Below are 50,728 nucleotides of genomic sequence, written 5' to 3'. Positions count from 1 at the left end.
ATACACATCATACTGGTCTACATGGCTGTCATCCCAGAAGGAAACCTATTCTAAAGATGATGCAAAAGAAAGCCCAAAAACAGTTTGCTGAAGACAAGCAGACTAAGGACATGGATCACTGGTGGTCCATGTCTGTGGTCTGATGAGACCAAGATAAACTTATCTGGTTCAGATGGTGTCAAGCGTGTGTGGTGGCAACCAGGTGAAGAGTACAAAGACAATTGTGTCTTGCCTACAGTCAAGCATGGTGGTGGGAGGGTCATGGTCTGGGGCTGCATGAGTGCTGCCAGCACTGGGGAGCTACAGTTCATTGGATGCCAACATGTACTATGACATATTGAAGCAGAGCATGATCCCCTCTCTTACTAAACTGGACTGCAGGGCAGTATTCCAACATGATACGGATGATGTAGGAGGCCAAGGTCTCTAATATCCACCAGCTTTGTGATGTCGTCATGAATGAGTGGAAGAGGATTCCAGTGGCAACCTATGAAGCTCTGGTGAACTCCATGCCCAAGAGGGTTTAGGCAGTGCTGGAAAATAATGGTGGCCACTCAAAATATTGACACTTTGGGCCCAATTTAGACATTTTTAGTTAGGGGTGTACTCACTTTTGTTGCCAGCACTTTAGACATTAATGGCTGTGTGTTGAGTTATTTTGAGGGGACAGTAAATGTACACTGACTACTATACATTGTATCAAAGTGTAATTTCTTCAGTGTTGTCCCATGAAAAGGTATAATGAAATATGTGCAGAAATGTGAGGGGTGTACTCACTTTTGTGAGATACTGTATATCTGATCAACTCTAAAGTGGTTGACATCCCTAAAAACTACTTCCTTCATGTGTCAGACGCCAATCTCTTTCCAGAATGGCGTCCCCCCCTCCTCCTACCGCTCAGGCACCACCGAGAGTAGCCGATAAAGAGGAGAGGGTGTCTCCACCGATCCAACGCGAACAGAGGGAGAAGACAAGAACAGCAGCCACTACAAAAGAACGAGAGAAGAAGGAGACCCCAGCTGCTGTTCCCAAAGCAAACGAGAAGGAGAAAGAGAGGGAGCCAGAGAGAGAGAGGGAGAGAGAGAAGAGAGTACAGCCGCAGCAGGACAAAGTGGAGAAACGTGCTGCAGCAGAGCGAGGTAGGGCCAAGGAGGAGAAGAAAGCGGTGGAGAGGAAGGAGAAGGTAAAGGCAGAGCGCCCACCCAAGACCAAGCCGGCCAAAGTGAAGGCAGAGCCACCGCCCAAGAAGAGGAAGAAGTGGCTGAAGGAAATCCCTTCATCATCTGACTCGGACTCATCGGAGGAGGCAGCTAGTGAGAACGAAAGTGAGATCCCATTTTGATTCTATGTGCTTGCTTTACATTTCTTATTGATTGGGGTTTTATCACATGTAATAATCACGTATAATACCAGAGCATCTGTTATTTCTGCTGTGTGTGTACCATGGTAGAAGGTCGGGCTTTGGAAGGTTTTTAACTCTAGTTCTCGTTCACTCAGTGCCAGTCAAAGGCGGAGTGAACAACCGTGCCATGAGGGAGATGTTCAGGAGCTACGTGGAGATGCTGGTCAGCACAGCCCTAGACCCTGACATGATCCAAGCCCTGGAGGACACAGACGGTGAGAACTGCACACTGCACACACTTCTTCCTCTGCATATTTACAATAGAGTTTTTTTTTTTGGAAACGTCTGCTAACCATTGTGTGTCTAACCTAACCTGTCTGTCCTGAAATGTCTGCATTGACACATTTATATTGATGGTTTTGACGGTGTTTTCAAAATCATCTTTGAGGATGGGTGTGCAGTTTATACAGGTTAAATAAACATCACCACTAACAAGAAGCGGTTGCCAAGTTTCAGCACAAGCCATCCAGGTGGACAAACTGCCAATGCAATAGCAGGCAAATTGTTGGGAAATTCATGCAAATTTCAATGAATCCTTTTTAATGGTTTTGGAAAATCCAAAATAAAACAAAAAGTGTGACAGGTTGAAGGGGGAATAACACCGGGAATACTTTGAATATGCCATTTGGTGTTGCAAAATGACTGGCAGCTATGTAAATGATGACTAATGAAAATTCCTCTTCTATGATTGGTCGAGTAGATGAGCTATACCTCCCACCAATGAGGAAGATTGACAGCATCATCAGCGAACAGAAGAGGAGGCTTTTGAGGAGAGTCGGCATGAGTTCTCAACACCAGGTAACTTGGATGTGCTGCTTCTTGCTCGGCCCTTGTGACTGACAAAAAACATGTTCTTAAAAAAAAATATTTTTTATACATTGCTGTGTTTTTAATTTTTTATATATTTGAGCTTCTTTTTAGATCTCATTCATATCTATGTCATTAACGTAATAGATTCTAGTGCAGAAAAACAAGCTGGAGTTGAATTTATTAGTCAATAAACAGATAGTTCATTTACAATGATAATTGACTAATCGTTAAAAGTGATTTATCTTAGCAAAATGCAGCTTATCAGGTGTGAAGATTACCTGCCTATAAATTCATGTACATGGAGTTCTGACATTTTTCTAATTTTGTAATTAAAAAACAATAAGTTTGCAAATATCAGGCCTGTTTTTCTTTTACTTCATCGCTATTCTGTGTCAGTTTTTAAATTGTATCCTACTTTTACCTGTCGTTTCCCCGACAGGAAGTCCTGCATGCCTACCCCCAGCTAATGGTAGAAACCCTGGACTCAGGAGTGGTGAGGGTGCGGCTAAGCGGGGACGCTTACAACCGCAAGACCCTCAACAGAGTCAAAAAGACCCTGCCTAAACCACAGGTAGGTTTGTTTGTGTTTGGGAGTGATAAGACATTCTGCCCTTTACATAGCACAGTTGTCGGCTCCTTAATAGATACCTAAATGTAATTCAAAGAAGCTGAAAAAATCTAAAAGTGTTTCAGACAAGCAGGGCTGTACAGTGCGACAGTTTTGATCGCATTTGCTACAGAAATTGATCACGTGCGATGATGAATACAATTCCACTTGCACGAGTGCGACAGCTTGCTAATGAGCAGATGCTGTCCGTCTGAGACACAGAGGAGTGCTGCACAACTCTGCTTAGCACTCTACATTAACACTCTCCAAATTCGGGTAAATGTAGTCTTAGGCAAGTAAGTTATTGAGTCCACCCTCCACTTTGGCTGGTGAAAGATGTGTGCTCGGGACCTGTGCTTGTGCGGCGATTAATACACTTCACCAACGGTAATAACCGGAAGGAGACGGCACCCAGTTAAGTTAGCGCGTGTGCAAACAGAACATTTCCTGTGCGCCTTCACATTAAAAGCCTGTTACTACCCAAACGTGAGTTAACTTTTATTTTGAAGCCGGTAAGAACAAGAAGTTAGCGCTTCACAGCCCTGCAGTGCGCTAGCTTGAAAATCAACTGCTTCAGCTGCAGAGAGCAGTCAACAGTAGTCTTTTTAAACAAAGTTTGAAATAACTGATAAGCCACTGAAGAACTACTCCCAACACATTCACAACAACCTATTTAACTTATTCCAAATTTTACCAATATGTATAGGCCTACTTGTTTATTTAATAGGCTATGTTTAATGTTTTAAAGTTTGGTTTTAATTAACAGAAGGACATTTAACAAAAAGAAATATTATTATGAATATAATAATGATATGTATATATACAGAAAATATATAGATATTAATTTTATGGGGAGAAATAATTCTGAATCAGCAAAAAATTACAATTGGCAGGTTAGATTTTTTTTCTAAATTGCAATCAGTGCACCCCTATTAATTTTTCTACAATTATTACTGCACACACTAGGATATGATATTAATTGAGAATTTCAAATGAGACCAAGATGACAGGCTAAACGGTAATTAGAGCGAAATGCATGGGTTAAGGTTATGCAAGTTTTCGATCATACTTTGTGTGCTACTGAATTTATTTTTGTGCTACTGATTTTTTTTGCTTGCTAGCACCAGTGCTACCACCTAAAAAAATAAGCGTACAGCCCTGCAAGGAGTACCCTTTTTTCCATCATCAGAAACCCATTGGACAATTGTAGGACATTTTTAAGGCGATTCTTTACAGTTTTTGGATGGCACCGAAACCAGTTTCAACAAAATTTACTTTTGCTGTAAAAAGCAGATATATCACAGGGGGCAGAAAGGGTTAAAAACAGTATCGGCTTCCCTTTTTCAACACCTGCTGCACGTTTCCAAACCTGCTCCACTTTCACTCTGTCTTACATAGATTAATGTTCACTGTAACTGGATGTTTTGTTTTTTTGCCCAGTGAAGTTGATGCAATTGTCTTTAAATTAATCTGATTTCCTTTTTTTTATTATTTTTTAGGACCTTAAACTATCAGCCGACATGAATCGGATCTACAGCCTCTACCACTCCCTGCATCACTATAAATACCACACCTTCTTACAGTGCAAGAAAGAGGTAAGCTAGCACACATTTCTTAGCTCGAGCTAGGGCTGGGGCCGCTGGGCGATATATCGAATATATTCGATGTATCGCGAGATGTGCTCCAGGGGATGTATAAAATGACCCTATCGCGACCATCGAATACAAATTGGCACGTAATGTGTTTTTTTTAGCCGCCACCGGCAAACTCGCTGGTGTTCGCTCCTATCGCTCTTTCCCGTGGCTCTCTGCCCCTCTGCCTCACAGAACATGCATTGGAAACTCACTCACTCACCCCTCCCAACCAGAGTCTCCTGGGCGCGCACCTGTGACGTAGTCTGTGCCCTGTGAGTGTTTACTTTTATCGCCATGTGAAAACAACGACGAGAGGGGCAGAAAAAAAGACGAGGGCTCTGCTCTTACGACAGCCGAACGAGCGGGTGGAGGGGGCGCGAAAGACGGCGATGGTGGCTCTTATGACAGCCGAACGAGCGGGTGGAGGGGGCGTGAAAGACGGCGAAGGCGGCTGTCGTTCATAGCATGGACCTTTTTTGTAGACGGGCGCTTGACAGCATAAGGGGCCGCTGTACAGAGCCTGGTCCTTATGAGAGGAAAGCGAACGAAGGATGATGATGAGACTTTGCTTTCTTTAGACTATAGGCTATTATTCTCAGCCGTATTTATTTAAATCCTCTGATTGTCTTCCAGTTTTATTTTCATTAACTAAATACAGGAGAATAAAACAATAAGGCAGGTAACAGAGGGACGATGAGCCACCTGCTGTTTGCGCTCGCATGAATCTCTCTCTCGGACTAACAGGCAGAAAACGAAACTTAGACAGGGAGCAACTGCTCTTAAAGCGACAGTAACCATTATACATGTCAGAGCCTTTTATACACATAGACTACTATTATGGATCAAAACCTGTTCTGCATTTAAAGTGTGGCTGCTATCTTCAGGGGGTTAGTGGTGATAAACAATTAGTAAGTGGTTGTAATGAGTCATAATTAGTGTTCTCAGTTTACAGATTAACAGAAGATGGAAAAAACTGTTTCCAAATAAAATAATGCTGGATCCATTGCATGGGAGTGGAAGGATGTGGAATAATCAATACAATGTGCAAACTCTTTGCCATGTGCAAGTTTCAAATTGTTCCAATAGAAAGCACTAAAGAATATAAACATGTTTCATGTAGCCTAATGCATTGTTAGTGCAGGCACATTTTGCAGGGACTATTTAAATCATATTACTGGTTTGATGTTATGCAAAAAATAAATTAAATTGAGCATTTAGGATGTGCTCTAGAGGAGATTTGAAATATATCGAGATATATATCGTGTATCGAGATATAGTAAAAAAATATCGCGATATTGATTTTGGCCCATATCGCCCAGCCCTAGCTCGAGCTATCACTACTTGTGAAATTCTCGTACGCATTTGCATCAAATGTACCATATGGTAGAGCACAAATCTCATTTGATAAAACACACGGAGCCAGCTTGCATGTGCTCTTCTTTTTCGCCAACGTCTCAGCATAACAAATGTCTTTTTATTTTTCCCCCACTTTTCTCAGACCAACTCTATTGAGCAGGCAACCGAGGACCCGGGCCAAGAAGAAGTGGTGCAGCAGTGCATGGCCAACCAGAGCTGGCTGGACACCCTCCACAGCTCCTTTATCGAGCTGCTCACGCTCAGCACCAAGGCCTGAGGCCACCACGAAAAAAGAGATCTCGATAATGAATTTAAAGCTAGAGGATATAAAAAAACAACAACAAAGTGAAAATACAAAAACGGGAAGAAATGGATCCCAATGTACAGCCCCCGTCCCGTCCCGTCCCGTCCCTCTTCGAATCTCTAAGATCCGAGGATGAATTTTTAAAGGCCTTTTGAGGAACTCAAAGGGGTCTATTCATGTGACCTCGGACACTGGCCTCTGTTCTTTTTCTTGTTGTTGATCAATGACTAAAGAAATGTCTTACCTTGTGTGAAAGGAGGAAGAGGGGGGGTCGAAAGACAATTGGCCCGCTCCGGTGAAAAAAAGAGAGCGAAGCATAGTGGGAGGACGAAAGAGGAGGAGCCGCAACGCCAAGTCAACGGATGAGGAGGAGCCACTGACATCTTGTTGACTCTGTCATGAAGACGAAAGTTCAAAGAGAAACTATTACCACTTAGTTTTTACATAAATTATTTTTTTGAAGACTAACATCAAGCTTGTTGGCTTTTGAAAAGAGTGGAAGAGGGTAAGAATGCTTTTTAAACTGCGTGTAGAGTGTGCAGTGAAATGCGTGAGACATTGGACTTGTCCATGGATAGAAAAATTAAATGTGATGATTAACGCTCTCTATCTCTCTCTCTCATCCTGTGCTATGTAAAGGGCAGCACCAGTCTGCTGTGTGATATTATATAAACACATTTTTATTATTTATATGAGGAGGTTTTTAACTTAAACTCTCACAAGCGCTGGGTTGCTGCCCTAACATTTTAAGAAGAAAAAAGAAAAAAAACTTTTATTTTCCACAGGTTCAGTATACAATCGTAACCCACATATCCAAGCCGTCATCCCCTCTGTACAAAATAACCAGACTTTGACACAGAAGTATTGGGTGAAATACGATTGGTGTAAAATATTAAAAAGGAAGAAGCGGAAGGAAAAATAAAAGAAGAGCCTGGGGGGAAAATCTATTTGAAACTTAACATTGTTGTGCTTCAGTTCAATCATCATTCAGTCATGCAGGTGCAAAGAAAAAATAAGTAAACTATCCATTTCCCATGTGGGAAGGAGTATAAATAAGTAATATTTAAAGAGGAAATAGTCATTTCATTTTTATCATTTTGATGTTTGTGCATACTATGACTTATTTTGAAAACAATCCAATTTTCCATAAAAAAGGGAAAAAAGGCATGTAAATATTGTACAGTTCTTGATGAAATTCTTTGTTTTCTTGTACATTAACTCTCCTGTATTTGAGAAACAAATAAAATCTGCAAAGAACAAACGGTGTCTCATTTCCCTATAGTGTGTTTGTGTAAATTCAATTAGATTCGGGTTATATTTTTAAGCAACTAAAATGCTTAAAAATATAAGCCCCCCCCCCAAAACATTTATTTTTTTCTAAATCCCTGTGTTTTGAAAGATATTTTAATTATTTTACAAATGTAAACATTTTTGAAACATTCTAAATATTTTTGTGCGTTTTTAAACACATTTTTAAATACATTTTAACATCTTAAGTTTTTTAATCCTGCTTCCTTTAAGCATGGATAGTAGTGACTGAGTGTGCAGTGGAGTGAGAAAGATAGTAGGGGTGTGCGGAGACGTCATTATCTGTATCTGTATCTGTATCTGTTCAACCAACAAAATTATCTGTATCTGTATCTGTATCCGGATACACAACAAGAAGTGGGCGTGGCGTATACCGGAAGTTTCTTTTACATTAGCCTACATTAAAGGAAGTCACACCTAAATTGATTTTCTAAACTAATATTCATTGTCAATGCAATTGTTGTCCCTTCAAAGCATCACATTGATGTAATGTTGACATATAAGTCAAAAAGTCAGATATATTTCTACCTTTTCATCTCTCTCTCTCTCTCTCTTCTTTGTTCTCAGAATACGAAGAAATTCAGGGAACGAAAATATTGATAAATAACAGCCCCGAATCTGTGCATAGGCTACTCACTGTTAGTAAATGAGGGCCAGTGTTTTACTTTTAACTTAATTAAGGTATCCCTTTAACTGGGGGAAATACAGCTGTATTTCATGATTATTTTTTTTATCTCTATCTCTCCCCCTCCCTCTTTTTTTACTTTTGTTTTACTAAACTAAGATTTAGGAACAATATTTATCAACATACCAATCTCATAAACCCTAAATAATATGTTAGCCTTTCCACAAAGCCACATGTGATTTTAATGTGTCAAGTTTGCAGTTTCCGATTTTATTGTATAGGTCCTGAAGTAGGCCTAGCCGTATACGCATTGATTGACAGCTGAAAAAGAACAGGTCCTAAGCATCAGTTTGATGGAAACGTTGTGGTGTTTGAAAGAGTTTAAGCAGTAGGCCTAGTAAATGTAAATACATCGGGGAAGGGCTGACGGTGACTCGGGGTGCAGCATATTCCATCGGTTCGTCTCTTCTCCGCCACGGCAGCGGCCGGGTTACGAGGAAACTCACATAAAAACGGCAGCAAATGCGATCGGTAGAACCCTCTATTCAAGGGAAAGGGCGAACGCGCTGCGTTTATCAGTGGATAAAAAGAGAGACCGCGGGCCACGGGACGCGCCCGGTCCTCTCATGTCCACCGCAGAACAGCTGTTAGTGTCATTCTACCTGTTGTGTCATTGAGGCGGAACGCGCTGCGTCAATTAGGCGCATAATATATTAAAAAAAAATCCCCGAATAATAACGGGACTATTCGGAAATTATCCGTATCCGTATCTAACTCATTATCCGTGCTTATCCGAATACATATTCGGATTCGGGCTCATCCCTAAAAGATAGGCAGACAGACTTGCCCAAATGATTGACTAGTTAAATGTCATTCACACACCCAGTGTTTTTTTGCTATTGCCTCCAATGTCCTGCTGGAGGAAAATAGTAGCCAGTGGAGAACTAGACCCTCCTAGGGAGGTCCGGGGGTATGTCCCCCTGGGAGATTTTTTTTCACCTTTTTAAAGTGAAATGCATGAATCTGGTGCACTTTGAGAGGAAAATTAAGAGGCTAAATATGAGGAATTTTGTGTGAACAAATAATTTGTTTGATGAATTAGAAGCTATTGAAGAAAGACACATGGATTTTCCATAAAAATATTAATTTAAAATAAAAACAATTATGCAGGGTCCTCTGGATTGGGCTTGGCGCTCTTTTTCTTTAACGAGACCTATTTCTCTGTAATATAATGAATGCATGTAAATGCAGTGAGAGGAATGAAGCAGAAGAACTCTTTTCCAGCTATGCCGTGATCTTAATATAAAAAACACAAACTCAAAAAAAACTGTGCCCCACAGTTTGAAAACCACTGGGCTAGGGAATGCTTTATGTTATCTAGCGTCCTCACAAGTGCAGGAAAATAAAAGTGTGTGTTTGTGTTTTGCTGCACATTTGGGGACCGGCCAATACGAAACTCTCGCTGAGGTGACGTCACATCTGGAAAACGAAACTGATGACTCGGGGTTTCCCGAGAACAAATACTCTTCACGTTATAAAGCAGCAGCCGAGCAGAGACTTGACGGCATTTAAGAAAGAAGCGGCAGGGATTCAGTGACGACAGCTTCACTTCATACAGCGATTTATTTACAGTTTTTCTTACAGAAAACGACTGCACGTGAACCTAGCACTCAGCTGCACTGGTTGGAGCCAGTGGTCACCGCAGGTAGGAACACCTTTAAACATAAAGCTGTCAACGGTGTTTACACATTTCACATGGCTTTACATCCTGTTAATTGCCCTTTTTATGGAAATTGTTATGAACCATAACAGGGATTCAGTGACTTAGCTTCACTTCATACAGCGATTTATTTACAGTTTTTCTTACTCCCAGAAAACGACTGCACGTGAACCTAGCACTCAGCTGCACTGGTTGGAGCCAGTGGTCACCGCAGGTAGGAAAGCCTTTAAACATAAAGCTGTCAACGGTGTTGACACATTTCACATGGCTTTACATCCTGCTAATAGCCCTTTTTATGGAAATTGTTATGAACCATTGGACCCTTGAACAAACTGAAACAACTGAAGCCTTACTTATGTAACTCCTCAAGCTCATCTTTCACAATGTAAGGCTACTAGTTGGCTACATCTATATAGATACAGTAGGCCTATGAGAGAGGCAAAGTAGCCTAACTTTTTTTACTCAATAAATAAAGCCTTATACACTAGGGCCTATGGCATTATACCTATAGGCTACATACACCACATGCTGTATAATAATCATATTAATAGTAATAATAATAACGATACTTATAGGCCGTGGAGTGTTTTTTTCAAGCTTGAATACATTTTAATTGAACACATTTATTTTTTAATTCCATGTATTTTGGTAGGCCTATAGGTGCTGAATTCGGACCTGGCCTCAAATTTCCCGCTTCCTCTTTCTTGCGATTCGTAAATATAAGCATATTTTCACAGCTGCACCATAAAAGCAATGCAGACATCAGGACGTTAACCTTCAGATACTGTATCCTATGTTACTTATTTCTTTTTATAGCTTTCATAATTTAATGGGAGTAAAAGATAGAATGCTTAACCCGTCGTTGCGCATAGCTACATTTAGAAATACATGTTCTACTCTAGAGTTGGCTATCTTTTTAGTGGATTTACTCCCCTTTTAAAAATATTACAGATAAAGTATAAGGCCTACACCTTGTGCACGAACAGAATGGTTAAGGCTTTAAAAAAACTTTACATAATATATAATTAAGATCAAATAGAAAAATATGATGATGACAGCCAGACCCCTCAACACAATGTTTAAATGTATGAGTGAAATAAAAAAACTCTTAAAAAAAGTAAATTAAATTTTTTTTTTACATAGGCACTTGAGTTTTAGAACAGATTTAAAATAAAACAACAACAATGGAATCCATTAAATTGTTTGTTTTGTAAAGAGGATCTGGGAATCATGTAACTGTTCAGCCTTGAAAGAATAAGACAGAAAACAAGTGCAATGACAGCCTCTTTTTTGTTGCTCCTGCAGTCATGTCTCATTCTAAACCACTACTCATCCCGTGGCTGAAGGCCCATATTGACAGCGGAAAGTATCCTGGAGTTCAGTGGACAAACTTGGAGCGGACACAGTTCTCCGTCCCATGGAAACACGCTTTAAGACAGGACTCCTCCAAAACTGACATCCTCATATTTAAGGTAATCATTTACGTCCTGCACATTATAGTGGCAGAATTGTTGAAAAAGAATAGTATAAAACAGTATATTTGAAAGTTTTATCAATTTGACATATCTTATCCATTGATTGTTTTCATGGTGTGAATCTATTATGTATCAGTCTTTTAGTCTGTCCACATTGCACTTCGTTCTACCTTCAGCCTGTTTTCTTCCCTGCAGGCCTGGGCAGAAGTGAGTGGCAACGGCCGGGCTCACGGAGACGTCTCGGTATGGAAGAGGAACTTCCGTAGCGCCCTGCGAGCCAAAGGCTTTAAACTGGTCTCTGACAACAAGAACGACGCCGCTAACCCTCACAAAGTCTTTTGCTGGCCTAATGAGTCACCATCAGCAGGTCAGGATCCACCACATTAGCTGTTGACAATCCACAATTTTAAAAAAGTGATCAGATAAAAATAAAATAATAAAAAAAGATTGTTTTCTTGCTTATATAATCTTAACACACTCCATATCTTTCCGTTTCATACATGCAAAATTATTCAGCTTGTATATATTAACTGTCATCCCGGGAAGTTAGAGGCCTCGTATTATTACATTGTAGTGGATTGCAAATGAGAGAAATCCAAAATTTTGGCAATTTTCAGTAAATGTTCCACGCCCAGTACATATCTGATCTACTCCACATACCTATCTGTCTTGCACAGGCCTGGAATTATGTTTCCGTGGTAGTAGAGAATTGTGCAGGTAATATGAAAATGCAGAGCATGCAGGTCAGGAGCGTTTGTAAAGGGGATTATAAGGTTAAAGGGGGTTCCTGAGGAGAATAAATGATTAAAAGATGGGGAGCAGCAGATATTAACTGAGCTCTTCACTTTCACTCTCAAAGCTAACTCTTCTGCTGGATCCCAGGACCAAGATGAAACCGATTTGTTTGAGGATTGTGGCCTTCCCACGCAAGAGGTAAGTGACTGTATGAGAAGCAAAAAGGTGAATGCTCTGTTATTATATAATAGGCTCATTCAGATGTGTGTGTGTGATATGTTAGAGCCAGGTTGTGCCATGCTTTGAAGGCGATCTTTATCTTCCAGAGGAAACTCTGTTTTCAGGTAAGGTGAATCCCTCTCTCCTGGCATGAGTTTTGTTTAATCAGAAGGTACATTTACTTGAATGTTCCCAGAAATTAATTTGATACTGAGGAATATGAAACTGATCTATAATCAATATTTGCCAACAGAAGCCTCTGGCAACCATGACATCCTCCAGGAGTGTCTTAAAGGACTGAACATAACTCCTGAAGCAGGTAGACATCTCAGCTCTGCTTCACAGTTGCCTCTCTCACTGCTGCAGTATGAACAGAAAACAAAGGTACTCGAAAACAGTTTTTCACTTTCTCCCAAACTTCCCCACAGAGGGCAGCGCAGGCTTTGAGCCTCCTACCGAGCAACAGCAGCCCCTAAACATGGCTGTGATTGGTGGACATGCGTCACCCGGGCAACAGCAGTATCCAGTTATGTTTGCAGGTGCAACCATTGAAGCTGGGTTGCCTGAGCAACCGGCACATCCAATGGAGGGAGCAGTAGGAGGGGCGTGTGGTGGGCAGCTGGCAGAGGATTTCCTACACAACATGAACAAGACGATAGATGAAGATCATTTCAGTGAGTTTACAGATCTTACTGTAAACAGAAAGATTGGGGAATTCATGTGATACTCAAAACATTCATATCCCTCATACCGAAACAGGATATATTTAAAGAGGCCATCAAAACATTGACTATATGAATGAAAAAAGGCATGATTAACACCTTTTCTGCTCCTCTTTATGAACCATCAGAGACTGAGTTCAGGATATCAGTGTACTACAGAGGGGTCAAGGTGTCTGAGCAGCTGGTTGACAACGAAGCTGGAATCCGCTTGGTCTACAGGTAACATCAAAATAGAGCTGTCATTTAAGGAAACAAACTAACCCTTAAAGATCTCCTATTGTACTACTTTTCTGGTCTTAATTTCTTGTTAAAAACTGCTATAAAACAACCTGACACGAATCACATCACTAAATCTACTTACCAGGCCTTCGAAAGCTCACTAATTAAAACACTATGGGCCGGTTTCGCAGACATGGATTAAGCCTAGTTCTGGACTAAATTGTACTTTCAATGGACAATCTCCATTCAAAATTCCATTTAGTCCAGGACTAGGCTTAATCCATGTCTGTGAAACTGGCCCTTTATCTCATTTGTGTAATCAATGAAAACATTGAAGTGAAAAAAGGACCAGGCTACCTGCTTCCACCTGTTTCCAGTCTTTGTGCTATGCTTTGCTAAGCTTATGGTCTTCTTGTGTAGCTATATCCTTCATTTTGAATGGTATCAACCTTTTCATGCAACTCTCATCAAGAATGTGATTCGCAAGCATTTCCCAAAAATGTCAAACTTTCCCTTTAATATTCTCAGGTCTATAACCTGCTATTCCACTGCAAACTTAAATGCATAAAATGTTGTCTACACATCAGACCCGACCTCATGGGGCAGACCGGTTTTGATCACGAGTCAGGCCTCACCCTGGTCTCCCTGCCAAGTCCTGGGGCCATGCTGGATCAAACCCAGGTCAGTCTGACCCAGCGCATCCTGGACAAGCTGGGCGATGGTTTGGACGTGGGGGTGTCGGCCAAAGTGATCTACGGCCAGAGACGGGGTGAAATCAAAGCATTCTGGAGCTTCTCCAAGTTTGACAGGACCCGCCAGCCCCAGGAGATCTCCAAACTGCAGCCTCAAGCGCTGTTCATGTTTAAGACCTTTTTGCAAGGTGGGTTAAAAGGAGCAATTATCATGTGGCTTTTTGATAGCTACAGTGTCCGTTAACAAATGTGTCTGTGTGTATCTCGCATGCCTTGATGTAGTGATTGATTCATCCTTTCCCTCTAAGGAATAATTGACTTCACCAAAGGGAAAGACAGCCCCCCCTGCTCCCTGTTCTTCTGCCTTGGGGAGAAATGGCCTGACCCAGAGAACAGGCCTTGGGAGAAGAAACTCATCATGGTGGAGGTGAGAACCTTTAAATTATTCAAACGCACAGACAGTGTTGCGCTCTCGAAGACCTTTAAGCACTATTTCACTTCGGCAGAGATGTTTTTTTTATTTTTTATTGCTGCACATACCTGTATCAAATTTCATGAGTGATCAAACCTCTGAAATTGCCCACTCAAGGGAGCTGTAGTCAGCAGCACTTTTCACCAAGCAATTTTGTCTCCGTATTGATTAATAGCACTGTGGGAACAAAGCCTGAATACTGATGGTGACAGCTGATCCCGCAAGTGTAAAGAGGTTTTTCTGCCCTCGAGCCTCTACGAAATGAAAAGCTTGTACAAAGAAAAAATATTTTAAGAAACCAGCTTTAAAAGGTTCCATTCCTCCAGCTCTTTCAAATTTCATGGCCTCTGTCAAGCTCAAAATGTGCACTCTTGCTCTCCTGTGTGTTTTTTCCGTATCAGGTTGTCCTGACGTCAATGGAGATACTGAAGAATATAGCTGTGAGTGGCGGCGCCTCCTCCCTCAAGTCTGAGGAGCTGCAGATGTCACTCGAAGAGATGATGGAGATGTGCTGACGCATTGTGTTGTGTCTTAAGAAAATCGTTGTTCACCTGTTTAGTTCCCCCCCCTATAATTTACACCAAAAAAAGAATATGGCAGGTCATAATAAGGGAATTGATAATTGCCCTGATGTTGGATTTGGAAAAAATATGTGCTTTAGTAAATTCCCCCTTTGATATTTTTACAAAACAAAACAATTATGATCAGGGGGATTTGATAGGATCTATCTTTAGTCAGAGTTGATGTTGTTGGTGCTAGTGTTAAAATGTGTTGAACTATTAAAAACTGAGCGAAATAAAAGAGCAGATGTTTTTGTGCCCTGCTGTTTATTTTCTATAAAGCAAGAGAGCAGATTTGATCATGTATATGCTCTTATTTGTAATTTGTTTACAGTAATCATGCCTATGTGTCAAGAATAATTAATTCTCACATGTAATTATAACATTTATAATCAGATAAAGACGTCGACTGTAGACCACCTGTACACAAGACCTCCTTATCAAAACTGAAAAACTGTGTGCGCAGTGAAATGAATATACTGTCAGTGTTACAGAGCCGGCCCAAGCCTTCAGGGGGCCCTAAGCGAAATATGATTAGGGGGCCCCTCTCCAATGTTAGCGCTGCTGAAACTATAGATCTTTGTTAAATATCATTCACACACCCAGTGTTTTCCACTAGTGCCTCCACTGTGCGGCTGTGCGAAAATATTAGACAGCCGAGATTCAGACCCTGCTAGGGGGGTCCGGGAGTATGCCCCCCCGGGAGATTTTTTTAACCTTTTTAAAGTGAAATGCATGAATCTGGTAGCCTGGAAATCCAGACCCTGATATCTTGAACGATAGAGGGTCTGGCGACGATCAATAGTAATTTCCAACTCAAGGGGCGGCTCCTACTCGTGCATTTCAAATGCCACTGCACGCAGTTGGAATAGCACTACAACCAATCAGAGCGATGCACAAGGCGACGTAAGCCCCTTTCGTTTAGCGAACAGCTGTTAAACTGTTAAATTAAACGTTTGCCGTTGTCGGTCGGCAAAATAGAACATTCCACTTACTTGCTAATGAAAGATTTGAGTGCCGTCTTCTAAATCGTTAAGGGTCGAGGCCAAAGCAGTCTCAAACTCACACAACATATCCGCAGCCATCTCTGATGTTTACTATCACGGCTTCGACGTCGCATGCACGTCACTGTCGTCATCCGGTTACGTCCTCCCCAGAGTACCATATAAGGGGCTCTGGCGCGCCCGCCAGATTTCTGGTTTTCTTGATAAGCTTCAACGGAGCGTGTCCAGACCAACACGCGCAGCAAATTTAATTTGCCAGCGCCTAGTGGCAGGTCTGGGAATGCCAGGCTATGAATCTGGTGCACTTTGAGAGGAAAATTAAGAGGCTAAATCTGAGAAATTTTGTGTGAACAAATAATTTGGAGAACTCTGTTGTCCAGCTACTGTATCTTTTTTCCACAGACAAGGCTGAAATAGGTTATAGACTATACACAGTGCATGGGCAACTGAGGGCAGCCCCATTTCCAATTGTTTTTAAATAAACTCAATACACACTGTGCATGGATGTGAACGTGACATGATCATCCTCCCAGATGAACTGATTACATTTTTAGGCTATTAATTATCTAGACCAAAACATTTTATTCCTACATATTCCCATATGATGTTAATATCAAACACACAAACTAAAATTTTTTTTAAAAAAATTTCTTTTTTTGAGGGGGCCCCCCAGGCAGTCGGGGGCCCTAAGCGGCCGCTTAGTTCGCTTATGCCTCGGGCCGGCTCTGCAGTGTTACAACAAATAAACCTTCAATAAAAGAAAGGACTGCAAAGCCTTGAACTCTGTTCATTCACAGCCAAAGCTCCAGCGAAATGTGAGGTGACTTACCAGAGCAGATGTGATTGGGACATCTGGGATCAGTCAATGTCTTTGATCTTGTATCTCCTGAGACAGTTTCAGCTCAATATGCAGAATGTACACCTAAGCAAAATGTGAGACAGCTATGTACAACAACACACTAGAGACTGTAGAGAATAGAAAGTCAAGGTGCTTTACAAATGTTTATTTCATCTTGTTCTATATGAGCGTTGCAGCTACACAATGTGTAACGGCTGAAGCCTTTTTATCAAATTACTGAATAAAACTATACATTTAAATTCACATAATATAAGCACAAATAGTAATATTTCAAGACATTTATTTATTAACCTATTGGATTTTACCATGACCTCAGTACCTTCTTAGCATCAAATCTACGTGTATAGAACAAAAATGGTCCCTTTAAATAATTGCTTGATTTTCATCTGCTTCAGACTGACTGGCTGGGTGTGCTGAGCTACATCACTTTGTTTAAATGTTGTCTACACATTTTCACCAAATATTTATACACTGTCAAACTTTTGAAATAGGATATTTACAAAAGAAAATCAATCCATTGAAAATATTTGACATATTTCAGTTCTTCTCTCCTTCCTCTTCCTCTGCCTCTCCGTCAGACTCCCCACCCTCAACCAGCGAATTTTCTCTAAGTCCGGACAGTGGAACCAGCTTCCCCTCTGAATCCACTCCCATAGGCTTGATAATGCTATCCCTGCAAAAGGAGGAACAAAAACATATTTATTTATCAGCATTTACATTGTTCCCATTTGTACTGATTTAATCTGTGTCTGCTCTCAGCCTATACCGAGAACGGTTTAAAAAAAAAAAGAATGCAAGGTTGTTTCACATAATAAACTTCCCAGTGACTGCTGCATAAATGGCAATGGCAAATAATGTGAAATTCTTATAGTGACAGAAGCATCTTCACTGCAAATGTTGAAAGAGAAATACTGTGAACAAAGCATATGATATTTCATTTCATTTCATTTATTGTTTATTTAGCAGGGACAGTGCACAATATACAATTGAGCCAGATTATAGCCACATGGCTAATTTTCGTCTGTAGTCCCTGGACAGGAATTGGTGTTAAGCTAAAAACAAAAAGGATTAAAATGAATAATAATACAAGAATTTGATAATACAATTAAAAGGTGCCCAATGTGCAAATATAGGCTCACAATATTGCATGACCAAGAAGGCATATCTAGTTAAAAGAATACACCAAAACAAGATGTATAATAAAGTAAACATAAAACACCAAACATGAGATAAATGACTAAAAATGTTCACATCGCTGCCTTGTTTTTAGCCATTTCTTGAGACCTGATTTAAAACTACTGAGTGTGTTGCTTTGCCTAATACCTACAGGAATACTGTTCCATAGCCCTGTTGTTTTTACAGAAAAGGCACTTTGACCAAAAGTGGTCCTTCTAAACACACATATGGATTTATATTACCAATGTCTTGTTTAAAAAAAAAGTAAAGTAAATAGCGTTGTTAAATATGAATATGAATGAATATGTTGTTAAATATGAAATACATTTGCAGTGAAAAATAACTAATATACTTTCCTATATAAATATTTAATACTTTGAATACACAGATTTAAAATTAAATGCAACTTTATTTACGATTAGAACAAGTTTTCTAAAGGGTTTTGAGGAAAAGCTTTACAGCTCAGCTTCTGGTTTTGCAGTGCAAGCAACAGTGAAACCACATTCATTTTCAGTGCACATTTGGAAATATCCAACCATTAGCTGTTTTTTTCAGGGAACATAATTCTTGAGACCAGTTGAGCAAGTCTTGAAATACAGCCTCGAGTCGTCACAGGTTTGAGACTCTGCTATATCTTCATAAGCCTAAATCAAAGCTGGTTAATGAGAGGTACCGTGTGTCACTGACCTGGACAACTTGTTGAAGAGCATGATCAGCCTCTTGGCCTCCTCCTCCTTCTCGTCCTCGGTCATGCCCCCCATGGGGTCGGCCTGCTCTGCCTCCACCCGCCCCGTCACTGGGTTGATACGGTCCTTGGCCTGTCTGTATTCCTCAGTGTCTGAGTCAGAGTCACTGGAGTACTGAGTGCCAGAGCTGGGGGTCCTGGACCCCTGGCCGCCAAGCAAACCCCTGGTGGCCAGCAGGCCCGCCGCGTTCCCATATCCGGTGTACTTGACAAAACGATTCACTGGAAGAAGAAGTGAGGGTTGATCACTGGTGGAGACAGAATTGTATAAACAAAAAATAATTGTTCTCGAAAACAATTTACGTTTTTTTTATTAAGTTTTAATCAGATGAGTAAGCTATATACAGAATGAGAGTTGAAAATTAGAACATTTTCAACAACTGAGTCACTACTAATGCAGACAAGCATTTTAAATCTTTTAAAAATTTGAACCTGAAGCTTCCAAATATGAATTGTCAAGAAATCTATATAAAACCATACATAAAGAGTATTTCAAATATTGTTTCCATTCCATGTAATGGCGATTCAAGATTTTTTTTTTTTTTTTAAAGGAATTCAAACCCATTGTTGATGAGATTTGATCTTGAGGAAAGTGATGATGTCTGGTCCTACCATTTTCCTTGCAGAGTACAAAGATGAGGTCAGCAGCGCAGTGTTTGAGGTCTGTATCCAGATGGGTCATTAGACGGATCAGACGACTCTTCACGGTGGACCCTTCCTCTGGCCTGTGTGACACGTCTTTCAGGGGAGGCAGGATCTAACAAGGGCAATGAATTAGCTTCATTTCAGTTTTATGTATGAAAAACTACTAGTCTCATTGGAGGTTTTGAGGGGTATTACATGTTTCCTGATGTAATGGCGTGTTCCTCTGTGCGCCCTGCAGCTCTCTGTCAGCAGATTGAGGATTGGTGTCAGCTTCTCCTTGATCTTATCACCCTAAGAAGCAAAGAAACAAGGGAGCCCCCCTCAGGTTATTTTAGTGTGAGCGAGGTTAAGGCTTTAGTGCGTAACTTTTTCATATGAATGAATGTCGGTTACATTCAAGCCATTGCCAAATAAATAGTGCAGCGTTTACAAACTGGTGTTGCCCCTGACACTGGCACAGAAGCTCAAGAATCGACCACAAAATGTTGCAGTTGTTGATGCTACTGCTAAGAAAATACCTGGACGTACAGCAGAAGGTATAAAATACATGCCCGATGTAGATGCAGAAGACTCCAGTGTTGTTGTAATTACTCAGTATTCCTCATGGGGGCGAGAGAAGTTACGCACTATAGCTTTAATTTGAACTCTTTTCTGCACATTACTTTCTCGCTCACCGACTCCAGGTGTCTCTCCATGAATAGAAGCAGGGTGTTGACACAGTCCATGTTGACACCCTGGCTCTGCTGTGAGTCGGGCCCCAGAGGCACCGTCAGCAACACATCCAGACACTGCAGAGGAAGTGCTGACAGTAGGTTGACTGTGTGACTGAGGCAAGATTTAACAAACAGAGTGAGAGTAAGAGAGAGCAAAAAGTATCAGACCTCAGGATATATATATATATATATATATATATATATATATATATATATTATGGCTGTCAAATTAACGCGTTAATTTCGATTAATTAATCACAGAGTGTGTGTGTGTGTCAATATTTTTGCCTATGAGTACGACGATGGTGAATGTGGAAGTGCAGCGCTGTCTGTTGTGGAGACAGAAGTTACGAGAGACGAAGAGCGAGAGAGAGAGAGAGAGAGAGAGAGAAACTGTAGCAGGCTATACAGCTGTTTATAAACAGGTATAAAAGTGTCATAAAAGTATGCGATTAATTTAGATTAATTAATCACAGAGCCTGTAATTAATTAGATACATTTTTTTAATCGCTCGACAGCCCTAATATAAATATATAATAATATATAATAATATATATATATAATAATATATATATATATACTTTTTTTAAATCATTAACAGAGAATTAAATCATATCTACTTATAATTTGTATCTAGCTGTGGAAGGCTCAAGTCAGTTACCACGAAGGAAATATTTGCTAAATTAACAGATTTTAAGAAGTAATGTTACTTAATAGTTGTAGTAAATATATTATTGATTGATTGAGATTATGTTTAATTATATTATAATTAATGTGTCCTTATGGTAAGGAAATTAAGGGGCTCCACACAGGACCTGGACTTTTACAACCTGATATTTAAGTTTTATTAAACAAACCCCTGTAGTTCATCAGTGTCATCTGAAAGCGTAGACTTCCTCATCAGGCAGAGACGCAAAATGGCCACCAGGTGTCGGTAAAGAGCAGCATCGTTCTGAAAACATAAGAGACCATAGAGCAGGGGTGTCAAACTCTGGCCCGCGGGCCAAATCTGGCCCGTTTCAATATTTAATCTGGCCCGCGAACCAATTCGGCAATTCCATTCAATTTGGCCCGCGAAAAAAAAAAAAAAAAAAATTATCATGATTTTTTATTTATTTTTTTCCTCATGTGGAGCCTGTGCCATGTTGGCACGTCGCACACGCTCCCAACCGTTAGGACACTCGCATAGCTTACCACTAGGAATGTCTGCTGAAAGTTCCACAGCTCAGGATTTTAAGCCATGAATTGATTAACTTGCATTGAAGAAAAGATGTCAGTTTTCTAATGGCTGTAAATAGGCCAATCTATGGGGCTAAATAGCATGCTAATATGATGATTGATTGTGTCAACTGTCTAAGGATGAATGCTAACATTATCTGGTTTCTAACTTTTGCCTGAAGTTACAATATAGCTCACTAACTAACGTTAGATAGCCGCTGATAGCCCACCCCTTTTGTTTCCAATGGTGGCTTTGTATTTCATTACCAATGTAAAGTGTCATAAATAGTTAACACTGGTGCTGGGTCATGTTTCCTATAAAAAAATAAAATAAAAAAACGTGATATGTTTTGAATGTGCAGAAAGTTTTGAAAAATCCAAGAGAAAACATATTGTGGCTCAATCCAGAATGCCTGAGAGCCTTACTGCATTATAGTCCTTTATAATTGTTTCACCAGGAACCTGAATGTTGTCTTTTCCTTTACAAAAATAAAGACATTTAAAATAAAGACATTTCCACAATAAATTGACGCAGAAAAGGCACAGAAAACCAAAACAAAAAAATCCACCAGAATACAGGAAATTAAGTGTTTGACGCACAAAAATTTCTGGGGGAGCACCCCCATACCCCCCACATATAATTTGTCCCCCAAAATATGTAAACAAAATCTAGCCTATGCCTCGTATGTACGCAGGTTATATACCTAGATATGTTGTTTAAGTTTTGGATTAAAAAGAAGGCATGTCAGTAAGCGACATGTCTGGCCCTTCGTGTGATTATCATGTCGTAATTCGGCCCTTTGTGAAAATGAGTTTGACACCCCTGCCATAGAGGTTAGGGAAGGATAGGTTTTGTTTTTTCTTTCTGTTGACCTAAGATTCATTTCTTCAAAAGAGACACACAGGTGAGGGCACTGACATTGCACCTGAAGGCTGAGGTGTATTAGTCACTGACCTCACTTGGCTCCTGCCTATGGGTGCTGTGGGTGATGTTGAAGAGGATTTTGAGGATCTCTATGATGCACTGAGAGGCTTCCAGTGAGATGGGTGGGTCTGCTGGGCCCAGCACACACTCATACTGCTCCTTCCACTGAACTTCCAGGCAGCTCTCCAAAGCCGCTGTGAGGATGGACACACCTCCCTCCTGGAAGAGGAACATACAATGAGTGTGAGAGCCAGTTCAGAGGTGTACAACAAGTATCTTTGTCTGTCCATAACAATATTAGAATAAACTGAAAATGATATGATAAAAAAATGACACATAATGATCCAACACATAGATATATTTTTACAACGCTACCGTATTTAATACAACAACTGAAGCAGAAAGTGTGGCTATGTTACCAGTTGGAGCTGAGTCCTGAGCTCTGGCCGTAGTGCTGTGATGAGGAACATGAGGCGTAGTTCATAGAACCGAACACTGGAGGGAGATGAGCAACTAACACTGGACAGACGCTTGATGAGACCACACATGAGCCTGATGGAAGAAATGACAAAGACGTAAGCTGTGTTTAACAGTATTTGGGATTTGTGTGTGTGTGTCTTTGTGCTGTGAGGAAGCCCACCTGAGAGTGCTGAACCTCTCCTGTGCCCAGGAGCTGTTGTACACCACATTACACAACACCTTCATGGCCTCTTTTCTCTGTGCCTCCTCTCCTGAATCCCCCACTGCCTCCTCCTCTTCCTCCTCATCCTCCAGCTTGCTCTCTCTGCGGTCCCTCCTCCCTCGCTCTAGCTCCTTGTGATGGACGTTGGGTCTGTGCATGTCATTGATGCTGGCGACGGTAATTTCACTATTGATGTCTTCATCGAAGGCAGAGCTCTCTTCGTCCTGGTCATTGCGAGACTGCAACACGTTGGCCTTAGCGAGTGAAGCGATGATGCGATCGTAGAAATCAGAGTCAGGTTCGTAGCATTCGTCACTTGCACCACTGGTGGTGAGCCCGGCAAGTTTGGCTAGAGTCACGAGAGCACTGTCAGTCACCAAGGGGCCGAGGGACTTGTTATCTCTGGAGAGGATTCTCAGGGTGCGGAGAGCTGCTCTCAACAGATGATATTTAACTTCTGTTCTTATGAACCTCAGGAGGACAAGGGCTAAATTCTGAGCACCAGGACAGAAAAATACACAACAATGATATTCTTTGAAAAACAACAACAACACCTCGAGGAAAACAGAGCGTGACAGTGTCAGGTACCTGTCTGAGGATGACACCTTGATCCTCCTGGTCATACTCGTCAGAGTCAGAATCAGAGTTGTCCCTCACTTTATTCTTCCTGAACTGTTACAGCAGAGCCAAGAAGAAATAAGATCAAATGTTTAACACTTTATTATAGTTTATGAATCAGTTTAGGGTGCTACAATCTACGATAAATGTTGTATTAACTGGTGAGCACTGTACCTCTTCTAGTTTTCTTTGCTTTAGTAGGTAGATAGTCCAATTTCATTGAGCAACCCAGCAGAAGAGAGAGAAATGGGTGTCAGTAAATACTTGTGTAACCGCTGTGATCGAAAGGTGTCGTAGCTGAGAGTCTGTCGAAAAGTTTCTCTTAAAGGTGAAGTAAGCGGTTTATTTATGCTAATATAAGTGTAAAATCGCTCTTTATTCATATAGTGATCACTTACATAATGTGTGCGTTTCATAAAGCCGATCTCTCAGTCACCTGCTTTGCATGTAATCGGCAAATAAACTTATTGTAGTATCCCAAAAATGTTATCCAATCAGAAGAAAGAACGCTACAAACTGACACTCGTCTCACTCATAAATAGTATATACACTCACTGGTCTCACTGCCGGTGCACGCCAGAACAACAGATGGGTGAACGTGTATGCGCCTACAATGGCGGAGCAGGTTAAAATCCTTCCCAATGTCTGTTTTGATGGTTTTTATCATGTTTTATCACACTTATGGATCTGAGATGGTGCTAGATAACTTGCTGCTTGAAGACCGCAGTGCATTAATGTGGTGACGTAGGGACGAGCGAGGGGACTGCTAACTGCAGTAACTGACAGGAAGTTAGCTAAAAGAACCATTCCGCTTACAGCACCTTTACGGTTTACTTTGAAAGCTTTTCACAAAGCTGTTAAGAGGAACTTTGTGGAATCAAATTGTATTTAACAAAAACTAAAATACATTTATTAAATTATTTTATTTAAACTATTTAATTAAATATTTGAAATGTTATTCCATTAATATTAGATTGACACAATTTTTGTATATTAAATAAAACATTTATGTTTATTAAAAAAACCTTTAGTATATAGAACATTTATTAGACAGACAGACAGACAGACAGACAGACAGACAGACAGACAGACAGACAGACAGACAGACAGACAGACAGACAGACAGACAGACAGACAGACAGACAGACAGACAGACAGACAGACAGACAGACAGACAGACAGACAGACAGACAGACAGACAGACAGACAGACAGACAGATAGATAGATAGATAGATAGATAGATAGATAGATAGATAGATAGATAGATAGATAGATAGATAGATAGATAGATAGATAGATAGATAGATAGATAGATAGATAGATAGATAGATAGATAGATAGATAGATAGATAGATAGATACATAGACATTTCATAATCTATTGTATGTTAGGAATTTCTCCTTACTCTGCCAATTAGAAGCTACTTTTGGCCATCTGCTGTTCAGTGTCTGAGAGAGCTGAAGGTGTTGGATAGATTACCACAAAGTCTGTTGGTTATTTAATCGCTCTGCCTGAGCATGCAAGGAGAGAGGTTCAGGGACAACTGATTCAGCAGAATAACTAATCACAGACAGACTATAGAGGGTGGGCTGAGGACGGGTGGATGAAATGGAGGAGTGGACTGAGGGGCTTAAGAAAAGAACATAGGTAGGACAGATATGTTACAGTTAACTTTCTCTCCGTCGCAGGAACATAAACCAACTTACTTTCTTTCGGTCCCTCTCCTCTGCATCAAAGAAGAAGCACTGGGCATACTAGCAGAGAGATGATGAAAACATAATAGTGCGCAAATGTCAGAGGCGGCAAGGTAGCGTACTGTCACAAGAATGTGGGAGCTTCTGTGTGGTGTGTTACCTCCTTGTTGAACTCCTGCAGCTGTGTCTGAACACCATTCTCATCCCCCTGCTTGATGCAGTGGATAATCCCCTTCAGGTCCATGTCCATGCTCCCTGCACACACACACAGGGGGAAAGAAATAATCATTTAGGCCATAACAAAATTAAAATCACACAACAAAAATGGTGAGGATGTTGGTGGCAGAGGTTAAACGTTATTAAATACATAGTGACAAAATATACTTTTCCTGTATATATTATGATAGCCCGTTATTCACCCAGGATGTGCGAATAAAAGCCGATTAATATGACATTAAAATAAACTAAAATGCTCATCCTATTGCCCTATCTCATCATCTTACAACCATCACTTCCGTGTTATCGCATATAAATGCCTTGGACAATGAAAGGGTGAATCTGTACCTATAACATGACAATTGTCCATACTAGGATGCATCATATACAAACATGAAAAGACTGCAGAACGATTATAAAGAGTTTAACAAGAGTCCATTTGTTTTTCTTAACTTACCTTGTGTAGTTCACTTAATCAGCCAGGTGATATACTGTAGGTTTACCAGAATCCCATTAAGTGTGCCAACCCAAAGTGCTGTCACCTTTACTTCAGCTAGCTATCCAGTGTGTCTCAGTCCGTATATGCACAGTATACAATGCTCTGCCTTTGAATTAGATTGATTCACTTGTTTTGCAGTTTTACTCATGCACTAAGCATATCTCTCTCTCTCTCTCTCTCTCTCTCTCACTCACTCTCCCTTTAATCCAAGAGAGAGGCAGGAGCCATGGAGTGGTTATGATTATAATCCACTAATGGCCTCTAAGCTTATATCTCTCAGTATTAACCCTCTACAGATTTTCCAGACTTGTGCTGTACATCTCCATCCCTCTAACTCTTTCTTTTTCACTCAAATCTCTTAATAGCTTTGGAATTCAATAACATCACCACCATTTAGATTTTTATTTTTTCAATCACTCTTCTCTTGCTGTTGCATAACCACACTGGAGCTATTGAAGGCTACAATTTATTTGAAAAAAAAACATTGCAGATAAGATAAATGCAGTTGCAGAATCACCTAAAATAACATCAATGTTTTTCAGCTTGAAATGTCCATCAAGTCAAATGAAAAGGTTTAGCAAATAACATATTGTGATGCATTCAGTAATGCTGTTTGTGTCCAGTTTCACAAGATGGACCTCATTTCATGGTCAAGTCAATCAGACCATGATGTCTCAAGAGGCTGTTTATCTCTTGCCCAATATGTGTGCATTATAAAATGTTTCCATTGAAAGTAAACCTAAAATATTCATAAACTTGCTACCAAATTACCTGATACCAAGCAACTGAAATCAAAATATAGTAAAGGATGACAGCAAATTCAGATATTAAAAGGTGGAGTCAGTAATACTGGAGAATGCTTGTTTTCAAATTCACCTTTTGTCAAATTTAGTGAATATCTCTTCACAATCCGATATCTGACCGTACCGTGTGCGCTGAAAAAAGTTTTAATATACAGCCTGGGCTGTGTTAACAGGCATGCCGCTAGCTATGGTGGGCCCCCTTGGTTTACATACTTTTAGTTGACATACCAGTTTACAGAGCCTAGGCTGTGTATTAACATGAGATTTCTTGTTTAATGCACACACAGTACAGACATGAAGCGGATTGTGAGGAGATGATTTAAACTAAAAATGATTTTTACAACAAGCATTCTCCAGAATCTCTGACTCCTCCTACAATTTACAGTTTTCTTTTCAACTAAGCTTACCTAGTTTCATGTTTGATACACAGTACTGTTAAGATAAAGGAGCAGTTCCCACACTTGCTGCAATGTGCCTTTAGTGACCCAAAAGATTAAATCTGTGAGAAGATGATATGCGAGTGAATGACAGGCCTTCCTGGCAGGATGCTCACTCTTGTGCCCAGTGGGTAGAGGAAACAGGTCCCAGAGCCTGAAGTGGCCGGCTGGTGGCTGTACGCTAACAACAACAGGAAGCGCCCTACGTCAGCCATAGGGGGAGAAAAGTCAGAGAGTCCTCACAAAGTGCTCTCATGGAAGTAAATGTATAGTTTCTCAAGATAAATTAAGCCACTTAAGATGCAGGAAATCAACGAATCAATACTGAGAGAGACCGATGACCCACAGTGACCGGAAAAAGCAGTGCAAGAAAACAACCATTGTCATTGACATAAGCAATGCAGGGCTATCTGCTTTAATCATCCAGACACTGGGTAACATCATTAGTGGCTGTCATAACAGCTAGGACACAATATACGACATGTAGCCCAAACTTTTCTGACCTTTGCTAGCTTCAAGGGTCTATCCACTTTATGGAAATCTGTTTTAAAGAGCGTAGGATGTTATGGTTAGAATGTATGTTTCGACGATGTCAATGGTTTCCCATAAGATGTGTCCTCCTGACAGTATGGCCATTCTGTGTTATGGTAAAAATGTATCTGTTAAGTCGGTTAAGGCAGGGGTTCTCAACCTTCTGCAAGCTGGGCCCCCCCAAAGCTGAGTCATTGCAGTTGGGCCCCCCCACCGACCCTGACAACCCCCCCCCCCCCCACACACACACACACACACACACACACACCACCCTACACAGATAGATAGATAGATAGATAGATAGATAGATAGATAGATAGATAGATAGATAGATAGATAGATAGATAGATAGATAGATAGATAGATAGATAGATAGATAGATAGATAGATAGATAGATAGATAGATAGATAGATAGATAGATAGATAGATAGATAGATAGATAGATAGATAGATAGATAGATAGATAATCTATTATTGTTATTATCACAAGGGCTAGGCCAGTGGCGCACCTTTGAGTTGAACATTGGGTTTAGGGTTGGGGTCCGGAAATTTCTTATATTTTAACGTTAAATTCTGGTGCACTTTAAAAGCTAATTATGAGATCGTATCAATGAGACACTGAGGAAATGTTTTTTTTAAAAATATCCTTAGAAGAGAAGAAAATAGTAGCCTAAATAGAACATACACAGAATAAATTCTACAATAGGTATACCTGTTATGAAAAAGCTTCACAAAACAAAGTCTATGATCAATGGGAAAAACTGCTGTCTGACAACCCAGTTCAGAGAATGTTTCAACTATTGAGTCTTGGATTTGGAAAGTGGCCAGATTTAGCTCAAAATGCTACCTGCGATTAATGTGCTGTGCAGCTTGAATGCGGAGTTGTGTGTGTCTCAGTGGCGATTCCAGGAAATTTTGACTGGGGGTGGCCAAGGTGGGCCACAGAGCTAGAGTGGGGTGGCCATCGCACCCCTGAATGAATAGCATGTGATATGCTGTACAACAAATTCAAAGATGATTTATAATCCCAAATGCCCAAATCATGTTAGTATCCATTGTAATGTTTGTCAGAAAACTAAACCCCTGAAGGGGGGTCTGGGGGCATCCCCCCCAGAAGATTTTTTTGTGTTTTTAACATGTAATCTAAGCATTCTGGTGCATTCTGGCGAGGATAATAAAGGAAAAAGTCAATATTTATTTCAGTTCAGATGAATAGTAAAATTAGCAAGACAACATAACTTGCTAGCAGCCAGATGCCTAACAACTGGACAGAGGGACGGATGACAACTAGCTTTTGACCAAATATCTTGCTAAAAAAATAAACCTTTATTTATGAAATTCTGCCCTAAGAACATGTTACACTTGCTAACTACAAACTTAAATTTTTTTATTCAGATTTTAAAAATCTGCTGGGACACGTGCCCATAGACATGCATGGGTGGCACGCATGTCACAAGCACACTTATGCTGTTTTCAAGACCTTTGCTGACCAGAGACCAGTTCTAGTGGCCACAGTCCTACCATTAATTCAGTACTTGAAAATTGCAAACTGATCTCATATCAGTGGATTGGAGTGTTTGTGTGATGAACTTGGCAACTACCTATCAAAAAAAGTTAAGAAAGAAAAAAAATACATATCATCTCTGAACTAGGCTACATATCAGGGAAAAAAATTAAATTACCAAATTTTTTTTTATCCCCCTCGCGCCCCCCCGGTAGAGTGTCCGCACCCCCCCACCGGTTGAGAACCACTGGGTTAAGGAATGACCCAGTTACTAATGTATATTTTAAGAAATGTTCCTTTTTAAAAAAAATCATGTTTATTGTATTTTCAAATAATATAAGATTAATTACATTATTATTATTAACTTACATAGTAATAAGAAGTAATTGCAATAATTTCCCTTGTATGTTATTTTCATAAAGTCCCCCTCCACTCCAAAATGTGTTTCGCTTCTTGTTCCCTCGCTTGGATGTTTGAGCTTCACTGTTCAGAATGAGGTTGTGCCAACATAGTAAATTAGTAAAAATAGTAAAACTAAATTGCCACAGTAGTTTGGACTTTTCAATAAGTAAGAAGGCATAAATGTTAAGAATTACGTTTTTTTTTTAAACAAAAAAAATTGAAAAACATTTTTCAAGGCAGAGTACTGTAGTTGTATGTTTCTTAAAATGATTTTTGTTATATTAATTAATAACACAAATTATACTTGTTTTAGTGACTTCCAAGTTTCCGTTTAAATGTATAGGAAAAAGATCCTTATACTCTCCAAGAGGAATTACAAAACATTTTATAACTTGTTTCACTTTGCAAACTGAGTGGAAAACTGCAACACATAATTATTTGAAATAACCTGCTAAAAATAATAGTTAGAGATGCCCATCACAATATTCAGCATATCCTCATGCTTGAGACCCTGAAAATAGGGAAAGTTCGTCATTTTAGCTTGAAAAACTTCTTAAAACAGTGAAATAATCGTCAAAGAGCTGCAAAATAAATTTCTGTTGATTGATTTATCGACTCATTGGTTTATGAATTATAAGTGAAAAAAAATTGCTTACTGCCATTTATTTTGGCTTAAAATGGTTGTGTTTTCGCCAAAAATGATCAATTTGTTCAAAGCTAGTCAGCAGCAGCTGTACGAGATCTGGTTTACTATGCTTTCTTTCTTTTGGCACGAGTCAAATTCAAGCTAATTGTAAACTTTTAAGGGGAAATTATTCATAATACCATACTTGGTATATTCCCTATTATTATATAGTCATATAAAATCACGAGACTTTTAACATGATTCGACTGCTTACGCTCGCCAGTAATGACTCAGTGCAGTAGTCTGAGTGACCACACAACCTGCCCAGGTGGTAGTAACAGGAAAGGTACACAATAGACTCCATAGGGGAAGTTGTGATTCATAGAGAATGAAAGGGGCTGGGAGGGTGCAGAGGCTGGAAAACATTATATGTGACACTTGGCTCCCCATGGATTTACTGTATTATTAAAAGATTTAGAGTATGGGATAATTTCCTAGAGAGATGTTAGAATGTGGCCATGTGCCAAACCTGAAAAGTTAATCTTTTTTTTATTATGTGACTATTTGTGAGTGGGATAACAAAACTTTAGACCAATATTGGATTCTTTAATGTAATCAGTTTATCTCCAAAATATGATTTGCTGTTATTGAGGAAAAGTACTAAGATCTTGAAGTTGTTTTTTAGACTTTGTATGTGGGGGACTGTGTGTGAAGGACATTTCAAGAATACACACGGTGACGGCAAAAGTGACTCAAGGGAAAAAGGCACAGGAAAAATGTGGCGATAAAGAAAAGCCCGGAGGAGGAGAATTGGGGTTATTTTGGGCTCTGCGAGCTTCCTGCAGGTGATGGAGATGAAAGAATGATTTCTGGAACAATTGCTCAGCAGCAAGTGGAGTGAGGGAGTAGAGAGATGGAGGAGGATGTGGATGAGGGGGGGGGGGGGTCGGTGGAGCAAAGAGTGCACATAAGAATCAATGTAAACATCACACAAGGGTACAAGGTCACTTCAAGTACAATGTTGTGGTTGGACGCTGTTTGTTAAAGGTTGTTTATGTTAGTATCTCAGCTCTTGTAAATGGAGGATAAAACTGCCACAGTTGCTGATTAATTACCAAAGTGGGAGTTGGTCTCCTAGGATGACTACATAACAGACACACGCCCCCACCCCTGCCTTCTCACTATAAAGGACCAGATGTTCTAAGGGGATGACAGAGTTGGGCATCCAACGTTCAACAAGAAACTAGGAATAGTTTTCTCAAAAGGACACAGAAGCTTTTTGGAATTTATTGGCGGTAAGTTTCATCATGGAGTCACGTTTATGTTCTCTTGAACCGTTCTCTTATCCATATATGTCTTCTTTATTAACTTTTGATGTCACAACATCTTCTGTCTGTATTATTGCGGCTAATTGAGCACCACACTTGTTGGGACGGTATGCTTTCCTCAACATCACTAATTGATATTCTTCCACAGGCCTGTGCGGTATGGAGATAGCTGTTCTACTGCTGCTAATTGTGCCTTTGACCGCCGCCACTCCACTTAGACCAACTCACAGGTAAGTGAAAAAACATCAGTCAATATGGATAATGATGGAAGGGAAGTACTAAGGGTAACCAACCACAGGGATGTAGCATTCAATGCCGGAAAATCTTTAAGTAGTACATCAAAAGTAGTGGGCCTCAAAAGTGATGAAGGAATTTGTAGGAAAACTATAGAAAAAACTAGCTTACTATAACACATTATTACACTATGTAAAATCACAGTTGTTTGCACCATGAAATGCCTATGTTAATGAATACCTTTTTATTCATGGAACCACAGGTCAGGCGCAGACGCTGTCCTCCCACGGGACACGGTCCAGGCTTCAGGGGTGGAAAAGTCAGAGGACACACAGGAGCAGCATGGTCAGGAACTCAAGATCATACCATTTCGTTCAGATGACAAACATCTCGATGTGGATGCACTGAAACACAGGTACGACAGAGCACATATATGTTCAAAAACAGAGTGTATATTTCTACGAATAAGAAAGTACAGTAGTTTTACCAGTATAAGGAACAGCTGTTGCTTTTAGTAGTCTATTGATGTATTTAAAGTGCTGGATAAATAATGTAGTGTTAATTTTACTTCAAATATGTGTCATGGTTTCAGTAAATCCTATATTATAGCTCTGTGATTAAGAAGAAGAAATTGTTAAATGTTTGTGAGGATTTTTAGAGCTTGAACTTTATTTTTATTTCTCCTCTTCATCATTTACAGCATGGCGCCAGTGTTGCGTCCACGGCGTGCACCTCGAGGTTGCCAGCTTGGAACATGCCAGCTGCACAACCTGGCCAACACTTTATACGTACTCAGCAAGAACAATGGGAAAGATGAGTCGAAAAAGGCCAAAGACCCGCAAGGATACGGCAGATAGGACCAATAGGAAGAATGACAACGAAGTGGAACGGTCTCAATGTAGCCTCCCATCTCATTTACAACCAAATGTCTCTTTATATGTTCTGACTGACTGGTACTTGTCATAGATTGGTGCTGTGTAAGCACATAAAATGTGGATGTTAACACATTACCTTTTTTTAAATATAAATTCCTCAATATTTAAATGCACAGTTTAATAAATATTTAATATCAACACGTATGTGTCTGTCGAGGCAGTTTATTCATACCCGGATTAAGAAAAATATAAAATGGAAAGGTTACAGGTTGAATGAGGCTTGCCAGGGACTCTTTCTAATGATCATTCATTGAAGTGCCTTGCAGATGATAAAAAGGTTCCGAAATAAAATTTCAGACAAGAAATTGCCTTTAAAGGGCTATATTTGTGTGCTTTTCATCGCATCTGAATTAACACACATTCTGACTGAAATTTGATAATGCATGTAAAAACAACAAAACATTGAAAAAACAAACATTTGCATTACTCTTTAATGCAATTACTATACTGGAAAACGATTGAGCTAGATTTCTTCTACAAAAGTTGCATTACAAATGCATATTTATTATTGGTTTGACTGAGGCAGCTGCCCCACTTGCACTTTTGGACATTTTTAATGCACAAGATATTTTTAGGCAACCATGACAGAAGCAACTTGCACTGTTCACAACACAAGCTAGTGTGTCCTCTGTTGTCCGTTTGCTACAGTGGTGTCAATAGTGTCAACACCTAGCAATCTTAACCACAGCAGATAGGCTATGACTTTCAACCAAGAGAGGGATTTTAGTTGTTAAATTAACTCATCTTGTTTAAGGATTGTATAATAAGTAGTACACCAGTTCACATCCAAGGTGTGCAATATCTGGCTTCGACTTGCCCCTCCTATATATATATGTTGTCAAAGTTTGGAGGCAGGTATTTGGCAAATTGTCTTCCTACTCCTGTAAAACCACACCCTCACCTGTGTGCTAGTGTCTACCCAGCACAGGGTTTCTCTCAGCCTACTTCTTGGAGACTGGGAAATGGCATATTGGGTTACAGCAATGCAGAAAAACTAGTCTCTTCACTGGAAAAAGAAATGGCAAGAAAGAAATCTCAAAGTCTTGTTTCCACTATCTCACCCTGACTCGGAACAGAAAGGAAAAACAAAATGAGGGACACAGAAGGAGAAAGAGGCGGCGGTAGGGACAACAGCGGTAAAGCTGAGAAGGACCAGGTTGGTTTACTTTAAAAAAACACTCAGCTCCAGTTGAGATAGATAGAGTGGTGTTTTGGCATAGACTCCAGCTGCGAAAAGACTTCGTGATATAGCAGTGTTCAAAGTAGAAGTTGTTATGAAAGTTGTCAAGTCTCTGGGGCGCTGACCCACAACAATGACGGGCGACAGACAAACACGTCTCTGCGTCGAACCGCACGCATCAAATGATCGTGTGGTAAAATAATAGGCTAGCCTACTCTCAATTAACGACCTGTTCTGGGAATACACAACCAAACTGCAACGTTGAATGAAGCTGTTTGTGTAGACAGCTTTCGTCCTATACGTGTGGCTAATGCCTCGTTTCTGCTCGTATCTTGACAATTGTCAAACCGGCGGAAGTTAAGCTAGCTGGCTTTTTACTGGGGAAAAGACGCATTCAACAAACAACGACGTCGGCTAATTAGACGGACAATGACGTTGCCAGGGAAAAGACCTCCGGTTAGCCAATTTCCTTACTTTTGTTTACAGAACTCGTCCTGGCTGTCGCTGATTTGAACATTGTCGCGAGAACACGCCCATAGTTGCATGCACTACTCAGCGTTCACCAACTTGCTAAAGTTAGCATAAAATGTAGTTCTACATTTAGCCCACTATAGCTTCGTAATGTTGTTAATTAAATTAAAGCTGCATGCTAACATACTAGTAGCCGTTACATAGGTCTACCGACATTCAAATGATACGAGTAAAATGGGATGTGAAAGGGTTGTTCTCACAGCAAATGATATCCATTCGGCATGCAGAGGTGTAAATAATGAAAAAAAACAATGGCTGCATTCCGCTTAGGCGTGCCAGCCATAGACATTATAAAGGACTTTATAATGTCTATGGTGCCAGCCCCCCAGGGCTGTGGCATTGTCCCTCTGGTGCGCTGCTTACTATCTATGGTGCGCTGGCACAACCACAACTATACGGAACGGAGCCATCACGTTACACATGTTCCTTACCGTTTACCCTGATCCAAATGCTGCATGTCCTGTGCCAGGGGCGGATTTAGTCTTTTTGGGCTGAACGCAAACAGCCATGGGGCCGTCAACATCTCTTGTTATCCACCCTTTACAATTCTTATTTATAAGAAAGACCTAAATGTAAATTGTTATTTCCCTAAAATTCTCATTCAAATGTTTTTACTGGCATGGAAGTTTAAAAAAAGTTACCATCATGCCCAATGGACAATAGCTACAAACACAGTAATAATGCATTTCATATTTACATTAAATTAAATTCAAATTGATACATTCACATTCAACGTTTAAAATGTCTTCATAATTGACCTCTGATGACTTGAAAATAGAAAACAGGAGACCATCAAAGACATGGGCAACAGCATTTACTAGATGGGAAGAAAGATGGATAGATACTGTAAAGGGGCAAAACCCCTTATTTTTGAAAAACAGACATGGAGCGTTGTAAAAGGTTGTTCACCAGAAATGATATCCAGGACCTTCCAGGATCCCAACATGGGTGGACAACCTGGTCAATTAGCTGCTGGAAAGCTACAGCGGACCGATAGAGCAAATCAGAACCACTGTTTAAGCGAATGGGGTTGGGCTAAAAGGGATTTTTTTTAACTTATAGGTATCATTATGAAACTTTGTAAGTTGATTACTGACATTAAAACAACAACTTTTTGTATTACAGTATTTTCCAAAAAGTTTGAATAAATATGAAAAATCATCAATATCTTACTAATGATGCGTACATTTCATAGATAGTATGGGGCTTTGCATATCTGCAAAGCCCCAAAATCTAGATGTTGGACAAAAGCAGAGTCAATTTGTTTTTAATTTTTAAAACAAAACAAGTGTCCAACTGCCTGAAGCTTTTCCTAATCACAGTTCAAATTTGATCAATAACCCATCGAAAATGAATTTTTTACACAGTTGTTTCCAAGGGAATGTCTAGCCGTTTCCTAAAATACCAGCTGGAGACTCTAAAAGGACACTTTTGGTCCATGGCACATGAAATGTAACTGTGTAAAAAATTATTGATCAAATTTGAACTGTTATTAGGAAAGGCTTCAGGCAGTTGGACACTGGTTTTGTTTTCAAAATTTAAAAACAAATTGACTTTGTTTTCTTCCAACATCTAGATTTTGGGGCTTTGCAGATATGCAAATTAATTCATTACGCATCATTAGTAAGATGTTGATGATTTTTCATATTTATTTAAACATTTTGGAAAATACTGTAATACAAAAAGTTTGTTTTAATGTCAGTAATCAACTGGCAAAGTTTCATAATGATATCTATAAGTTAAAAAAATTCCCCATTAGCCCATCCCCATTCACCCCCATTCACTTAAACAGTGGTTCTGATTTGCTATGTCGGCCCGCTGTAGCTTTCCAGCAGCTTGTTGACAAGGTTGTCCACCCAGGTTGTGATCGTGGAAGGTCCTAGATGTCATTTTTGGTGAACAACCTTTTACAACGCTCCATGTCCATAAAATCACTTTGCCCCCTGGGTAATATGGATAGGCTATAGGCTAAAAATTGACATAAATACATACATTTAAAAAAAAAAATACTGTTACAATAAGTTTATGGGACACTTGGTAGCTTGGAGCCCAATGGCCTAACCCTGCCTAATCATAAATCTGCCTCTTTGTGAGACAGCTGTGTTAATTTTACATCTATTGATTGACACAACAGTGGATAAGAAACTAGTTTGAATGTGAAGAAACTCTTTGTAGCTTAAGTTTAATCAAATTTGTTAAGAGAGTCCAATGGCTCCTTTGTTTGACCAGGTTGTCAGTTGCACACAGAATATACCGTACACTGAGGATGTGCATATTAGTAGCCTACGTGCCCACCCACCACACACACACTCCCCCCCTCACACACACTTTTAAACTGGAACTAAAACTACAGCACTGCGTCAGAAGTCACATTCAGGTGTTAAGGGATGGCCTCTCTGTCAAGCTTACCACGCGTCACTTCTCTGAGCCAAAGTCAACATTTCTCACACAAACGCTTTACTACACCCTGCAGCCAAATGATTTCCCGGCAGAGAAGGGTAGGGTTGGAATCAAACTTCTTTAAATTGAACAGGCCTGTAGATTGACTCGGGTTATTAACCTGTATTTCATGTTTTCAGAGTTGGATCCCCAAAATCATCAAGAAAAGAGCGTGCACCACGTTTGTAGAGGATTCTTTCAGGTACTGCGAACTCTGTTGACCACATTCCTCTGCGTGTCTCATGGTGTATTATTGACTGTGTTGATACTCTATCATTTTTTCACATGCGTTGTCCTCTCACCTTGTCTTAGTAATGGACAGCTGTGCCAATGCGGGGGTGAGAGAGACGCCCACGGCTCTGTGGCCCTCGGCGACTATTTCAGCACGGCGATTGTCAACCACTGGGACAGCGTCCAGCACTCCTCTGAATACCCAACAGATGCCTTTGGAGAGCTGCAGTTTGCAGGATCAAGCAAGAGGCATAGCTATGTGGGTGGTCTGATAGATTTTCTCCAATTAAATCCTTTTTTTTAATTATCAAATTTGTTGTGTTTTTGGTCGTGTATTTAAGACACATGCCTGTGAAAGTGAGACAAAAAATAGGAAAATACATCAAGAGTTTAGTGTTAAAAGGTGCTCCGAGGAACTTTTGTAGTGTTTTAAGACGCCAGTTGTTGTTTCTGGGGGAGCTTACCCATGACAAAGGCATTAAGAAAAACTATATAAAAATAACATTCTCTGCTATCATGGTCTCGTTTGCGGTTGCATGCCTTTTATGATCATCAGAGGAAAATTGAGACTCTTTCAGAAATATGTAAAAGTTCCTCATAGTACCTTCCTAACCTGTCTAAGCAAACACAATGAACTTAGATGTGTCTCTCTTTTGTCTCTCTTGGGAATCTCAGTTCTTGCGTCTGTCATGGGACACACCCCCGTCTATGGTATTCACCCTGATGACAGCCCACTGGGGTCTACCTTCGCCCAACCTGGTGGTATCTGTCGTGGGCGGAGATGGCAGGACAAAGGTGAAGACATGGGTACGGGAGGTCCTTAGGCAGGGGCTGGTGAAAGCCTCACAAAGCACAGGTAAACCTTCAAGCCTCTCAATCAACCACTGTTAACAAAAGGCGGGTCAAAGGTTACATGCAATACAACAGTATTGTAGAATCCTGTACACACTGTTTACAGCGTTACTTGACATCAATTAACTTGTAATATGTGAAGTATTTTGTCTATGTTTATCAAATTATGTCATGTATTTACAGACCTGATCCTTTGACGTATAGAATAATTGTTTGGACTTGTATGCCTTTTTTTTCTCAGGGGATCTGCAGGATTTTTTTTTTTAAATATTTTCCTTAAAAAGTCCTCTTAAAAAGTCTGAAAGACCTACTTCACCGGTGGAAATACGAAGGTTTATTGAACTCTGTGATCATATTTAGTATAAATGTGCAAACACTTTTGAAATCAGTCCATCCTAGCCTGAGAAAAGGCAGAAAGAGTGATTTATGGTCTCACTGTCTAACCCTACATTTTACTAGTGTGACATCACACTAGTAAAAATGTAGGGTTGGGATTAACAGGAAAGCTGGGCCAAGGGAAGACTGAGGAAAGACTGAGGGAAGAACAACCTAATTATTTTTATTATAATATCGATTTTATAATGATAGAACGCCGGTTCCGTATGGGGGAAGTATTCCTTTAATATTAAGTTGATAAACCCTGAATTTTTTTAAAAGCTTTGTTAATAGCTTTTTTAAGTTAATTTGTTCACCTTTCCCACATATCAAAGTGTTTTTTTACAGCTGACAAATGTTACCCATTTTATGAGCTACCTTTTAATATTAGTAGTTCTAACTGTGTAATTGTCACATCAGATTTAATCACCCCTCTTTTTTTCCCCTTAAGAAATGACTTTGTGTTCTATGTATTAATCCCTATTCCCTTCATAAACGTTTCCAAGTAATTGACACATAATGTGAGGTAAAGAATTGACACTTTCATGTAAAGTCACAGAACCTACTTGGGAAAAATCCAGCAGTTTTGAAATTTAGTACCATTAAACCTATATAATTCCCCGGGGTCTGATAATAATTTGGTACTACAATGGCCGTTTCCTTCCGACTACTGTGCCAAGAACAGGTGGCACACACGATAATGGTGTCCATTCCATCTGAGGTCACCGGCTGTTCTCTCTGTGTTAAATTGCAAAACACAATGTCAGAACTTTCTGTCCAAAAGTGAATTACGGCAACAACAATACAATTTATATATACTTATTATTTTTCACGTCCTGTTTGTCTGTTTCTACCCCAGGAGCGTGGATCATGACCACAGGCTTGCGTGAGGGCGTTGGCAGGTGCGTTGGAGAGGCAGTGAGAGATCACGCGACTGCGGCCTCGTCAGTCTCCCTCAACAAGGTGGTGGCGCTGGGCATCACTCCCTGGGGCCTGGTGCATGACCGACAGCAGCTGATCAACCCTCAGGTTGTACAGGCACTCAAATGCTGTATCTATACATATTTTATCACACAAAAACGTATATCTTTATAACTTTTAGTTGGACATTATTCCAAATAAGAACAAAGTAAACTGCCCCAAACTGAAGAAGTGGAATTCAATAAAGATGTTCATCTTGTTCATCTTAAAGTGTTAATAGTAAGGGGAATGTGTAGATTCCTTTATGTCCTATCAAAACATAGCAGGACTATTTTCTGATCCACCAAACGCTGGCCTCCAAAGCAGCGCATGTATTGAACTCCCCTTTGAAGAAACCCTGCTATATCAATGCTCCTGGATTACTTCTATTGCAGGGCAGCTTTCCTGCAAAGTACCATGTCCAGAACGTGTCTCGGGACTCCTGCTGCCTGGACAACAACTACCAGGCCTTTCTGCTGGTGGACGACGGGAGTGTGGGACGCAGAGGAGGAGAGACGGGCTTTAGGGCCAAACTGGAGGACTACATCTCCCACCAGCGCACAGGCATCTGGGGTGAGAGGAGCTACTTCTTTCCCCTTGCCCTTATAGTCCAAGAATTAATTTATTTGTATGAATAGAAAGCTGCACAGTATAATCTTCCTACATTTCAAGCTATTTGGCCCCCTTGTGGCGATCTTTCATTAATGCAGGCAACAAAAGGACGAGTCCACTCGAGCAAAGCCAAAGCATGCCACTGCATGAATTTCAGATGTGGCTTATCAACATGTTGAATCAAGCAGCGATTTGCAAATAAAAATGTAACCGAGGGCTTTTTATTCGTCTGTGCTCACTTTTTAAGCTCTAAGGTTACAAGAAAAGCATGTTGTTTGATTGTTTTAAAAACGTGATCATAAATGTCTACGTTAAAGTTTTTATAATTGATTTGCCAATGCATTGTAGTAGTTGTTTTCTTTAAACGTTTCTGCATTTTTGCAGGCAGCGGCAGCATTGACATCCCTGTCCTTTGTATGCTGGTATCAGGGACAGCAAGCATGCTGGAGGTACTGCTTTATGTGTGGCTTTTTGTCACAAAGAACATTCATTTTTATCATGGTTTATCCTTTTGAGTTACATACTTTTGGGACCTTGTGAATAAACGACTCACTGTCTTGTTCCTCAACTACTTTAAGAGAGTGGATCTTTCCCTGAAAAACTCCATGCCCTGGCTGGTACTGGCTGGCTCAGGAGGCATCGCTGACTTCTTGAGCGACGTTTTGGAGAATCTGTCGTCGGCCCCGGTAGCTCAGTCTTCTAGTGAGGGAGAGGGCGAGGCAGGTCCCAGTGTGGATCTGAAAGACAAAATGGCAGAGCGGGTGAAGAAGCACTTCCCCTCTGAAGCAGAGCCAGACAAACTAGTCGAACGGGTAAGTACAGTGGACAGCGGCGTCCAGCGGGAATGTGATGTTCTATCATGTGCCAATCGGGAAGGCAGCGGGAGATTGGCATGCAATTTGGGGAGATTGACATGTTCTTTCACCTCTTGAACTTTCTTAAAATATATATTTAATGTATGTAAACGTATCACTTTATGGTCCCAAGTTTGGATTGTTGTTTCAACATATGCTGCATTCATTAAACAAACATAACTGACAACTACAGGGAACAAGAAACATACCTAGAACATAAGAAGAAAAAAAAATCATCATATACTAGTGTAAAAAAGATAAAAACTTATGGTACAAATAAAAAATACAGAAAAAATGCTACAACTGGAAAGTTCTCCCAGCTCCTTTTGATTTTTGTGACTCATGCCGGGAAAGCTATTAGATATGTAGACTTCAGGCTTTCTATTAAACTGTTCCCTGTCTCAGTTTGACCCAGATTCCTAAAAACTGCTGCCTATAGTAGACATAAAAAAGGCTTTGTTGGCCCTGATACTGATCCTCCTGATCTCCTTAGGACATGTTGTCAAAGGTTCCTTCTACAGCAGAAATTTGGCTTCCTGGAAAGTTCCCAGAATGCAATGTTAAAAGCCAGCAGTGTCTGGACTGATTGGATACACACATCTTTAATCTTATTCTTTTCTACTAGTTGGTCAATAATTACTGTTGGGGCTGGAATGCAAGATAGGCTGAGCACTTTAACAATATATCACGGACTAGACTATACCATCTGTCACCACATCTTTCTTCATAGCTGTTTGTAAGCATTTTCTTTCCAAGTATTCTACTCAGACGTTGACAATTCCTGTTTTTACTGTCTTCTTACTCCTTGTTGTGTGTATCTAGGCTCTTAGCATATACCAGAACAGAGACTTCATTACCATCTACCATGGAGAGCAAGAGGGCCCAAATGAATTTGACACAGTTCTGCTCAAAACGTTGGTGGGAGGTACACACAACTTATTGGAATTCTGGGAAACTGCTAAGGCTTTATGTTGCAATGTTGATGTTTGAAGTGGGATTCAATTTTGATTTATTCATTCTTTTCAGCGAGTAAGCACCGCACGTCAGGCGATGCCAGCCCTTACAACGAAGAGCTGAAGCTGGCCGTCACATGGAACAGGGTTGACATTGCCAAGAGTGAACTTTTCAATGGAGACATCCAATGGAAGGTGAGAGGAGGGGTGGGCAGGTTACATTCAGGAAATGACAAATACAACACGTCTAACCCTGTCAGTGTCATTGTTGGTATAAATTAATTGAAAATGTCTTAAAATTAAAGTACTTACCTTCAAAATAGCCTTATAAACTATCACGTTGTTCAATTGAATAGTATGAAGACTTGGAAGACTCCATGACAGATGCCCTGGTCAACGACAAGCCTGAGTTTGTGCGTCTGTTCACTGAGAATGGCCTCAACATCCTGGACTACCTGACTTATGGCAGGCTGGAAAGCCTCTACCGCTCGGTGGCTGATGGGACAGTGCTTTACCAGCTACTTCAGCGCAGCCTGGTGGAGCGGCTTGGAACTGCAGCCGCTGCGCCCACACCATCAAACCTGCAGGACTCGCCTGCCAAAGCAGCAGCAGCAGATAACATACAGAATGGGCCAGGGACAGAGATTAGCCTTTTTGAGGTGAGTTTTGTCTGACAAAAAATACATCCATCCCTCAGGTCTAGGAGAGTAACACAAGTACAAATGTTTCACTCTCTCTCTCTTTCCCTATATTTTCTCAGGTTGCAGGGGTCCTGGAACTGTTGTTGGGTGATGTCTGCCAGCCGTTTTACTATGATGCTTTGGAGATGGAACATATCTCATCCAAGAGGAGAGCTCTTAAGGTAATCTTCTGAATATGTAGACGCATATCAAAGCTAATGATCAACTGGTTTCAGAAGACAATAGAGTAATGACAGGCCCAACTGTCAATGCTGCTCTCTCACGGTTTCTTTTCATCCAACCCCAGCGCGTCAGTAAGCTGCTGCGTGGAGACTGCCTCTATCGGAGTAAGCGCTGCCTCTTCCCCTGGTCGTCGCTCTTCACCTGGGCCGTCCTACAGAACCGAAGCGAGATGGCAACTTTCTTCTGGGAGATGGTTAAAAAAAACTACGAGACATACATGAACACATAACATTCAATCTGCTGCGTTTCTAAATAACATGAAAATTAAACGCATGAAAAACCTCTACACATTTCCTGCAATATATATGGTAATATATGGTAATAGTACCAGATATGCAGGAGTTTGTACGCACTGACATCCCTTGCTGTCTGTCCCAGGCAAGAGAGTCCGTGCTGAGTGCTCTAAGTGCCTGCAAGATGCTAAGGGAACTGTCCAAGCTAGAGGGTGAGACTGAGACCAAACTGTCCATGAAAGAGCTGGCTCAGCGGTTCGAGAACCTGGCACATGGTGAGACCACAAACACCTCATCCACTAACTAAACAATAATGATCGGACATTTCATTTCAAATGCTAATTAGTGGATTACTACTCTGTTATTCGGCCTCTCCCTTCTAGTAAGCAATGCATAACTATTGTATACCTTTTTTTACTTTTTGTTTTCTCAATGGTGACCATACAAACAAACTCTTTCTGAACTTGTATTTCCCTCTCCTCAGATGTCTTCGGCTCTTGCTATCGGAGCAATGAGAGTCGCTCTTTCACCCTGCTCATTAGGAAATCTCCGGTTTGGGGCGGTACCACCTGCCTCCAGATGGGCATGGGCGCCGATGCACGACTTTTCTTCAGCCACGATGGAGTGCAGGTGTGTCCCCATTTTTTTCCCACCTGTGTGACTGTGATATTCAATAGACCATAACGGAACCAGGTCACTAACTTCATTGTGGTAGTTTAAGCAGTTCTATCTATGCTTGTTTTTTACTGCATCTCCGGCTCACCTGGATTTTGAGGTTAAATTGAAATCCCCTTTGTCTTTTAAATTAAACTCCATGTCCTTTGTTTATATTTAGATATATGCTCTTCCAGTTGTTTGATTTCTGATGTGTAGCTCATAACAAAGTAATATTGATTAGAATTCTACAAATACAACACGTACAATTTCATGTTGAGCAAATTAATTAGTTGGTAAAATCGTTCTACGTTCTTCTTCCAGTCTCTGTTGTCTCAGATCTGGTGGGGCGACATGAAGAGGAACACTGAGGTGTGGAAGCTTGTGCTCAACTTCTTCTGCCCTTTCCTCTGCTACACCAACCTGATCTCCTTTAGGTAAAATCCACAATAGCCTTATTTTTGGTCAATAAAAAAGTCAGAGTTATTTCACTTTTCACAGCTGATACCTTACAACAAACTCCACCTCATAGGACACAAGAGGACTATCAGCAAGAGGAGCAGGCCAAGCCCGTAGAGGACGGGCCGGGCAGGGACAGCGACAGCCTCTACGGCCACACCATCTTCTCTTTCTCGGACATTAAGCACACGTAAGACTCTTAAGAATTTCTGAAAAAATGCGATGGCTTGGGTAGTGGTGCGGTACAAATGCAGTTGAATGGGACACTTTTCTGGTCCCACCGTTTTGAATACACACATCAATTTAATAATTAAGTAGGGAATGAATGTCTGTTTGTTCTGGTGTGTTGATTCATTAAAAGTGTGTCATTGTTGTACCAGTGAAGCGGATGCACATGGAGCACACAGTCCCAAGATGGCGACCATTAAAGGTGAGTCCTCCTTGTTAAATGCAGCCCCAACACAGTGTTGTAATTTGTAGAAAACAGAACCGAGGATAGGAAGGACTGATTTTCAGAAACCCTTAGCCACTATAACCATGTCCAATTCTGTCCTTAACAGGCATACCCCACTCTCACAGACCACCCAAGCGTCCATTCATAGTATCAAGGTGGCGTCAGTTCTGGTTTGCGCCCGTCACCTCATTTTTGGGCAACTTCCTGATGTACTTCACCTTCCTCCTGCTGTTTGCCTACGTGCTGCTGGTGGACTTCAAGCCCCCGCCACCCCCAGGCCCGGCCATCACAGAGTATGTGTTGTACTTCTGGGTATTCACCATGGTGTGTGAGGAGATCAGGGAGGTGAGTGCGGAGTTAATTCATTTATTGTTAATTATCTACTACAGTATATGGAGACATCAAAACGCACCAAAAGCACAAAGTGCCATTAAAGTATTTGGCCATATCTGATATTCTGTTTACGGCTGTGTTTAATCTGTGGATGTATTAAATTGATTGATGTTTTTCTTCTCCAAGACGTTCTTTTTGGGAACAAAGACTTGGCGTCAGAGGATCAGGGTGTACATTCAGGACGTGTGGAACAAGTGTGACCTCGTTGCCATCATGCTGTTCGTAATAGGAGTTATCTGCAGGTACAGACAACACTTACAGGGACAATATACACTATGCATAACTACTGGATTATTCCAAAACCTTCCACAGTGTTATTGGTCAATTAAGTTTTCTTATTGCAAAGTAAAAAAAAATAAGAAGAAATAATTAAATTTTTGCATTGAAGTCTCATGTTCACAGTTGCTTTAAACAGCAGTATAATACAACTTGTGTCACAAGGTCACAGGGTTAATGGATGCATGGTTCAAGCAGTTTGAGTAGATTTGATGGTAAGTATAAGAAAATGCAATGCACCCTTTTAAAACCCTTTACACACATTGGAGCAAAACAACGGTTAAATAACGAAATATGTCTTAACTGTTCAATCCCTGTCTTGGTCCAAGAAAATTCATTGTGTGAACACTCTCCCTCTTATTGCTGTCCTCTGTATGATCCAAATTAGAGTTAAGAACATTTTGTGTTATTTTACAAGTTGACCACTGGGTGATGCTGTTAACACTGTATTTGCTTCACTCTGTGTGTGTTTTAGGATGTTCCCTTGGTCATATGGATTTGGCCGGGATGTCCTGAGTGTGGACTACATGGTCTTCACCGTCCGTCTCATTCACATCTTTGCTATTCACAAACAGATGGGGCCAAAAATCATCATTGTCGGCAAGATGGTGAGAAACCCCTAAATGTGACTGTAAATTGACTCTTAATAATGTTACTTTTGCTTTGTTGGGATTATAATGAAGGAAACTGACATTTGTCTCCTCCTGTACAGATGAAGGACATCTTCTTCTTCCTCTTCTTCCTGGGGGTTTGGCTCATGGCGTATGGCGTAGCCAATCAGGCTTTGCTTTACTCCTACGACCCTAGCCTGAATCGTATCTTTCGCCGGGTATTCTACAGGCCATACTTGCACATCTTTGGACAGATCCCCGTGGAAGAGATGGATGGTATGTTTCTTTGCGTGCATCGTGCATATTGACAAAATAAGAATGTCTTTTCTGGACGTTTTTCAACATCAATTGCAACATTGTAAAATTCTCCATGCTAAGTAAAGCTTATGTTGTCATAAACTGATAGCATATTTATATGTTAATGTCCAAAAAAATATATTTTTATCTCAACTTCATGTTTGTTTCCATCACAGTGGGGAAGCAGTGGGACATGCCCTGCACGCACAATGTAACATTGATTGATCTCGGTGAAGAGCCGTGCAGAACTACTTATAGTAACTGGCTGGTGGTTATTCTGCTGGTCGTTTACCTGCTGGTCACCAACATTCTTCTCATCAACCTTCTCATCGCTATGTTCAGGTAAAGGAAGAGGAAATAGGCGTCCTTCACTGTGTCTTTCTGTGGCTACACTCGCATGCTGATCTCAAAACTCTGCTCCATTTGTTTTCTGCCCAGTCACACCTTCTCTGAAGTGCAGGCTAACAGCGACATCTACTGGAAGTTCCAGCGCTACAACCTGATTGTCCAGTACCACTCCCGTCCCAGCCTGGCTCCTCCTTTCATCATCATCTCCCACATCAATCTCTTTATCAAGAGGTACATCCGCAAGGTGCCCTCTGTCAAGATCCACCACTTTGGTCAGTATTTGAACTGGAGTCTAATTAATTAAAGGTGCACTATGTAACAATTTCTAAGATATGTTCTCATGACTGGATAAAAACACTTTCCTCACAGAAGAATTGGATCCCTTTTGAAGTAAAGTTTCACTTTTGTTGTATACTGCAGCAGGGCCCACAGTTTTGTTTAAAAGGGTTAGGGGTTAGGTGAATTGGATGTTTTTAATTGCAGCCTTTCCCCCCACTCAACACATTTCCTCTCATGGCAGCATCCAATAACTATTATAGGAATTGGATTGTTGTTTACAATTGATACCTAGTTGGCTTCACCTCAGCCACAGTGGATCCTTCTTGGTTCAGGAATGGCAAATGATAATAACGATTTAAATAAAATCCCTTTTCTAATAGTGTTGCAGTTAAAAGGGAAGATAGCTAACAGGCTAATGACATGGGAAACCATTCAGAAGGAGGACTTCCTGACTGCACAGAACAAGATCCAGAAAAGCAGCGACTCAGAGAGGCTCAAACGGATGTCTGTCAAGTGAGGAGACCTTTTCTACACCAACACTGTAACAGTAGACATTACTTTTGTAAATAAATCTTACTGTGGGGAATGTCTCCTTTTTCCCCCTCTCTTTTACATTTTTTTTTTTTTAGAGTGGATGGTGTAGTAAAACATCTGACTGAAAGCAGAGACTTTGACCACCGGCTGAGAGCTCTGGAGAATGAGGTGAAATGAAAGCCCTATTTTTCTAAAGTATCTAACTGAGCTCACTCTCCGTTTGTCACTCTATACCATTTGTCACTGTGAAAGAACATGCAGGCTCACTCAACCTATCCTATGTTGAGGTGAAATAAATGTCAACCATCCACATATAGCAGGGCTTGGGGATACATATACATATCATGACAACTAGACCACTGAGTTCTGTGTTTATGCATGGGAATATTACTTGTATTTTATTTTTAAAGGAATAGTTCACCAATTTGGAAAGTTGATACTATGCTTTTTTTTGCGGAGAGTTGGATGACATTGATACCACTCTCACGTCTGGGTACAGTACATACTGTATGAAGCTACTGCACAGCACACAGCAGCTTATCTAAGCTTAGCATGAAATAAGGAAAGGGAATAGTAATCAAGAGGAGGAAACTGGCTAGTGCCATGCTTGATGTAACAACAACAACAGGTTGCGGTTATTCTACGGCTTATGTGGTAGACTATTTCTTGGACAGAACTTTCTACTTGTTGCATGAACACTGTTAAGAGTCAATACAAAGACAAGCAAACACACACTTTTATAGAAAACTGTGTCTTTTTATTGTTTTTTGTGCATATCAAAAGAATTAGGGGTGGGAAAAAAAATCGATTTTCCGATTAATATCGATTCTCTCTCGAACGATTCTGAATCGATTCAGAAAAGTTAATAATCGATTTTTTTTTTTTTTTTTTAATAATTTTTTTTTATATAATATTTTTTTTTTTTTTGTAAATACTAATACTTCCTGCGCCATTGCGCATGCACACCACACATGTGCGAGTTGTTTCCAAAGTGGCTTCAAAAGGGCTGAGAGCAGCAAACCCATGACCTGCACCGGCTTTATCTCTGTTTACGTTTTTGTATGAGAGCTGAATTCCAAGCCATACTTTTTGTACAATGTGTTGAAATGACATAGAAAATAGATAATAGAATAGAAATCATATAGAAACATGATTTACGAGATTAGAAATAAAATAAAACTGAATCGGTTTAGTTTTTACATACTTCCATATTGTGTTGAAAGCTGCATTGAGTATTGCACTGTTCATAGAAAGTCATATTTGTGACAAGAAAAGCTTTTTCTCTAATACAATATTAGAGAAGGCAATTCATCTGTTGATTGTCTTTAATGATCATCACAAAAGTAGGAAGTGATTAGCAAACTGAGTAGCAAACTCAGATGTGCATATAAATATATTTTTGAAATTCACACATGGGTATGTACACATAAAAATTTTTTTGCATTGAGATGCATTGAAAATCGATTTTGAATCGAATCGTTGACCTCTGAATCGGAATCGAATCGTGAGGTGCCAAGAGATTCCCACCCCTACAAAAAATGTATACATGTTAATTAGTAAGCTCTCATTTAGGGCTATTTTAAAAATCCCCTCCGTGTAGCTTTAGTTAAAGCCACAAAACCCGAACTGCTAGTACTGTGCAGCCCACAGCAGATTAGCTTTGTTGGGTGAATTAGTAAGCTCTCACTTACTACTTTCTCACCCTTCAAGTTCTTGCTACCTGCCTGTAGCTTTAAGACCACAAAATACCACAATGTTATTGCAAATATTTTCAATGAACCATAACTGTCAACATGTAGCCCTGGTTAACTGCATTGTATTTGTTTAAATACTGATCCTTGCTTCAGGTGTATTGGACTTACTGAAAGTTCAAACATAGCTTTAGGCTTTTTTGTTCTTCCTTCTCAGATGGAGTATTGCTCAAATGCCCTCAGCTGGATTGTGGATACATTGGCCCAAGGCAGCACGTTCAAACCCCCCCGGCCTCCACCTGCATTTAGAGGTATTTCCAATTCCAGACATACCAGTATTTTCACAGAGAAACAGGAAACACATGTCAGCATGTGGGAAGGCGACAGGTGGTACTCACACGGCTGGTGTGACCATTTTATTTGATACCCAGTGTCAATTCATTCATACAGAATTCGTCCCCTCACAAAACTTTTCTCTGCCTCTTCTTCCACACAGACACTTTCCCCTCTTCTTCCAATTCTGCCTGATTCAGCCTTGGTGATGCCTTCACTTGCTCAGGGTCGGTAAAAGACAAGAATGAAGCGCTCTCACTGCCACACAACCTTGTTCAACTCTGCACTCGGTTACCAAATAGTTACAATTGTTCTGAACTGGAAAGTAACAGCAGCCATCACTATTTGTTACAGTATTGAGTAAATACAAAAGCTGATACTTAAAAGTGTGCAATTATTAATATGCCAAAGTCTTTGTATATATGATGTGGCATATGATATATGTTGTGCATTTTATTTGCCAATGCAGTTATGTCTTTGTTGCTGTAGTTTGAAGCTGAATGCTGGACTTTTTTTAAAGGTTTTTACTATTATATAGATGCCATGATATTGTTTACAGTGGTTACATTCAGTGCACAAAATATAACTTCAGTTTCAGTTCAGCAACTTTTAATATTCATTCATGTATTTGTGTTGCTTATTTTATTTTGCTCAATAAACTTGATATACCACAACTGAGTTCGTACTGCTACTATTAAAGAAATAGTGTTAGTTTAAATTTTTTGGACGCTTACTCACTTTCTTGTTGAGTTGGATTGATGCCACTCTAGTGGTGAGGCAGCAGACAGTTAGCTTAGCTTAGCACGAATACTGGAAACAAGGGGCTAAAGCTAGCCTGGCCGTTGATACAGGTTAGTTAGTTGGTAACAGAAGCTGGTGAGAATTGTAGCCTATTACTTAGAATAGAATAGAATAGAATCTTTATTGTCATTGTACAGGACAACGAAATTCTGTTTGGAGCAGTCCTCCAGTTGCACAGTACAAAATATATAAAAAAATATTTAAAACAAAACACGACACGACATTATCCACACAGTATATACAGTATATATATATATAAATAGAATATATATATATAAATAAAATGTTTTATAAATAGAATATATATATATAAATAAAATGTTTTAAAGAGTCCAAGTGCAATAGTGCAATCGTGTGTGTATGAGATGAGATGGGGAGTGTCAGTGTGGCAGTAGAGTGGGAGTGGAGTTTACTAATGTCACAGCTCTGTGGTAGAAACTGTTTTGCAGTCTTGTGGTGTGGTACTTGTGGAGTTACCTGGGCCAGCTGTTTCCCCTTGCATACAGTCTTTATGCCAAGCTAAGCTAACCGGCCCCTGGAAAACAAAGCAAAAAAGTGAATTTAAAAGTTAATATAAGTAGCCTAGGCCTATACATTTGTCCAAAGTAACACTCCGTGTCTATAGGAGATGACATTTGTAAATAGGGCCAGTATAGTTAGCTTGCTAAAGAGAAACCAACTGAACTACATATTGATATATATGAAAATTACGTTAATGTAAAAAGACTACAAAATAAGGTAGTTGGGTTGAGAGAAGGGTATATGGATAGTGTGGAAGGAGAACCATGTTGCTGAGTTTC

At 40.2% G+C, this 50,728-nt stretch overlaps 5 protein-coding genes across 7 annotated transcripts in view; 4 read left to right on the top strand and 1 right to left on the bottom strand.

Moving 5' to 3' along the window:
• The window catches only part of prr12a (proline rich 12a), a 19,630-nt gene extending 12,266 nt beyond the window's left edge, over window positions 1-7,364 (top strand). Inside the window, exons 10-15 of one of the 2 annotated variants that reach the window (XM_080049030.1) lie at window positions 871-1,325; window positions 1,498-1,617; window positions 2,103-2,200; window positions 2,652-2,783; window positions 4,319-4,414; window positions 5,952-7,364. In XM_080049030.1, the coding sequence (XP_079905156.1) occupies window positions 871-1,325; window positions 1,498-1,617; window positions 2,103-2,200; window positions 2,652-2,783; window positions 4,319-4,414; window positions 5,952-6,086 (1,036 nt within the window). In that variant the 3' untranslated portion in view covers window positions 6,087-7,364. Of the gene's footprint in view, window positions 1-852; window positions 1,326-1,497; window positions 1,618-2,102; window positions 2,201-2,651; window positions 2,784-4,318; window positions 4,415-5,951 lie in introns of both variants that reach the window. The other variant, XM_080049029.1, reaches the window with a different exon arrangement.
• A 2,199-nt stretch (window positions 7,365-9,563) lies between these two features.
• On the top strand, window positions 9,564-15,178 carry irf3 (interferon regulatory factor 3). The gene is made up of 12 exons (XM_080049049.1): window positions 9,564-9,751; window positions 9,920-9,980; window positions 11,072-11,238; window positions 11,437-11,608; window positions 12,101-12,174; window positions 12,260-12,320; window positions 12,449-12,514; window positions 12,624-12,869; window positions 13,046-13,136; window positions 13,724-14,016; window positions 14,137-14,255; window positions 14,702-15,178. The coding sequence occupies exons 3-12, from the start codon at window positions 11,074-11,076 to the stop codon at window positions 14,813-14,815; spliced, it is 1,401 nt and encodes a 466-aa protein (XP_079905175.1). The 5' UTR covers window positions 9,564-9,751; window positions 9,920-9,980; window positions 11,072-11,073; the 3' UTR covers window positions 14,816-15,178.
• Window positions 15,179-16,847: 1,669 nt separating this feature from the next.
• LOC307266912 (chaperone Ric-8A-like) lies at window positions 16,848-32,100 on the bottom strand. Of its 2 annotated transcripts, XM_080049044.1 has the most exons (14): window positions 31,961-32,100; window positions 25,301-25,395; window positions 25,153-25,200; window positions 23,620-23,637; window positions 23,416-23,499; window positions 22,786-23,321; window positions 22,565-22,697; window positions 22,176-22,364; window positions 20,860-20,954; window positions 19,964-20,114; window positions 19,485-19,580; window positions 19,257-19,401; window positions 18,587-18,866; window positions 16,848-17,396 (listed from the first exon to the last, which is right to left on the bottom strand). In XM_080049044.1, exons 2-14 carry the CDS (start codon window positions 25,388-25,390, stop codon window positions 17,261-17,263), a joined length of 2,001 nt encoding a protein of 666 aa, XP_079905170.1. In that variant the 5' UTR covers window positions 25,391-25,395; window positions 31,961-32,100; the 3' UTR covers window positions 16,848-17,260. The 2 variants fall into 2 exon arrangements, with proteins under 2 accessions (XP_079905170.1, XP_079905171.1); XM_080049045.1 differs by lacking the exon at window positions 23,620-23,637.
• LOC307266929 (uncharacterized protein) lies at window positions 31,390-32,677 on the top strand. The gene is made up of 4 exons (XM_080049065.1): window positions 31,390-31,453; window positions 31,635-31,716; window positions 31,983-32,135; window positions 32,421-32,677. Exons 2-4 carry the CDS (start codon window positions 31,646-31,648, stop codon window positions 32,575-32,577), a joined length of 381 nt encoding a protein of 126 aa, XP_079905191.1. The 5' UTR covers window positions 31,390-31,453; window positions 31,635-31,645; the 3' UTR covers window positions 32,578-32,677.
• Window positions 32,678-33,564: 887 nt separating this feature from the next.
• LOC307266906 (transient receptor potential cation channel subfamily M member 4-like) lies at window positions 33,565-49,961 on the top strand. Its single transcript, XM_080049031.1, has 28 exons — window positions 33,565-33,811; window positions 36,946-37,007; window positions 37,118-37,295; window positions 37,712-37,892; window positions 39,123-39,292; window positions 39,619-39,796; window positions 40,220-40,284; window positions 40,414-40,647; window positions 41,512-41,614; window positions 41,716-41,837; window positions 41,999-42,301; window positions 42,403-42,504; window positions 42,630-42,758; window positions 42,944-43,073; window positions 43,283-43,428; window positions 43,777-43,889; window positions 43,985-44,101; window positions 44,292-44,341; window positions 44,472-44,710; window positions 44,885-45,000; window positions 45,510-45,642; window positions 45,747-45,921; window positions 46,119-46,284; window positions 46,381-46,562; window positions 46,950-47,082; window positions 47,199-47,271; window positions 49,012-49,105; window positions 49,291-49,961. The coding sequence occupies exons 1-28, from the start codon at window positions 33,746-33,748 to the stop codon at window positions 49,320-49,322; spliced, it is 3,792 nt and encodes a 1,263-aa protein (XP_079905157.1). The 5' UTR covers window positions 33,565-33,745; the 3' UTR covers window positions 49,323-49,961.
• The last annotated feature ends 767 nt before the right edge of the window (window positions 49,962-50,728 follow it).

This window comes from Ammodytes marinus (genome assembly GCF_949987685.1).
Source record: "Ammodytes marinus genome assembly, chromosome: 20".
Taxonomy (NCBI): domain Eukaryota; kingdom Metazoa; phylum Chordata; class Actinopteri; order Uranoscopiformes; family Ammodytidae; genus Ammodytes; species Ammodytes marinus.
This window is presented reverse-complemented; position numbering and strand designations above follow the sequence as displayed.

Bases quoted from the DNA above. Each gene is read 5' to 3' on its own strand.
- irf3 (XM_080049049.1), top strand. From the start codon at position 11,074: ATGTCTCATTCTAAACCACTACTCATCCCGTGGCTGAAGGCCCATATT. The intron at 12,515-12,623 runs GTAGACATCTCA...ACTTCCCCACAG, and splicing joins GAACATAACTCCTGAAGCAG to AGGGCAGCGCAGGCTTTGAG. The intron at 14,017-14,136 runs GTGGGTTAAAAG...TTTCCCTCTAAG, and splicing joins GTTTAAGACCTTTTTGCAAG to GAATAATTGACTTCACCAAA.
- LOC307266912 (XM_080049044.1), bottom strand. From the start codon at position 25,390: ATGGACATGGACCTGAAGGGGATTATCCACTGCATCAAGCAGGGGGAT. The intron at 22,698-22,785 runs GTGGGCTTCCTC...TTCTTCCATCAG, and splicing joins GAGAGGTTCAGCACTCTCAG to GCTCATGTGTGGTCTCATCA. The intron at 20,955-22,175 runs GTCAGTGACTAA...TTATGTTTTCAG, and splicing joins ATAGGCAGGAGCCAAGTGAG to AACGATGCTGCTCTTTACCG.
- LOC307266929 (XM_080049065.1), top strand. From the start codon at position 31,646: ATGGAGATAGCTGTTCTACTGCTGCTAATTGTGCCTTTGACCGCCGCC. The intron at 31,717-31,982 runs GTAAGTGAAAAA...ATGGAACCACAG, and splicing joins CCACTTAGACCAACTCACAG to GTCAGGCGCAGACGCTGTCC. The intron at 32,136-32,420 runs GTACGACAGAGC...CATCATTTACAG, and splicing joins GTGGATGCACTGAAACACAG to CATGGCGCCAGTGTTGCGTC.
- LOC307266906 (XM_080049031.1), top strand. From the start codon at position 33,746: ATGAGGGACACAGAAGGAGAAAGAGGCGGCGGTAGGGACAACAGCGGT. The intron at 42,505-42,629 runs GTAATCTTCTGA...ATCCAACCCCAG, and splicing joins CCAAGAGGAGAGCTCTTAAG to CGCGTCAGTAAGCTGCTGCG. The intron at 46,285-46,380 runs GTAAAGGAAGAG...TTTTCTGCCCAG, and splicing joins CTTCTCATCGCTATGTTCAG to TCACACCTTCTCTGAAGTGC.